We start from the raw sequence: 71,190 nt of genomic DNA, 5'->3' as shown, positions 1-71,190 counted from the left end.
ACGGTCCGTCTGACCCACTGTCAGGTCAGAGCTCAGACTGACGGACACACGCGCATCGTTGCCAGATTGGGCCCGATTTCCCGCCCAACCTGGCAACCGTGGCTGCAGTGTGCTGCATGAATAGTTAATGAAATGGATGCTCCCTTTAATACGATTCTCCTAAAGAAGCAGTGGGTGATGAACCTTAAGCAGCTTTAAAATAGGATGGATCAGCTACGGTTGGTCTTGATACACTTCATAACTCCCGTTATCGTTGTTGTTGCCCCGTCTCAGACTCTGTGTTTGAGGAAGAGGCCTCAGCGTCTCCCCCGAGTGACGGGACCCCCCCCAGTGATGGGACCCCCCCCAGTGATGGGACCGCCCCCAGTGATGGGACCCCCCCCAGTGATGGGACCCCCCCCAGTGACCAGGCCACCCCCCATATCGATGGGGCCACACCCCCGGAGGTGGGCGACGACCAGCCAGAGAATGAGAGCGTACAGTCCCGGCCCGCCACGGAGGGGGAGCAGCCTCCGACCATGACCCCGCCCACACAGACCCACGCAGGTCAGTCTCCGCCCACCAGCTGGGTGTGAGTGTCTGGTCTGAACCAGTCGCAGTAGGAAAAAGAAAATTTACGCATTTTAAAAAAGACAAATTTGTTTCGGTTGCATTTCCCATTGTGCTCAAATTGTCAGGGAGGTCATCAAGAGATGCGAGTCCAGATATAAACCTCACTGCACCTTGAGCATGTTTTAAAATGTGGGGAATAAATAATAATACAAAGACAGGACAGAGGAACGTGGACTCATTCGGACTCCTCCCGATCTCCTCTGAACATGTACTGATGCTCATTTGACCTCTGACCCTCCTGTCTCTTTAACCCCCCCCAGGGTTGGACTCCCCGGCCCCGCCGCGTGTGGAGCACCCCGAGCCAGCGCCCCCCAGGGTCCGGGCGGACCACCACACCAACGGCATCGTGGAGGACCGGGCCTCCGTCTCCTCCACGGACCTGCTGGTGAGTGGGGGCGAGGCTGGGGTCTGACAGGCTAACACGTAGCTCACCTGGATACCTACAGGATGCTAAGCTACGTGCTAGTCTCTCACAGGCTAACGCGTAGCTCACCTGGATACCTACAGGATGCTAAGCTACGTGGTAGTCTCTCACAGGCTAACACGTAGCACACCTGGATACCTACAGGTTGCTAAGCTACGTGGTAGTCTCTCACAGGTTGACACGTAGCTCAGCAGGCCCGGATACGAACAGAATGCTAAGCTACGTGCTAGGGTCTCAAAGTGTGTGTATTGTACACGCTAATTGTATGTTGTACAATAGGCCTATCTCACAACTTCCTGGTTCGGCGTTCGATTTTGCCTTCACCGGGTAAAGTGACTTCCGGTCGCGTAGTCCATGATATTTGACAATGGCGCGGTCAAAAAACAAAAGCTTCTGTTGTGTACCTCTATGCGCCAATTCAAAACAAAAACAACCGTATTTACATTTCCACGACTTCCCAAATAATACCCAATACAGCAGTGGCGATCAGACGGAATGAAGGAGTTAATTTCGTAATTCAGAAGGGGAGTACACTGGTCTGTAGTCGGCATTTCTCAGCGGCTGATTATGACGACGGGAGTGCTACGCTGAATACTGGAGCTGTTCCTAGTCGTTTTGACTGGAACAGCTACACCACAGCCCCGAAAAAAACACCCGTGTATAAACGGGTGCCAGCTCGAAAAGCTGAAGGAGAGGACAAAACACGAACGGACCGGAGAGGTACCGGGGAACATGACTATGCGACACGCCCCCCTGCCGGTAAGTAGATGTGTGCTAACTAGCTGTTATGTCTGTTATTTGTGTTCAACACTTGTTGGGCTATTGTATAATTTTGCCAAACATGGCATGGTTAACGTTAAAACATTCAATCAACATCAGACGTACTGTTAAACTGGGGTTGCATATTAATTCAGATTCAGCTTTATTGGCCAGGGTTGCGAACAAACGAGGAATTTGACTTTGGTTTTTACTCTATGTACACTCAACCTATAGTTAATACATAAAAAATAAAAACAGAAAACAGTACAAATAAATTTAATAATAAGAAATATAAATAAACTTAAGTATACAGAATAACAATACAATAAAAAGAAAGGGTGAATACGAATGAATGGTAATGAAGACTTATTTGTCTTCTTTTTTTGTAGGTGCACTGGATGATGCCCTGGAGTATATTGCTGAGCTGGAGGCAAGGCTGCAAGAAATGTCCATGGGGCCACAAACTGTCCTCAACAGGTTTTGTGTGTCTGATCAGACCATGACATATTATACTCGGTTTCCATCTCAAGAAGCGTTTCAAGTGTTTTGGGAGTCTGTTTTGCCCCTCAACACAATATATTCTTTATTGGAGCAAAGCACAGAGGATTGGACAAGAGGCGATTCCAACACCACGCCCTTCAAGGAAGATTCCAGTCATTGATGAGTTTTCATCTACTGTTGTAGAGTAGCAACTGGCCTTAAAGAACAGGTCATTGCTGACATCTTCCAGGCCAGCACAGCTGAGATGGTACCAACTCCAAGCTGGATATTCCCTCTAGGATGTGGGACATTAAAGGGCGAAACGTCAAATAAAAATGTGACTTTTTTTTATATTGTAGTGATAACAGATGTATTCTAATATGCATCTTTTCATAATGAGCAAGTTTAACAGAGTGCAAATTGCAAAACAAATGTCTTACCAGCATACGCTCTGTAGAGTGTGGACTTGACTCCAGTCTTCCCCACCGACTTGGGTTTCTTCACCACCAGGTCACTCACAGCCTCTGGATGGATTCCCTGAGGCGAACAACAATACAGGAAATGCTCATATACTCTAGACAAATACTGAAGTGTATGATTTGAACAGAGGACACAACAGCACACGTGGGTTCGAGGTCGATGCCACATCTGTGGTTGACTGGTACAGGCCAGGGAAGGTGGAACCACATCAAGGCCCAGCTGCACATAATGCGCTGTCTGGAACAGCAGAGCGGTTATATGGCTACAGAAGCCTTTGCCCGCAGCACAGCTGCAGCTCTGAGAGACCAAGTTGTCCAACAGCCTCCAGGGGGATCTGTGAACACCATAAGAATTGAGTTACTGAACTTAGTAGGTAGGACCTTGATATAAGGCCATTGGAAACTGGCAAGGAGCCTGCAACCGCAGAAAAGCCATGTACAGTTCCGTGCAAAACTCTTGGGCCACCATTACATCTGTTTTAGCAATGTTATAACATGAACTAGCCCAGATGTTTGTCCTTTTAATGCACTCAACACATTTCCTTTATTTACGGCTTGTGCCTTAATGAAGAGGAAGAAAAATACATAGGTCTACTCTGTACAGCCACAACATTGCAGCAAGCTAGGTGGGCCAAGTCTTAAGCACGCTACTGTTTGTAAGAAAGAACAATGAAAATGATCTGAACTTCAGAAGAAGAGGAAAACTGCAACTGCAGTTGTTAGTCCAGACAGACTATCAAAACTAACAGACTTGGGCCAACGGGCCCTAACTCAGCAGAAACCTGTAGTATGTGGGGCTCCTCATCGAGCGGTTGCATCTACCTCTCACTACCACCTTTCCATCAACTATATTTGACACTTAGCATATACATAATGTTAATAATATGTCGCTGATCGGAAGAAAACTGGTCAGCAAATAACTAGCTGAACCTATCCTTGGCTAAACTAATGCTAAAATGCTAACGCTACACACGGAGACTTCATAGCCACCATGGCTAATTATATTCATAATATTATAGTCTACACGTAACAAATATGATCATTTTACACACATTTCACACACAGACAATATTTCTGACGATTTATATGGATCGTAAATGGTTTGCTTGTCATCACAAAACATGAATGAGCAAGGCGGCCATTGAGTAGCCTACTGACAACAACAAAACACCTTAGACAACTTACCTTGATAATTGTGTACAAACTCCTCCACAAAAAACTTGTACCCCTTTGTCAGCCTGGGCTGTGGTGTTGCCGAGTGTGTCTCCACAATCTTCTGCACATCTTCGAATCGCAATTTGGGAATACCCACCAGGGAAGTGGCGAAGAAACGATCCATTTTTGCATTGACGGCAATACAAAAATGACTACGCCGGAAGAATGTTTACCCGGTGTGACGTCATTTCCGATTTTCGTGAGATAGGCCTATTACAACATACATACAATACCAACCAGAGAGGCAGCAGAGAGAGAGGTCATGTTTCCCGAAGCTCCGCTAGGCATTGGAAAAAACTACTTAATTCATCGTTCAGATCTACTTTATCTTATTTTATTTCATGATCATAATACCTAGCAATATATAGTTTGTTACCGTCGTCCTCCATCGCTCGATTCAACAATACATTTTGGCACTTTTTATGACTCCCGGATCAGACCGCAGAAAAAGCCTTGGACTTTCCTATCGTCAACATGCCTCTGTACTCGGATATCTCAGGCACGGAGACTGGGAAATGCACAGACTGCACCAAACTGCAACAGACAGTGGCTTTATTTGAAACGAGACTAGCAGCATTAGAAAAATGCAAAGGACTCCTCCAGGATACATTGCCGATGGGTGATTCTGCTGAGCTCACTCAGATACAGCAAGATGATCAAAGCTACACTGTATCCTTCCCGAAGCTGGACAAGAGAGAGACAGTTCCAGCTGCGTCTCACTGGCACAGAGTCGGCGCTAAGCCAAAACAACATACCAAAGTGAATCAACAAGTTCACTCAACGCCCAATTCTAAGCTACCCAAAGCTAAAGTTACATGTATCAGCCGGCTTAGCCCGTCACTGAAATTACCCCTGCCACTGAAGAACTGGTTCCTGCCACTTCAAGAGTCCACGAACGCACCTGCCACCCATGCACCCCTGAGCCCCGAGATGCGTCCGGACGGACAGTGCGGACAGAGCAAGAACCATTCGCCATGGAGGCGAGCTGCGCATGCCTCGGCCACCTGTGCACCCCTGACCCCTGAAATGTGTCCGGACAGACGGTACGGACAGAGATGGAACAACCAGTCGCCACGGAGGCGAAATGCGCATGTGTCTGCCACCGTCCAACAAGGGCCCATCTCAGAGAAAGCAGATGAACCAGACACTCTGATTATAGGAGACTCAACCATCAAGGATATAACCGGTAAGAAGATCAAAACATGCAACTTCCCATATGGAATGGTTAGTGATATCTATCAACCATAAACTAGCCAAAATCATATTGGAAAACCCCCAAATCTCACAGATTATTGTGCATGCAGGATTTAATGATATTCAAAGAGAACAGTCAGAACTTCTGAAGAGGGATTACACTGATCTATTGGATACACTGGACAAAATACACATCAAGTCATTCATCAGTGGACCCATACCAACAGTTGACAGGGGAATAAACAGATTCAGTCGTCTACTTGCACTGAATACATGGCTTTCCAGAGTCTGCAATGAAAGAGGAAGGGGCTTTATTGACAATTTCAACTTATTCTGGGGGCGCAATTATCTTTTCAGAGCAGATGGCCTACACCCAAACAGGTTCGGCTCAAAACTGTTGAGGGACAATCTTCTCTTCTCGCTTTCCCACAAATCTCCATGGTCTGACGCACAGGCCACAGTCAGAGCACAGGTTGAGAAGAAGCGAGACTACAGCCTCCCCGAAACATCTACTCTGCCACTATCTGACACACAGATAGCAGACAGCCCACAGACCTTGAAGAGAGACAACGGCCCGCCCGACGCCATCAACACTGTGCCTTCCCCCATCGCTGATGCTGGCTTGGCGAGGAACGGCCACCCCCCTCCTCTGCATCCCCCCATCGACGATGACCTCCAGCCTCATCTCTCCCATAGCCAAAACAACAACTCCAGCCCCAATGTCTCCTCCCTTTGCGATTTTCCAGCCGAATTTAAGAAACTGGAATATGTTGGCATCAAACTTATATTTGTGTCAATGATAGCATCGCCACGTCATGGCCACAGGCTGATAACACCCAAGTGGATGGCGCCCCATCCCCCCCCCCTGTACTGATAGTAGTCCTTAGTATTACTGAGACAAAAAAGGGTTCAGCCGTAGACACAGTATAAAGGACGTTTCACATAATCTGCTGAACCCAAGGTTGCCTACGTCAAAGCAGGGCAACTTTCGCATTCATGCTGTAACCACTAAGAGAGTAAACAAAGGGAAACTTAGACACACTGTTAACCTCATTCTAACCTCTATTGCCTCCAAACCAAAAACAACCTTAAAGCCTATCAACAACACCATCAGGATGGCTCTACTTAATGTGAGGTCTCTTAATAACAAATCATTTTTAGTTAATGATTTTATTACCACTTCTAAACTGGATTTTATGTTTTTAACTGAAACATGGATGGAACAAATTAACAGTGCAACCGTTCTGATAGACACGGCTCCTCCCAACTATAACTTTTTTGATGCATGTAGATCTGGAAAAAGAGGTGGAGGGGTTGCTACTATATTTAAAAATGTATTTCAGTTATTTGGTGATTTTCCATCGTTTGAATACCTTTGTGCTGTATTGAAATGCTCTCCCAGAGTTCTCCTATTAATTATTTACAGGCCACCCACATATTCTGCTATTTTGTTCTATGACTTCACAGAATTATTGTCTGGCATCTCCACCGAATTTGACTGTCATAACTGGTGACTTCAATTTTCATACTGATGATTTGAATGACAAGTGTGCAAAAACCCTTTTTACCCTTTTGGACACATTTGAACTGTCTCAACATGTGAAAGAGGCTACTCATTGTAAGGGGCACACTCTAGACCTGGTTATAGCAAAGGGCCTCAATGTTTCTGATCTCTATGTGACTGATCCTTCCTTGTCTGACCACTTTTGTGTTTTCTTTAACATATCTTTTATTCCCGAGATACAGACAAAATCAAACACTGTCAAAAAACGGTATATCAATGAAGATACTAATGTACTTTTTAAAAAGGCCATCTCCTTGCTACCACCTCTAAACCCATGTTCTGCTGATGATCTTGTAGAAAACTTTAATTTGAAAATTTTTAAAGTCATAGATGTCATTGCACCTTATAAGGTTAAAACGATTTCTGGAAAGCAAAAGGCACCCTGGAGAAAAGCTGCTTCTATAACAACACAGAAAAAAGAATGCAGGAAGGTTGAACGCATCTGGCGTAAAACAAAACTTCATATTCACCATGATATCTATAAAGAGAGCCTCCGTGCCTACAATTTAGACTTAAAAAATGCTAGAGAAACATTTTTATACAATATCATTAAAACCAACACTAATAATGCAAAAACCCTATTTGCAACTATTGACAGACTGACCAACCCCCCAACACAAATTCCACCTTATCTCCATTCCATGCAGAAATGCAATGAGTTTGCAGCTTTTTTTTTTAAGGTAAATTGAAGGTATCAGACGCGCCATCAATATCTCCACTTCAAACAAAAATGTTGGACTACCACCCTGTTCAGGCAAAAATAACGTGGCAAGGATGGCATGCTTTAAAGTTATAGACTCTCAAAATCTTGGGGAAACTGTGACACAACTAAATCCACCTGTTGCCTTGATACTATACCGACCAACCTCTTTAAGAATGTTTTCGACTGCCTAGCAGTAGACATATTGCAGATAGTTAACAATTCTCTCCAGTCAGGCAATTTCCCAAAAGCTTTGAAAACTGCAGTTATTAAACCCCATTTAAAAAAAGCGGAGCCTAGATGCCTCTATTCTTAACTACAGACCAATATCAAATCTACCCTTCATAAGTAAAATCATTGAGAAAGTTGTCCTCCAGCAACTTAATCACTTCCTGGCATCAACTGGTTGCTATGACACCTTCCAATCAGGATTTCGACCCCTGCACAGCACTGAGACCGCCCTTATTAAAGTTGTAAACGACATCCGTCTTAACACAGACTCTGGCAAAACCTCAATACTAATGCTACGTGACCTCAGTGCTGCATTCGACACAGTAGACCATACATTACTTCTGGACAGGTTAGAAAACTGGGTGGGGCTTTCAGGCACCGTCTTAAATTGGTTCAGGTCCTACCTACAAAATAGGAACTACTTTGTTTCCATTGGCGACTTTGTATCAGAATCAACCAACGTGACATGTGGAGTCCCACAAGGTTCGATCTTAGGACCCTCTTTATTCAACATCTACATGCTCCCACTAGGGCAAATCATGCAAAATAACAATATTGACCATCATTGCTATGCTGATGTATCGCTATCACCAAATGACTATCGGCCCATAGATCTGCTGTGCCAGTGCATTGAGCAAGTGAAAGACTGGATGTGCCGAAATTTCCTTCAACTAAATGAGGACAAAACAGAGATAAATGTATTTGGTTCTAAAACGGAAAGGCTTAAAGTAACCCAACACCTTCACTCTCTGTCCCTGAAAACCTCAATCAAAGCCAGAAATCTGAATGGATTCAGTTTTACATTTCGACAGTCACATCAAATCAGTTACAAAATCGGCATATTATCACCTTAAAAATGTAGTAAGACTTAGAAGGCTCATGTCCACCGAAGACTTACAAAAACTTGTACATGCCTTTATCACTAGTAAGCTTGATTACTGCAATGGTCTCCTTACAGGTCTCCCAAAACAAACTCTGAGGAAGCTTCAGCTTGTTCAGAATGCTGCTGCTAGAGTTCTAACAAAGACCAAAAAAATTGATCACATTACACCAATTCTGAAATCGTTACATTGGCTTCCTGTAGGTCAGAGAATTGATTTTAGAATCATGTTGCTAACCTATAAATCCCTACATGGTTTAGGCCCAAAATATTTAACTGATATGCTTCCACTACATCAGCCTTATAGACCACTAAGATCCTCTGAGACTAATCTGTTAATTATCCCCAGAGTAAACAAAACATGGGAAAGCAGGATTTAGTTACTATGCAACAAATAGCTGGAATAAACTCCCAGAGGATTTAAGACATGCCCCAACTCTGAGCACCTTTAAAACAAGACTTAAGACTTTTATGTTTGCTATAGCTTTCTGCTAAATCTTAAATACATTGCACTATCTAAAAAGCATTTTTTAACTTTGCCTTTATTTTCTATTTTAATACTAAAATGCCTTTTTAACTTTCTATTTTACCCATTTCTTTGCGTATGTTTTTCTTTTACTTATCTATTATTTTATTTTATTGTATGACAATGTTTATATGTGAAGCACTTTGAGTCTGCCTCGTGTATGAAAAGTGCTATATAAATAAAGTTGCCTTGCCTTGCCTACATCCTTGCAATAAAAAAATTGTCTTCTGACAAATGTACTTAATGTAAGTGGCTTTGGATAAAAGCGTCTGCTAAATCCAAATACGTGTGTGTTCCCCCCAGGACGCAGAGACCCTGCAGGGGGGCCAGTCCGCGGTGAGGTTCTCCCACATCCTCCAGAAGGACGCCTTCCTCGTGTTCCGCTCCCTCTGCAAGCTCTCCATGAAGCCGCTGGCCGACGGGCCCCCGGACCCCAAGTACGTTACCGGGGTCAGACCCCCAACCCTAGAGACCCTGGGTCAAGACGCACACCCCTAGAGACCCTTGGCCTAGAAGGTTGACCAGGGGAAGTCGTCAGACTCTGCCAGGACCTTTTATCGGTCGCTTTGTCCCAAAGCAGCTCCCAAACCTAACCCCTCACCCCTAAGGCCCGACTCATAAACCTAACTCTAACCCCTCACCCCTTAGGCCCGACTCATAAACCTAACTAAACCCTGACCCTAAACCCTAACTCATAAACCTAACCCCTAACCCTTAAACCCGAACTCGTAAACCTAGCCCCGGACGCTAAACCCTAACTCATAAACCTAACCTAACCCCTTCCGTCTGTCTCTGAGGTCATGAGCCGGGTGTGGTGAAACATACGAGGGTGAATCCATTATCCCACTCTTGCTTTAACACAGGATAATTACACTGGTTAGACCCGCTTTTCACCTAAACTCTCCCCTGCCAGGTCTGTATCTCTGGTTCACATTCCTCCTCACCTCACCTGGTGTACTCACCCGAGGCCACTGTATTATTCAGCATGAATCACCTGGTGTTGAATGGCTGAGATCACAGGCTGATAACTCATTGCATTCATAAGGGGAAAAAAACGTTTTAAAAAAAAAGCTTTTCCTCAAAACGCTTTTATTCTGAAAGGCACTGTACTACCCAGCTCCTGCTGGTGGCTCCGCCTCCTCTTTCAGAGAACGCAGTCTATAGTAGATATAGGTTCCACCTGTGGACACGCAGGGCTCCGGTGCACGTGAATTAGTTTCCATCCCGGCCTGTCATACGATCTGATCAGTGGGACTCTGTAACTCTAAGCCACTGTAAGCAGAGCTGGATCAGAACCGGTTGGCCTGGGCCGGCGTCCCAGGCCCGGCACGGCTGGGGTTTCCTACGCCAGACTCATTGTGGATCGGTATTTTTAGACCGCTCCTGAATTCATAGTATCGGTGTCTGGGTTTTTTTTAGGAGCGTGAGCTGAACACTGAGGCTATAGAGTGCGTCGCTCATCTACGTCATCAGAAGCTCTGACGTTTGATCGGCGTAGGACCGGTGCTCTGCACACGTGCACCTCTGTCCTAGAACGGTGCGCGTCGTTGCGGTCATGCAGATTGGGTTCTTATGCTCCTAATGACGTTGCTGTCGTGGCTACATGCCACAATGCTGGCCTCTTGAGCTTGCCATTAACATCCCGTTTTATTCACGATGATGATCTCTAAATTATTATGGACAGTAGACTAAACGCTATAAGACTACAGTTAGCCATCTCATTCCAAGATCTTTTTGTGTGAAGTGAAAGAAATTATCCCTCACACTCAATATTTCCGTCTCCTCTAAACTAAACAAGCGGCGTCTCTTCGGAGCTGTCATTTTCTTAAATGAGCCGCAGCATTGTTTCAAATGAGCTCCTAAATGCTGCCCTCTTCCGATTGGCCCCGGGTGAATCCCGCGCAGGGTCTCAACGAGGTCCGCGCCATCTCAGACCATTGTGGGCGTTCGAGCCCGCTCTCTACACACGGTCAACTTGCAGTAAGCATGCCTCGTGGTTCAATTCAAACACAGGTCTTGCCGCGGTTAGAGCCACTGCCTCTCACTCGGTGTGTGTGTGTGTGTGTGTGTGTGTGTGTGTGTGTGTGTGTGTGTGTGTGTGTGTGTGTGTGTGTGTGTGTGTGTGTGTGTGTGTGTGTGTGTGTGTGTGTGTGTGTGTGTCGGAGTGAGATAAGCAGAGTTACGAAATAGCAGGCGGCTGGCGTGGCTCGAAAATGGCTGTTAATTCAAATAGCACATTTTAATCTGATCAGTTGACCGCCGGTTGAACCGGTTAATGAGGCTCGGTGGTCGGTCAAGAATAATTAACATTTTCGCTATCCCTACTTCAGACCATACTTGAGTTTTCAAAACCCTCTGTCATGTAATGAATGTATACTTACTGACGCCTGAAAAGAATGCTGCTTGATTTCTTTCTTTCTCTCTCTTACCTATACTCTCCAAACCCCATCTCTGACCCGGTGTTGCGTTAACCTCTCACCTCTACTCTCTGTCCTCCATCTTTGACCCTCTGGTATTGTGTTTACCTCTCACCTATACTTCCTCTGACCCTGTGTTGTGCTACCCCCTGGGTTCCTGCAGGTCTCACGAGCTGCGCTCCAAGGTGGTCTCCCTCCAGCTGCTGCTGTCGGTGCTGCAGGGGGCGGGGCCTGTGTTCCGCACCCACGAGATGTTCGTCAACGCCATCAAGCAGTACCTGTGCGTGGCGCTCTCCAAGAACGGCGTCTCCTCGGTGCCCGAGGTGTTCGAGCTGTCGCTGGCCATCTTCCTCACCCTGCTCTCCCACTTCAAGGTCCACCTCAAGATGCAGATAGAGGTGAGAGAGGGGGCGGGGCCGCCGGTCATGTGACAGGAAGTCCTGGGATGGGTTTTACCCAAGGCCCAAACAATCAAAATAGAATTAGACCAGAGAAGCACATTTGAGAGTCATGCTGCCCTTATCTAAAAGTACGAAGCAGGTTATATAATGCAGTGGACTGTTATTTACTAAACCAGAAAGAGCCCACTTAAACCTAATTTATACTATTTTATAGCGATGCTTCTTGTGCCATGAAATCTTGTTGGTAGGTGCTAGTAGGTGGAAGAGATGCGGGTATGTGTTACCACATGTCCGGAGATGTTGGATATTACTATCGCCAGAGCTCCAGTCTCCCTCCAGGCCCAGGTCTGATCCTGTCCTCCCCTCCCCTCCAGGTCTTCTTCAGGGAGATCTTCCTGACCATCCTGGAGACGTCCTCCAGCTCCTTCGAGCACAAGTGGATGGTCATCCAAACCCTCACGCGCATCTGTGCAGGTAGCAGTCTTCTGTGCTTCAAACCGGGCTTTAGTCGCAGCTCACGTTAGTAAGATAACCGTTTGACCGATGGTTGACCGTATCAACGTTAACCGATCAATCTTGATGCTTGTCGGTTAAAAAATAAATTGGGGTCAGAGTGGACTGTGGAGTGTGTGTTGGTTTCACTTCACACAAAAAGATGAGCAGGTGAGGTGACTTACTGGAACGTTGGACGGACACCGCGTCTCTAACCCACTGATTAATTTCTCCTCAAGTCTTAATTATTTTTTAACTTAATTATTATTAATTATTACTTAATTATTACGATAAGGTCATACTGTTCTTATCTCGGGCGGGACCCTCATGGGTTGGACCAGACAGTAGTTGAGTACTCGCCTCGACTCGGCATAGCCACCCTGTCCCACCCTTCCTACTTATTTTATGTTGTTTGTCACGGCACTTAATGTATGCACTTATGTATGCCGCACTCGGTTATAGTACTTAGTCGTGTAGCATCTTCTCCTAGTTATCTTGGTTGTATACCGGGAAGGGTTTAACCTAGCGATTGTTAGCGCTTTGCACTTGGTTCTATGAACATCCTTGCTGCACAGACAGCGATATACTGTTTCACCTTCTTCTGAGATTGTACTGATTTGGAAGTCGCTTTGTATGGAAGCGTCTGCTTAATGCTCTAAATGTAAATGTAGTAGACTTGAGTCGGAGGTCTTGGTTCTGAGCGGAGGTCTTGGTTCTGAGCGGAGGTCTTGGTTCTGAGCGGAGGTCTTGGTTCTGAGCGGTGGTCTTGGTTCTGAGCGTTAACCTCTCCCTGGTGTGTGTCAGACGCCCAATGCGTGGTGGACATCTACGTCAACTACGACTGCGACCTCAACGCCGCCAACATCTTCGAGCGGCTGGTCAACGACCTGTCCAAGATCGCCCAGGGCCGGAGCGGACAGGAGCTGGGCATCAGCCCCCTGCAGGTACTGATGCACAGCACACAGTACCTGGACATCACCCTCCTACAGTCACTTGTACAGAGCGGATCAAACACAGAACCCTTTTGCTGGGAGTCAAACTCCCAATCCACTAAAATGTATTTTTATTATGGGATGGAACAGATTTGAAAATGTTCACAGAATTGACTGCTGGGAATAGCCCCGCAGTCTGTTGTAGTGGATGCAGTAAGACGGTAGACCTGGACTGTTGTTTCTGCAGGAGCTGAGTCTGCGTAAGAAGGGTCTGGAGTGTCTGGTGTCCATCCTCAAGTGCATGGTGGAGTGGAGCAAAGACCTCTACGTCAACCCCAACCTGCAGGCCAACCTGGGTGAGAACGCACCCTCGCCTTTCGCTGAAAGAGATCGCTGTACGGTGAACGTATCGCATTCAGAAGCATACACTTAAAAACGTTCAGAGATGAGGACAGAGAGGTGAGAGGAGCTAAATATAAGTCGTTATTTTTGTTTTAAATGGAGAGCAGATGTCCCAGGTCTATTTGGGAGGTTAACAATGCAATCATTTTCCACTTTTGAAATTTGAATCCTTGCTTTTAGTTGTTTCTGTTGTTGGGTTAGCATTGTGTTATCCTAGCCATCTTTGTTGTGTACAAGGAATGGGTTAACCGTCATAATTGTTAGTGCTTGGCACTTGGTTCGAGCATCCTTACTGTACCTACGGCTAGGGCTGAACTATTTGGGGAAATAATCGAATTGCCATTATTTTGACCAATATTGTGATTGCGATTTTTATAATTTATTAAGTTCCTTATGTTGTGTATTATTCACTAAAAAAAGAAATAAATCATTCTTTAGTATGACCAACACAACACTGGAAGCAGTCAATATAAAAACTGCTCTTTCCGTTAGGCCAGGCCGATGTGTTGAGTTTAATTTACATTATAAACTTCTTTATTTAACTATGGAATTGTTAAATAAAAATAAATTAATCGTACTGATTTCCAGTCAATAACGGCAACCAATCACTTTTTCTTTTTTTTTTATCGCAGCCTTTGTGATTTGCATACCGCGTTCTATTACATCGCGATTTGAATTCGATTAATCGTTCAGCCCTACCTACGGCGACATATTGTTTCCTCCTTCTGAAAAATTAACAAATTATCATCGTTGTGGATAAAGGCGTCTGCTAAACGCCCTGAATGTAACTGGTATTAAAAACGATTGCGTGAATAACGTGTCAATGCCGCGGGGTCTTATCGGCGGGGGGTGATGATGTCGCCGTCATGTGACCTCAGGCCAGGAGCGGTCGTCGGAGGGCGAGGGGGCGGAGCTGAAGCTGCCGGACCACCTGACGGGGCGGCGGGACAGCGTGAGCTCCCTGGACTCCAGCGTGTCGTCTAGCCTGCCCTCGGGACACCCGGACCACCCCGAGCAGTACGAGGTCATCAAGCAGCAGAAGGACATCATCGAGAACGGCATCGAGCTGTGAGGACGATACATCATATAATAACTATAACCACAGGTTAACACTAACCATCATCGAGAACGGTATCAAGCTGTGAGGATAACACATCATATAATGACTCATAACTATAACCACAGGTTCACACTAACCATCATCGAGAACGGTATCAAGCTGTGAGGATAACACATCATATAATGACTCATAACTATAACCACAGGTTAACATTAACCATCATCGAGAACGGTATCAAGCTGTGAGGATAACACATCATATAATGACTCATAACTATAACCACAGGTTAACACTAACCATCATCGAGAAAGGTATCAAGCTGTGAGGATTACACATAATATAATAGCATATACATTTCTATGCTAAATATCCCTTGATTTCTTTGTCCCATTAATTTTTCTCATTTTAATGCTCTTATCAACATGGAGAAGTGCATCGGCTTGCCTTGTGCAAATGTTTTTTTATTGATAACAACATTGGCATATACTGATCAAAACAGGACGATCCAAAAAAAAAGCCTATAGTGCAATTAAACGGTGAACATACAAACATACTGCCTTGAACATAGCACTCAGGTTACTGCTTCTTTGTTTTGTTTTGACAAAAAACAAAAAACAAAATTGCGTTAATCGCGCGATAAAGAAATCAACACCGTTAAAATTGGTTTGCGTTAACGCCGTTAATAATGCGTTTAACTGACGGCACTAGAATATACAGTACAATATAATGACGAATAACAACATGACACTAAACACTACACATCGAGAACGGCATTGAGCTGTGAGGACGATACATCATTTAATGACTAATAACTATAACCACAGATTCACACTACACATCATCTAGAACGGCATTGAGCTGTGAGGACGATACATCATATAATGACTCATAACTATAACCACAGGTTAACACTAACCATCATCGAGAACGGTATCAAGCTGTGAGGATAACACATCATATAATGACTAATAACTATAACCACAGGTTAACACTAACCATCATCGAGAACGGTATCAAGCTGTGAGGATAACACATCATATAATGACTAATAACTATAACCACAGGTTAACACTACACATCATCGAGAACGGTATCAAGCTGTGAGGATAACACATCATATAATGACTAATAACTATAACCACAGGTTAACACTAAACATCATCGAGAACGGTATCAAGCTGTGAGGATAACACATCATATAATGACTAATAACTATAACCACAGGTTAACACTACACATCATCGAGAACGGTATCGAGCTGTGAGTGAAGAATAGAATATATAATATAAGGACTAGTAACAACATGACACTAAACACTACACATCATCTAGAACGGCATCGAGCTGTCGGTGAAGAAGAATAAAATATATAATCTATGACATATAACAACGCAACACTAATCATCATCGAGACGCTTAGAATATCATATAATGACTATAACGAGTGGTTATTGTTATTAAACACTCAACATCAGAGAGAAAGGCATCGAGCTGTGAGCACAGAATAATATAGTAATATAATGACTAGCAACAATAACCAATCACCTCTATTTGTAAACACAAAACGGAACAAAGAATAATATAATGTCTAATCACAATTACCACTCACCAGTTGTAACGCTAAACATCGGCGTCACACTGTGAATCAACACAGAATATTACAATAACAAAATCAGGTCTAACATTACAATGCGAGACCGGCCTGGTGGTAATGAGTGTGTTGTGTGAGCCTCAATACGGCGATGTGTGCGTTCTGCGTTGTGTGGGTCTCAATACGGCGTTGTGTGGGTCTCAGTACGGCGATGTGGGCATTGTGTGGGTCCCGGTACCTGATTTCCTGAGTCCTCCGTCTGCAGGTTCAACAAGAAGCCCAAGAGAGGGGTCCAGTACCTGCAGGAGCAAGGCATGCTGGGAACGAGCACCGAGGACATCGCCCAGTTCCTCCACCACGAGGAGAGGCTGGACACGGTACTCACTCACTACTCACTCACTTACACTCACTCATCCACTCACTCACTTACACTCACTCACTCACTCACTCACAATCCGTACTCACTCACTCACTCACACTCACTCATTCACTTACACTCACTGACTCCCATGCATGAGCACATATTCACACCCTCACTCACTCACTCACATGCATGAGCACATACTATTCACTCTCTCTCACACACTCACTCACTCGCATGCATTGGAACATATTCACTCTCACACGCACTCACTCACTCACTCACTCACTCACATGAGCACATATTAACTACCCCCCCCCCCCCCCCCCCCATCCACAGACCCAGGTGGGCGAGTTCCTGGGGGAGAACATCAAGTTCAACAAGGAGGTGATGTACCGCTACGTGGACCAGCTGGACTTCTGCGGCGGGGACTTTGTCTCGGCGCTCAGGGCCTTCCTCCAGGGCTTCCGGCTGCCCGGAGAGGCCCAGAAGATCGACCGGCTCATGGAGAAGTTCGCCGCGCGCTACCTGGAGTGTAACCAAGGGTAACTCCGCCGGAACACCCCTTCTGTGTTGTGTTTTGTTGTGTCTGGGGACTGAAGCCTGGCGTGGGCCTAGACTTGAATTAGCAGCTGGAGGTCGTCATGGTGGAGGTCTCCATGCTGGTATTCATGCGTAGTTATGGCTTAGCTATGGAGCAAAATGGCTAGCCTGTTCCCTGGCTCCTTCAGCTATGGTGTCTATGAGGACCCTGTGTGCTCCCGCGGAGCTGGCTGTCGCCTTGCCTGCTTGACTCCGCCGACGGTGTGCAAGTGAATGAGTGTGTATTATGAACCGTTGTTAGTTGTTCTGGATAAAAGTATACTTACTAATAGATCAATGGGGTTACATTTAGGCCCAATCACATTTCTACCCCTTACCCCTCCCCCGTGTTTTGAAGGGGGAAGGGGTAAGGGGTGGAAATGGGATTGGGCCTTATAATCCTAAATGTATTTTTATTTATTTTATGCTTGATTCTTTGTGCGTGTTGCAGCCAGACCATGTTCGCCAGCGCGGACACTGCCTACGTGCTGGCCTACTCCATCATCATGCTCACCACCGACCTGCACAGCCCCCAGGTGAGACCCCCCGCCCTCTCCTCATGAACCTCATGACCTCCCCCTGTGTGGGCGTGTCCCTGACACTTAGCTCCGTCCCCTCAGGTGAAGAACAAGATGACCAAGGAGCAGTACATCAAGATGAACCGCGGCATCAACGACAGCAAGGACCTCCCCGAGGAGTACCTGTCCTCCATCTACGACGAGATCGCCGGCAAGAAGATCGCCCTAAAGGAGAGCAAGGAGCACACCATCACCCCTAAGAACAGCAAGCAGAGTGAGACCTCTCCCCTAACACACCCTATAGAACACAGTAGATCACCCCCAAGAACAGCAGAGTGAGACCTCTCCCCTAACACACCCTATAGAACACAGTAGATCACCCCCAAGAACAGCAGAGTGAGACCTCTCCCCTAACACACCCTATAGAACACAGTAGATCACCCCCAAGAACAGCAGAGTGAGACCTCTCCCCTAACACACCCTATACAACACAGTAGATCAACCCCAAGAACACCAAGCAGAGTGAGACCTCTCCCCTAACACACTCTATAGAACACAGTAGATCATCCCCAAGAACAGCAGAGTGAGACCTCTCCCCTAACACACCCTATAGAACACAGTAGATCACCCCCAAGAACAGCAGAGTGAGACCTCTCCCCTAACACACCCTATAGAACACAGTAGATCACCCCCAAGAACAGCAGAGTGAGACCTCTCCCCTAACACACCCTATAGAACACAGTAGATCACCCCCAAGAACAGCAGAGTGAGACCTCTCCCCTAACACACCCTATAGAACACAGTAGATCACCCCCAAGAACAGCAGAGTGAGACCTCTCCCCTAACACACCCTATAGAACACAGTAGATCACCCCCCAATGTAATAATGTAATAAATACAGTAGATGATGTAAAATGAATGAAGATACAGTACAGATGATACGATATAGTAAACTAATGTGTTACTCTCCCTGTAGGCGTGACCATAAAATATAGTACAGTAATGATATAGGGGTATATATGATACAGTACAGTGATGTATAACTCTCTTTAAGACGTGGCCAGATGATATAGTACAGTAATGATATAGGGGTATATATGATACAGTACAGTGATGTATAATACTGTATCACGCTCTCTTTAAGACGTGGCCAGATGATATAGTAAAGGGGTGATATATTAGTATATATGATATAGTACAGTAATGATATAGTAGTATATATGATTCAGTACAGTGATGTATAATACTGTATCACGCTCTCTTTAAGACGTGGCCAGATGATGTAGTACAGTGATGATTACATTTACATTTAGGGCATTTAGCAGACGCTTTTATCCAAAGCGACTTGTATATCTTGATGATATAGTAGGATATATGATATAGTACAGTAATGATATAGTAGTATATATATATGATACTGTACAGTGATGTATAACGCTGTATCAGGCTCTCTTTAAGACGTGGCCAGATCATACAGTGCAGTGATGATATATTAGTATATATGATAAAGTACAGTGATGATATATTAGTATATATGATAAAGTACAGTGATGATATAGTAGTATATATGATACAGTACAGTGATGATATATTAGTATATATGATGCAGTACAGTGATGGTATGGTAGTATATACGATACAGTACAGTGATGGTATGGTAGTATATGATACTGTACTGTGATGTATAATGCTGTATCACGCTCTCTCTAAGATGTGGCCAGATGATACAGTACAGTGATGATATAGTAGTATATACGATACAGTACAGTGATGGTATGGTAGTATATACGATACAGTACAGTGATGGTATAGTAGTATCTATGATACTGTACAGTGATATATAATGCTGTATCTCGCTCTTTAAGACGCGGCCAGACGATACAGTACAGTGATGATATAGTAGTTAATACGATACAGTACAGTGATGGTATGGTAGTATATATGACACAGTACAGTGATGGTATAGTAGTATCTATGATACGTACAGTGATGATATTGTAGTATATATGATACAGTACAGTGATGATATAGTAGTATATTTGATACTGTACAGTGATGGTATGGTAGTATATGATACAGTACAGTGATGGTATAGTAGTATATGATACAGTACAGTGATGGTATGGTAGTATATGATACTGTACAGTGATGATATTGTAGTATATATGATACAGTACAGTGATGATATATTAGTATATACGATACAGTACAGTGATGGTATGGTAGTATCTATGATACAGTACAGTGATGTATAATGCTGTATCTCGCTCTTTAAGACGTGGCCAGATGATACAGTACAGTGATGATATAGTAGTATATTTGATACAGTACAGTGATGGTATGGTAGTATATATGATGCAGTACAGTGATGGTATGGTAGTATATGATACAGTACAGTGATGTATAATGCTGTATCTCGCTCTTTAAGACGTGGCCAGTGAGAAGCAGCGCAGGCTGCTCTACAACGTGGAGATGGAACAGATGGCCAAGACGGCCAAGGCCCTGATGGAGGCCGTCAGCCACGCCCAGTCGCCCTTCTTCAGCGCCACGCACCTGGAGCACGTCAGGCCCATGTTCAAGGTAGGGCTCCCCCTACGGGCGGCAGCCGCTACTGCAGGCACAGGCCCTGGATTAGGCCTCCTTAAATAGGATCAATCTTATCCATCAGGCGTTGATGAGTCATTAGTGACGTCACAAGTGGGCGGGTCCACCCAGGTGTAGGATCAATAGTTAATTTATTCATCATCACGATTGATAAACACTGTAGGGTGGAGGCCTGATCGACCCATCACACCTCTGGGTGGACACTCCCACTTGTTGTGATGTCACTAATGGCTAATCATAACCCTGGGTTGGGAACCAGTTATTATTACCTGTAAATTATTATTTACAGGTAACTCTCCTAAGCCAGAGCTCATGTGTGTGGAAGCTGGTTCAATTAAGTGATAAGAACTACTGGGCCTTCCCCCTGAGGTCGGTGAGGAGCTCGCTGTGTGTGTGTGTGTGTGTGTGTGTGTGTGTGTGTGTGTGTGCGTGTGCATGCTGACAGCATGCAGAGAACGGGTGCAGACTTCACACTGTCACCTCGGCGGTTATCTTGTACCTCCAGAAGCCCCCCCCCCCCTCTCTCTTCAAACCAGGGGGGTCTTAACCCCTGATTAGTGAAGCAGAATATCAAACAAAACGTGTGTGTGCGTGTAGCTGGCGTGGACGCCCCTGCTGGCCGCCTTCAGCGTGGGGCTGCAGGACTGTGACGACCCCGACGTGGCCACGCTGTGTCTGGAGGGGATCCGCTGCGCCATCCGGATCGCCTGCATCTTCAGCATGCAGGTCTGCCCCCACCAACACACACCCCCTCCAATGCTCTGCGTGTGTGTGTTATGTTGTTTATCACGGTGTGTGTGCCATGGCGTATATCAGGGTGTGTGTGTGTGTCATGGTGTATATCGTGGTATGTGTGTTATGGCATATATCATGTCATGGTGTTTGTTTGTGTGTGTGTTTGTCATGGTGTGTGTGTGTGTGTGTGTGTATCATGGTGCATATCATGGTGTGTGTGTGTGTGTGTGTGTGTGTCACGATGTATATCATGGTGTGTGTGTGTTAGGGCTGTAACGATACACAAACTCACGATTCGGTTTGTATCACGATTTTTGACCCACGGTTCGATACATCCCACGATTTTTTGAAATTTAAAAAGCATTTTATTTAAACAACACTTATATACCAATTAACTTAATGTAACATTTAATAACAAATAATTTGGAACACTGAACAGATTTGAACAGAAAGAATACTATTAAAGTATAGCTAAATGAATAAAGAAATAACGTGTGGGAGGATGCTTTTTTCAACTGTTTGGTTGGTTTAGTCAAATATCCTTATTAGCACTTCTTATTAGGCTATGTAGCTTAAATAATGACATAATCAGGCCGTATAGAATGCAACATGTTTAATAGCCTAACTTTCAATAGATGGAGAAAAACCTGAATGTCATGAACGTCGCAATAACGAGGCGTTACGAGTAGCATATGTGTCTGCGCCAGAATGGCAATGTGCGTATGCGTGTGTGAGTGACGTCAGCGAGTGAGTGGACGAGCGAGGAGAGCGAGCGGTAGCGCGTGTGTCTAGTGAAGAAGCGAACGAGTCCGGTAGAATAAAGTACCCATCCTGTCAATAATCGGTGGCCGCTTCATTCCGACCTATAAGCAGAAAAACTGCCAGTCAAATCACACAAAACACTAGAGACAGGATCACACAGGCCCCCTCTGGATAAATGTCGTTCATATCGCATATGAGCACTTCGACGGCTGTGGAGAAATGCGATCCTCCGTAGCCACGGAGGATGAGGGGCGCTGTCAGCAGACTATTATTTAGACAAATTATTAGCAAATTTCAATCGGACAATTTGACCGCAGAGTTAGAAAGGGCGTATCGCGCTTCTGCCTTCTCACACCGCGAGACAGGTTCGTGGCTTTGAGTATCGCGATTTTCGGTTTGATACGCGTATCGTTACAGCCCTAGTGTGTGTGTATCATGGTGCATATCATGGTTTGTGTGTGTCACGGTGTATATCATGGTGTGTGTGTGTGTGTCACGGTGTAAATCATGGTGTGTGTGTGTCACGGTGTAAATCATGGTGTGTGTGTCACGGTGTATATCATGGTGTGTGTGTGTGTGTGTCACGGTGTATATCATGGTGTGCGTGTGTGTATATCAAGGAGTGTGCGTGTGTATATCATTGTGTGTGTGTGTCACGGTGTATATCATGGTGTGTGTGTGTTAGGGATCGACCGATACAGATTTTTTAGGGCCGATACGATACCGATATTTTTTCATCAGCCTTAGCCGATACTCCGATACGCCGATACCGATATTTAGAGCCGATATTTAGAGCCGATACTGCTTTTGCTCCCTCAATCATAAAAATTACACTGATAACAAATGTTACAAGTCTCAATTTAAAAAAAGGAACATTTATTGAACTTCAATATAAAAAACAATATTTAACAAATAGTAAAAACAGGTGAGGTAAAACAAGTAAGAAAAATTGGATGAGCAATATTTAACAAATATTAAAAACAGGTGAGGTAGAACAAGTAAAAAAATAAATAAAAAAAATAAAAAAAAATCGGCGAAAATCTGCCGCGTATCGGCCGATACCGATACACGTAAAAAACGCGTATCGGCCGATAATATCGGCCGACCGATATATCGGTCGATCCCTGGTGTGTGTGTCACGGTGTATATCATGGTGTGTGTGTCTGTCACGGTGTATATCATGCGGTGTGTGTCACGGTGTATATCATGCGGTTTGTGTGTGTGTGTGTGTGTGTGTTGTAGCTGGAGCGTGACGCCTACGTCCAGGCCCTGGCCCGCTTCACCCTGCTGACGGCCAGCTCCAGCATCACGGAGATGAAGCAGAAGAACATCGACACCATCAAGACGCTCATCACCGTGGCCCACACCGACGGCAACTACCTGGGCAACTCCTGGCACGAGGTACCCCCCTAGTACCGGAGAAGTACCCCAATACTAACCACACTCCTGGAATGAGGTACCCCTCTAGAAGTACATCAATACTAACAAATACACCAGGGAAACTACCTGGCCCGAGGTACCCCCCAAGTACTGGAGAAGTACATCAATACTTACAAATACTCCTGGCACGAGGTACCCCCTTAGTACTGGAGAAGTACCCAAATACTAACAAATACACCTGGAATGAGGTACCCCTTTATTACTGGCGAAGTACACCTATACTAACAAATAGTACACTGTCGGCCACTCCTGGCATGAGGTTCCCAAGTTACTGACTGACGAGTAACCGATGGTAACTGCCCAGGCAACTCCTAGCAGGAAGTACTTAACACTAAAGGTCAGGTTATACAAATAAAAGTCTCCAGCAACACCGTAGCCCACAGAGGCCATAGCCGGAAATCGACCCGGCAGCCCTAGCTCCAGCTCATGTGATCCCCTCTCTGGTCCAATCAGATCCTGCGCTGCATCAGCCAGCTGGAGCTGGCCCAGCTGATCGGGACGGGGGTGAAGACCCGCTACATCTCGGGGGTGGTCCGGGACCGCGAGGCCGGGCTGAAGGGCTTCCCCGCGGGCGGCGACGACTTCATGCCCATGGGCCTCGGTCAGTCTTATACCACTCTACAAACTATACTCTATACAGCTATACTCTATACAGCTATACTCTATACAGCTATACTCTATACAGCTATACTCTATACAGCTATACTCTATACAGCTATACTCTATACAGCTATACTCTATACAGCTATACTCTAGACAACTATACTCTATACAACTATACTCTATACAACTATACTCTATACAGCTATACTCTATACAGCTATACTCTATACAACTATACTCTATACAGCTATACTCTAGACAACTATACTCTATACAGCTATACTCTATACAGCTATACTCTATACAGCTATACTCTATACAGCTATACTATATACATCTATACTATATACAGCTATACTCTATACAGCTATACTCTAGACAACTATACTCTATATGACTATACTCTATACAGCTATACTCTATACAACTATACTCTACAAACTATACTCTATCCAGCTATACTCTATACAGCTATACTCTATACAACTATACTCTACAAACTATACTCTATACAGCTATACTCTAGACAACTATACTCTATACAGCTATACTCTATATGACTATACTCTATACAGCTATACTCTATTCAACTATACTCTACAAGCTATACTCTATACAGCTATACTCTATACAGCTATACTCTAGACAACTATACTCTATACAGCTATACTCTAGACAACCATAATCTATACAGCTATACTCTATACAGCTATACTCTATGCAGCTATACTCTAGACAACTATACTCTATACAGCTATACTCTATACAGCTATACTCTAGACAACTATACTCCATATGACTATACTCCATATGACTATACTCTATATGACTATACTCTATATGACTATACTCCATCTGACTATACTCTATATAACTATTCTCGATACAACTATACTCAATAGAACTGTACTCTATATTACTATACTCTACTATAATTTATATAACTATACTCTTTATAACAATACTATACTCTACATAACTATTATCTATATTACCATACTATACATAACTATACTCTATATAACTATACTCTTTACTCTATAATAGACTACACTATATAACTATAATCTACATAACTATACTCGATATAACCATACTACACATAACTATACTCTATATAACCATACTACACATAACTATACTCTATATAACTATACTCTTTACTCTATAATAGACTACACTATATAGCTATACTCTACATAACTATACTCTATCTAACCATACTATGCATAACTATACTCTATATAACTATACTCTTTACTCTATGATAGACTACACTCTATAACTATACTCTATACTATATATAGGCTTCTTGCCCTGGGGCTTTGTCAGCTGCATCCAACCCAGTCATCACACAGTACTACATTAAAATACCACAGTGAACACTAGTGTTCTCTTCATAACTATACTATATTCAACACACTTAAACCACAGTGTACCAGCTGTGGTGGGCTGTGTTCTGGGTCCTGACTGTACTCCCCTCTCCACAGGAGGCCTGGTGGGGGGGCAGGACCGGCGGCAGATGGCCCACCTCCAGGAGTCTGTGGGAGAGACCAGCTCCCAGAGTGTGGTGGTGGCCGTGGACCGGTGAGGATCACTTCACCGCACTGGTTCTTATCGTTGAGTCTTCACTGCACTGGTTCTTAACCTAGTGTCTTCACTGGTTCTTATCGTTGAGTCTTCACTGCACTGCTTCTTAACCTAGTGTCTTCACTGGTTCTTATCATAGTGTCTTCACTGGTTCTTATCGTTGAGTCTTCACTGCACTGGTTCTTATCCTAGTGACTTTACTGGTTCTTATCGTAGTGTCTTCACTCTGCTTCACGGCACTGGTTCTTATATTGTAGGGTCTCTACATGTGCGTCACTGCACTGGTTCTTATATCGTAGGCTCTCTACATGTGCGTCACTGCACTGGTTCTATTCAGACTATTTGAGTAAAATCCTTCTGTTTAATCTTCAGAATCTTCACTGGGTCCACCAGACTAGATGGAAACGCAATCGGTGAGTGTCCTATTTGCATTCGATCTCAACAATTATTGTATCGTCTAGACATTTGGAAGTGTATTGGAATGTATACGTTCGTCTGAAATGTGCGATACTAATAAAGTTGTTCTGACGGTGTGCCCCCCTCCCCAGTTGACTTTGTGCGCTGGCTTTGCGCCGTGTCCATGGACGAGCTGGCCTCCACCCACCAGCCGCGCATGTTCAGCCTGCAGAAGATCGTGGAGATCTCCTACTACAACATGAACCGCATCCGCCTGCAGTGGTCCCGCATCTGGCAGGTCGTCGGAGACCACTTCAACAAGGTCCGTACTAGGGATGTGAAGAATGTGTCGACTCAACGGTCGATTCTCGACTCGTGCTCTAAACGACTCTAAAAATAGAAATCGATTAATCGTTTTTTTTTTTACTTTTTTACCCATTTCTGCTTTCAAAATAACCAATTAAAAATTATCAAAATACAATAAATCCTTTTTTTCCAAATGGGAGACGTAGCTGTGTTGTTTTTCTAACGGTCACTTCTGTTTTGCTACACCGCTACGTCTCCCAAGAGCGATCTCTTCCTTTGTCCTTTCATGACAATGGCATCTTCACTTAAAAGTCCGGTGTGGGATAGTTTCATGAAGATTGATGACAGAACAGTTCAGTGTAAATTATGCCTCATTTTGCGTACCATTCGTCCACAACCGTGATGTTGAATCACCTGGCAAGGAGGCATCCCAAGCCTTCCAGCCAGCAAGGCAGCATCGCAAACTTTACGGTGAGATCCTGTGATAGCCGCCGGGCTGAAAGAATCAGCGGGTTGCTAGCTAAGATGATAGCCGGAGATATGCTGCCCATGAGCGTAGTAGAGGGGACTGGGTTACGCAATCTGATTTCAGTTCTCGAGCCAACCTACACAGTGCCATGTCGCCAAACGATGACTGTGAGGCTGGAGAAAATGTACCGCGAAGCAGCAGCCTCCCTCCGCGAGATCCTGTAATCAGCTGACAAAGTTGCTATCACCACTGATGCCTGGACAGCTTTGACGACTGAGTCGTACGTGAATTTTCGTTTACAAATATTTATTTAAAAACGAAAATATCTGTTTTAGTGGGTGCAGCCTCTGTTAAATTAAATGGTTTTATGTCCGACTTAAACAATTTCGTTGCAAATAGGAGGCGCGCATCATCAACTGCCGTTCCTAATTAAAACAACGCCGACACATTTTGCCTATTGGGAATTTACAGGTTCACAATCCTGCTCTTTGATATTTTGTTTATCATCATTTTTATATCAACTTAACTTCATAAAAAAAATGCATTATTGGTGTGCTCCTGATAGCAACCTTTGAAATAGGACGGGTGGGCCAACTGGGCCGCTGCCTTAAAGGAATGCGCAGATCCTTTGAGCTCTGCAACTGCTGCAGCCGCGGGCCGAAAAAAAGAGAAGAAATCGATCGATTTTTCGATTTATGCCTCCTACACGTCGACTCACAGAAAACGAGTCGTTTAACATCCCTAGTCCGTACGTTGAGGATGCGCTTAGACGGTTAGAACGGTCCAAACCCTGGTGCGGACCTGATGTAGACCAATCCAGAACTGGTACAGGCCGGTCCAGACCTGGTATAGACTGGTTCAGGCCGGTCCAGTCCTGGTATAGACTGGTTCAGGCTGGTCCAGACATGGTATAGACCGGTCCAGACTTGGTATAGGATGGTACAGGCCGGTCCAGACCTGGTATAGACCGGTCCAGACCTGGTATAGACTGGTACAGGCCGGTCCAGACCTGGTATAGACTGGTTCAGGCTGGTCCAGACCTGGTATAGACTGGTTCAGAACTGGTGTAGACCGGTCCAGACTTGGTGTAGACCGTTCCAGACCTGGTATTGACACTTAGATGCTGATACCGACCTGGTATAGACCAGTCTGGCCGGTACAGACCGGTCAATAACCCGGACCCTCTAGTGAGCCTGGCCCCCCTAACCCTGCGTCCCCCGTCCCCCGTCCCTCCCCCTGATCCTTGGTCCCGCCCCTCCAGGTGGGCTGCAGTCCCAACGAGGACGTGGCCATCTTCGCGGTGGACTCCCTGCGGCAGCTGTCCATGAAGTTCCTGGAGAAGGGCGAGCTGGCCAACTTCCGCTTCCAGAAGGACTTCCTGCGGCCCTTCGAGCACATCATGAAGAAGAACCGCTCGCCCACCATCCGGGACATGGTGATCCGCTGCGTGGCCCAGATGGTCAACTCGCAGGCCGCCAACATCCGCTCGGGCTGGAAGAACATCTTTTCGGTGTTCCACCAGGCGGCGGGCGACCACGAGGAGTCCATCGTGGAGCTGGCCTTCCAGACCACCGGACACATCGTCTGTGAGTACCGGGCAACCCGTCGGTCCCTCGCTCTCTCCCTGAGAACGATGCTGGGTTTTGATCACGGGAAATATATGGAGCCCAAATGTTGAATCTGAAATTCCTCCATCATCTACTGTACTCATCCTTCCTCCTCCTCCTCCTCTTCTTTCTCCTCTCTTCCTACCCTCTCCCTGCTCTTTTATTCTCTCCCCCCCTCCCTCTTCCTCTCTCCCCTCCCTCTTTTTCTCCCCTCCCTCCTACTCTACTTTCTCCCCTCCCCTCCTTCTCTACTTTCTCCCCTCTTCTCCTCTTTCTCCTCTCCCCTCCCTCCTTTCTCCCTCCCATTCTCCTTCTCCTCCCCTCCTCTTCTCCTCCTCATCCTCCTCTGCTCCCCCTCCTCTTCTCCCCCTCCTCCTCCTCCTCCTCCTCCTCCTCCTCCTCCTCCTCCAGTGAACACCTTCCAGCAGCACTTTGCGGCCGCCATCGACTCCTTCCAGGACGCGGTGAAGTGTCTGTCTGAGTTCGTCTGCAACGCCGCCTTCCCTGACACCTGCATGGAGGCCATCAGGCTCATACGCCACTGCGCCAAATACGTCTCGGAGCGGCCGCAGGTACGACCCCGCGCTCACACTAGGGCTGGGCAATGAATCGAATTTTTATCTCGATTTCGATTTTAGCATCAAACTGTCACGATTATTCAAACAATTAGAACATTTGAACATTTTCTTTTGGTCCATTTTTTTAAGGCGAAATTTCAAAGTTCTCAGTTACAAAGTGTTTTTGAGAGAGACATGCTGAATGAATACATCACGTTTTCCAACTCAAAAAAATAATTGTTTGAATAATCGTGATTTCAATATTGACCAAGATAATCGTGATTATGATTTTTTTTTCCATAATCGAGCAGCCCTAGCTCACACTGCCCAAGGGCAAGGCAGGCTTCTGAACCGGGCTCTCCTCCAATTATTTATGGGTTTCCATCCAATAATACCTGTGTGTGTTTGCAGGCCCTCAGGGAGTACACCAGTGATGACATGAACGTCGCCCCCGGCGACCGCGTGTGGGTGCGGGGGTGGTTCCCCATCCTGTTTGAGCTATCCTGCATCATCAACCGCTGCAAGCTGGACGTCCGGACCAGGTGGGCACACGGGCTCAGCGGGGGGTCCTCTTGTCTCACGCCTCACCTGACTTTAATTACAGACTTTACTTATGAACTTTAATGACAGACTTTACTCACAAACTTTTCTCACAACCGTGGCATACAAACCTTACTCTCAAACTTTACATACAAAAAAGTCCCACAAACTTTACTCACAATTGTATGAACTTTAGTTACAAATTTTACTTACAAACCTAACTTACAAATTTACTAATGAACTTTAGTTACAAACTTTATTCACAAACTTGACATACAAACCTTTCTCACAAACTTTACTTGGAAACTTTACTTGCTAACTCTATTTTGGACCATGATTTCCGAAACTTTAAAACTTGAGAACGGAACCCGGTGCTCTGCTTTCCCTCAGGGGCCTGACGGTGATGTTCGAGATCATGAAGAGCTACGGCCACACCTTCGAGAAGCACTGGTGGCACGACCTCTTCCGCATCGTCTTCAGGATCTTCGACAACATGAAGCTCCCCGAGCAGCAGACAGAGGTCAGGGGGTCAAACCCCGCGCCGCCGCGGCGTGTCACGCTGTCACTCGGTGTAAACGATGGGCGGTGTTTGACGGACGGCCGTGTGTTTGTGCGTGTGTAGAAAACGGAGTGGATGACGACCACGTGTAACCACGCGCTGTACGCCATCTGCGACGTGTTCACGCACTTCTACGAGCCGCTCAGCGAGGTGCTGCTGGCCGACATCTTCAAGCAGCTGCAGTGGTGTGTCCGGCAAGGTGAGGACGCGCTTATCATTATGTATGCAGTGGATTGTTTCCTATGCCTTCGGGGGCGCCCTACGGCACCTGTTAAGTGTCACATTGTTCTCCCCCGAGTAAATCACAGTTAATTGGGTAGCAACGTCTCAACCTGCATTCTTGTGTCTCTCCATTCCTAGAAGTTATCCTTATATTATAATAAGAACATAATACTCATGATGATCATAATACATTGCGTCCAGTTCAACAGCAAGCTAGTTTATATTCTACAAAATGACCTCAGCAGCATGGGGGGGGGGGGGGGGGGGGGGAACTGTAGCTCAGGAGGTAGAGCGGGTTCGACCCGCTGGGAGGTTCCCTGGCTCCTCCCAGCTGAGAGTCCCTGGGGTTGACTCCGCCGTCGGTGTGTGAACGTGCAAAAGGAATGGTTGCAAGTTGCTTTGGATAAAACTTCGGCAAAATCCCCTGAATGTAAACGCTCAATCTTTGTTTATTTCTTTCGTCACATTTCTCCTACGTCTCTCTTTAACTCTTGCTCCCTCTTCTACTCGGACTCTTTCTCTTGCCCTCTCTCGCTCTCCCCCCCCCCCCTCAGAGAACGAACAGCTGGCTCGCTCGGGGACCAACTGCCTGGAGAACCTGGTGATCGTGAACGGGGAGAAGTTCAGCCCTGACGTCTGGGACCTGACCTGCTCTTGCATGCTGGACATCTTCCAGACCACCAGCCCCCACGCGTATGTCCCCCCCCCCCCCCCCCGAACCCCCGCAGACAGCCCAGCGTCGGAGGAGTGTCCCCTCAACTCTTTCTTTTTTTCCCCCCCGTCATCAGTTTGTTGACATGGCGACCGGCCGGACAGGAGGAGGAGTACGGAGACGCCAAGCACTCGGTGAGAGAGGAAACGTGTGTGACCAACAGGACGTGTGGTTCAGCAGCAGAATGACGTGTGTGTGTGTGTGTGTGTGTGTGTGTGTGTGTGTGTGTGTGTGTGTGTGTGTGTGTGTGTGTGTGTGTGTGTGTGTGTGTGTGTGTGTGTGTGTGTGTGTGTGTGTGTGTGTGTGTGTGTGGTTAAGCAGCTATGTGTGTGTGTGTGGTTAAGCAGCTGTGTGTGTGTGTGTGGTTAAGCAGCTGTGTGTGTGGTTAAGCAGCTGTTTGTGTGTGTGGGGTTACGCAGCAGAATTACACCTGTATCTTTGTGTGTGTGTGTGGGTGCGTGGTTAATCAGCTGTGAGTTTGTGCGTTTGTTTCAGCAGAAGAAGGGCATTGTATTTGTGTGTGTGTGTGTGTGGTTCAGCAGAAGAATGCCGTGTTTGTTGTTCAGCAGCTCTCTGTGTGTGCGTGTTGTGACATCAGAAGAATGACGTGTGTGTGTGTTTCAGCAGAAGCATGACACTTGTATCTCGTGTGTGTGTGTGTGTGTGTGTCTCCAGGAGGTGGACTTTGACAGCCAATCCCAGTGCAGCTATGACAGAGCTCTGTCAGAGAGGGCTCACAGCCAGATGTCCAGCGAGGACACCTGGAAGGGAAAATCCAACACGCGTAAGCCCTCACCTGTTGTCCTGTACACTCACCTTTACACTCACCTGTAGACCCACCTCTAGTCGTGTAGTTGATGGCTGGTTCTGCTGTTGCATATGTGCACATTGATGGCTCAATGTGCACATTTATGACTCAATGGTGTGCAGCCCCATCCAGCCCAAGAGTCTAATCGATCTGACTCGGGTGAGGCTGTTTAGACCAGCCATCATCCTCCACACGCACTGTATATATGTGTATATTAAATAAATAAATAAATATAATTTTGTGTGAGTGTGCAGGAGTGAGCGACCAGAAGCTGTTTGCGGGTCTGCTCATCCGTTGCGTGGTGCAGCTGGAGCTCATCCAGACCATCGACAATATCGTGTTCTACCCGACGACCAGCAAGAAGGAGGACGCCCAGAACATGGCCGCCGCCCAGGTCAGCGCTGCGTCTGATTGGTCCGGCCCTCAGCCCCGTTCCGCGGCTCTGAGTGCGCTGACGTGTCCTGTTGTGTCTTGTTAATTTCCTTCAAGACGTGAACCCTTGACCAAACGCTTTCACTTTGCCAATTCAAAAATGGAGAAAAGTAACCTTATTAAGTAGTAAAAATGTAAGTGGAAGAAGAAAGAAGAAAACCTAAAATACAGTACCATACTACTATAAATATAAAGAACTATAAATATACAGTACTATACTGCTGTAATGTACAATACTGTACTATACTAATTCGGAAATTGTACTTAATGTAAGTCACTCAGGACAGAAGCGTCTACTAAATGCCCTGAATATAAATGCACTATATAACGATTTACAAAACTTATTTTTTATTTATCATATACTACAGAGTATTTGAAATTACTCCACATCTCTTAATTCAGCGAGATTAGGACTGTAAAGTACTGTATGTCAAAAGACCCCACCCTAAAGATGATGTCGTCGTCGTCGTCCCCCCCCCCCCCCCTGATCAGAGAGACACCCTGGAGGCCTGTGAGGGGGCGGGGCCTGAGGGGCCGGAGTCTGAGCAGGGCATGTACGCCGCCCTGACCTCGCAGCACCTCTTCAAGCTGCTGGACTGCCTGCTGGAGTCACACACCTTCGCCAAGGACTTCAACTCCAACAACGAGCAGAGGACAGCACTCTGGAGGGCCGGTCAGTGTTCACAAGACCCCCGGGACCGCTCTCTCTACCATGTGTCTCTCTCTCTCTCTACCGTGTCTCTCTCTCTCTATCTCTATTGTCTCTTTGTCTCTTTCGCTACCCTCTCTTTACCGTCGCTCTACCATCTGTCTTTCTCTCTCTCTCTACCGTCTGTCTCTGCCTCTCTCTCTACTGATCTCTCTCTCTCTCTCTACCGTCTGTCTCTTTGCCTCTCTCTACTGCTCTCTCTCTCTACCGTCTCTCTCTCTGCCTCTCTCTCTACCACTCTCTCTCTCTACCGTCTGTCTCTCTCTTTACCGTCTCCTTCTCTACCGTCTCTCTCTACCGTCTGTCTCTCTCTCTTTCTCTACCGTCTTTCTCTACCGTCTGTCTCTCTCTCTTTCTCTACCGTCTGTCTCTCTCTCTTTCTCTACCGTCTTTCTCTACCGTCTGTCTCTCTCTCTTTCTCTACCGTCTGTCTCTCTCTCTTTTTCTACCGTCTTTCTCTACCGTCTGTCTCTCTCTCTTTCTCTAGCGTCTGTCTCTTTCTCTTTCTCTACCATCTCTCTCTACCATCTGTCTCTCTCTCTTTCTCTACCGTCTCTCTCTACCGTCTGTCTCTCTACCATCCCTCTCTCCCTCTACCTCTCTCTGCCTCTGTCTCTCTAACTCTCTACCGTCTCTTTCTCTACCGTCCCTCTCTACCATCTGTCTCTCTCTCTCTGTCTCTACCGTCTCTTTCTCTACGGTCTCTATACCATCTCTCTCTACCGTCTTTCTCTACCCCTCTTCCATCTTTCTGTCTCTCTCCAGCTCAGTCTCTCTACCTCTTGGTCTCTCTCTACCATCCTAGAACCGCCTTAAACCATGTGCACTCTATCAGAGAGCCATCGGTTCCCTAGCCCTAGGGGTCATAACCCGGACACGTTCCCCCCCCCCCCGGAGAGACCGCATGTCAGACACACGGTCGGTCACGGTGGTAACCCAGGTTACCACCAGCTCCTCCTCCTACACAGAGCTGCAGCGTGTAGTCTGTCCCACCTGAGGTCCTGTACACCTGTCTCTCCCGCCGGTGTCCCCGCAGGCTTCAAGGGGAAGTCCAAGCCCAACCTGCTGAAGCAGGAGACCAGCAGCTTGGCCTGCAGCCTGAGGATCCTCTTCAGGATGTACTCGGACCCCCAGCTCACCCCCTCCTGGCCCCACATCCAGACGCGCCTGCTGCTGTGAGCCCCCCGCCCTCTGTGTGTGTGTGTGTGTGTGTGTGTGTGTGTGTGTGTGTGTGTGTGTGTGTGTGTGTGTGTGTGTGTGTGTGTGTGTGTGTGTGTGTGTGTGTGTGTGTGTGTGTGAAGAGATTGTATTGATAATGTGTGAAGAGATTGTATTGATAATGTGTGAAGAGATTGTATTGATAATGTGTGAAGAGATTGTATTGATAATGTGTGAAGAGATTGTATTGATAATGTGTGTGTGGAGAGTGTGTAGATAATGTGTGTGTGGAGAGTGTGTAGATAATGTGTGTGTGGAGAGTGTGTAGATAATGTGTGTGTGGAGAGTGTGTAGATAATGTGTGTGTGGAGAGTGTGTAGATAATGTGTGTGTGGAGAGTGTGTATTGATAATGCGTGGAGAGTGTGTATTGATAATGCGTGTGTGGAGAGTGTGTATTGATAATTTGTGTGTCAAGAATGTGTATTGATAATGTGTGTCTGTGTGTGGAGAGTGTGTATTGATAATATATGTGTATGTGGAGAGTGTTTATTGCTAATGTGTGTGGAAGGAGTGTATTGATAATGTGTGTGTCTGTGTGCGGAGAGTGTGTATTGATAATGTGTGTATGGACAGAGTGAATTGATAATGTGTGTGTGTGTATGGAGTGTGTATTCACAGTGTGTTTTGTGCGTCAGTGTGTGTGGCGAGGCCCTGTCCTACTTCATCAGCCTGACGTCAGAGAGCCACAGAGAGGCCTGGACCAGCCTGCTGATGCTGCTACTGACCAGGACTCTGAGGCTACCGGACAACAAGGTACACAGATGCCGCTTTCACACCAAAAAGAACCGAGAGCCAGTTCCGGGCTGGTGCTAGGGCCAGTTCCAAACTGGTTCCAGCCTTACCCCAGTTAAGAACCGGTTGGTTTCACACCGGCCAGAGCCAGCCATGGAGCCGGCGTGAGCAACGTCATGACGTCACTGCAAACGTCTCGGCTAGTGAGCTTGGACAGAAGCATACGGCCGACATCTTTCTTTATTCTGGGTGGAAATAGTAACATAGTTACGCCATCAAATGCGTTTATGGAAACATTTTTAGCGAGAAATGTGCATTTTACTTTCATAATGTTCGCTCGGTGAATGTGAAGGATGTTTGGTTTGATAGTTATGACGAAGAGGGAACGCTCCGTTCACTTGCATGGACATGGACTCATCTAGCTGCGTTGGCGCGTTGACGCGTTGAACCACCACACAATAGGCGCGCAGAAGAACCCTCGCGCCAGTTTCAAACACAACAACAACAATTTCGTCTTCGATTCAATCCGTGTATGGTTCGTTCTTTGAATATTCCGATTTAAAACAAAATCAGAAAAAACAAAAGAATCATACACGGATTCACGTCCATTGTTTACTTCGGTGTTTTAAAAAATGCCGGTCTTCGTTGGTCTTCCTGTTTATGAAGGTACGGATAACTCCGCCCCCTGCCCCCGGCGTAAAAGCGGTTCTAGTTCTAGCCCAGCTCTAAAGTGGGGCCAGAGTTGAACCGGTTTTTAGGGGCCGGAGCCGGTTCTTTGGCGGTGTGAAACCAAAGCCCTGGCCCTAGCTCCGAACTGGCCCGGAACCGGCCCCGATTTTGCGGCGGTGTGAAAGGGGCAAGAGAGACACACACACACAGACAGATAGAGACACACAGAGAGAGAGAGAGAGACACACACACACAGAGAGATAGAGAGAGAGAGAGAGAGACACACACACACACACACACACACACACACACACACACACACACACACACACACACACACACACACACACACACACACACACACACACACACACACACACACACACACACACACCCTTATCCTAACACACACCTCGCCTAACTCTAAAGCACACACACCTACTTTACCTAACCTAAAGGCCGACCTCTCTACCTACCATCCTACCGATAACACACACCTACGAGACGCTGACCTTTGGTAAAGGTCGCGTGGGCGTCATGACGATCACTTACTCTGACGGGGCTTTTACACGATATAACAAGATGTGTAGGTAGTGCTAGTTCACAGACTAGGTAGTGCTAGTTAACTGACGGTAGGCCTTGTGCTAGTTAACAGACTATGTAGGCCTAGCGCTAGTTAAGAGCATAGGTAGTTCTAGTACTATTCAACAGCATAGGTAGGCCTATTGTTTGTTAACAGCAGCTGTGTGTGTGTGTGTGTGTGTGTGTCTGTGTGTCCGTCTCTGTGTGTGTCTCCGTGTTTGTGTGTGTCCGTCTGTGTGTCCGTCTCTGTGTGTGTCTCCGTCCGTGTCTCCCTCCGTCCGTGTCTCCCTCCGTGTCTCCCTCCGTCCGTGTCTCCCTCCGTGTCTCAGTTCCAGCCCCACGCGTGCTGCTACTACCCCCAGCTGTGTGACATGATGCAGTTCGACCTGATCCCCGAGCTGAGGGCCGTGCTGCGCCGCTTCTTCCTGCGCATCGGCTCCGTCTTCCACATCTCGGCACCCGAGGCCCGGGCCCTCACCCCCCCCCCCCCCCCCCTCCTAGGACCCCCCCTCCCCCCCCAAACCCCGCCTGCTAGGGGACGGACCCCGGCCTGATGGGGGGGGCCCCGGAGACTCGGAGAGAGGCGGAGGAGGGCCGCCGTTAGGACACAGAGGAGGAGTGGTTGAATCACCCCTCCCACCCTCTCTCCCTCTCTTTCTCCCTCCCTCTCTCCCTCTCCCTCTCCTTCTGTTACCCCACCAGTGCCGGACTGTGACGGGTGCAGGTGGAGAAGAGACTGTAGCTGTTCTACTCTGATCAGAACTCTTTGAAGTGCAATGTTTGCCTCACCCTCGCTCTCCCATTCTCTCCCTCCCCCTCTCTCCCTACCTCCCTCTCTCCGTCTTCCCTTCCTCTCGCCCCCTTTCCCTCCATCGTCCCTCCCTCCCTCTCTCTCTGTTCCTCCCTCTCTCCCCTGCCTCCTATGGGAGAACTGTTAAGTGATTGATTGTTTTGGGTCCGAGGTTCTGATGCTTTGCGTGGACCAGGACCTGGACCTGTGTCTCAATGGGGGGGGGGATGAGGGGTTCACTGTGACCACATCACAACCCCCGCCAACCATCATCTCTAAAAGAACTTAATACTAAATCCTAATTTATTGATATTCCAAACTGTGGGTTTGATTTTGGGTCTGGGTTTCGTTTTTTGTTTGGTTAGTTTAGCCTGACTTGGTTTGACTCGGTGTGTTGTTGTGTGTGTGACCAAAACAAAGAGATGTTTCTGTGTCTTCAGGGTGGATGACGCGTGTCGGGTGAATGCCGTGTTCTGGTGACCTCCTGTGTAGACATCTTGACACTACTGTGATCGAACTACCAATCAAACGCCTCAGTTGCTCTGCTCCTCTTCGCTCCTTTCTGCTCCTCACTGCTCCTCTCCCCTTGGGTTCTGTTGGTTGGTTTACCCTAAGGCGCGGGGACATTTGGCGTGGTACTTGGTAATATTATGGGGTGTATCAGGAGGCCTTGGGGGGACGACCAGCTGTTACCGTGGCAACCCGACGGGGGGTTCTCGCCTCACCCAGCACCGCTTGTTTTCCATGAGGCGCGCGCACACACACACACACACACACACACACACACACACACACACACACACACACACACACACACACACTAGCGCGCCTCCAGCTCATAATGCAAGCCGCCATGCAGAAGATTTTACGTATTTATTTTTTCGTTAAGTTTCGCTTTTATCCGTTCGGATCTTTCCGCTGACGTCTCGTTCTTTTGTCACGTTCCCGTATGATTCCGGATCCAATCGCCGCAGCGCTCCTGCTAATGTATCGCCCCCCACCCCTCCTCGTGACCACGGGTCATCAGGCCTGGGCCCGCAATGCCTTAATGATGTCCGGGAGGGGGTCCGACCCAACGGCCCCAGCCACCGGAACACAGGGAGGTGCCGCGGCCTGGGCTCCATCCCCTTATTTTCTACGCCTGGTTTACACATCTGTGAGTCCCGTCTCTGTTCGCGCCAAACAACGCGCCATTTCTGTCTGATTCCGATGATTGTCAAAACGTCCCGTCCGTCGACCAAACCGTGGGGAAGCCCTCATCTTAAGCTTTTGGAGTTGATGCTGGTCTTTTTTTTATATATATATAATTATTTAAAGTGCATATATCGTTTCTTTTTTTCTGAAGCATTCCTCCCCTCGGCTCTGGATGTGTACTTTTCTTCCCTGATGTTCGGGAATATATAAATATATATAAATACCGCATATGAAGAAACTGTACAATTTCCTGTAAAATACATAGAAATGAAAAAGTGCTATACTGTTATATACATAATATTGTGATGTAATCTTGAGAGCCTTTGGTGAAATAATCAATAAACCCTGACTTCTGATCGAGTTAACAGCTGTCAGTGTTCATGTATGGTATGAAAGTATGGCTTGATTCACCTGTTCAGAGTTCACCCAGTCGGCATAGCCTCCCCACTTAAAACACACACACACCGCTGTTTTGCACTTATTGTATGTTATATGTCTTGGCACGTAATGTACATACTCATTGTATGTTGATCGTCCTTGCACTTAAAAATAGTACTTGGCATTTTGCGGCGTCTTTTCCTATCTTTGTTGTATACAGGGAATGGGTTAACCTAGCGGTTGTTAGTTGTTGTTTGGCACTTGGTTCTATGAACATCCTTACTGTACTGACTGCGATATATTTTTATTTTGATCCTGACAAATTTACAATTTGAGTAGTAGGTCGCTCAATTTAAGTTAATTGTATTTGTGGGACAAATGTTGCGTCTGTACTTCCATCAGCGGCCGCGAGGCGCTGTTCGGCAGCTCGCCCTCGGTGCGGAATAGGGTTTTGGGGTAACAAAGGTTGCCCATGGAGATCCGTGACATCCTTTGTTTCGGGAAGTCGGGATGTCAGCCTTGCTTGCTGGGTAGTCCCATTATGGACGTCTATTGAAAATATTTATTTAATAAAAAAAAAAAGCCATTGAAGAAGCATGTGTCTGAACAGGGGAGATGAGACTTGTTCACTGGAATCCGGCCTCACTTATTAAAAAAAGATATTTAAAAGATGATGAAAAATGTCATTATTTTGACCTGAGCTATGGTTAGAATTAAAAAAAATTAAACCAATCTAAACCCAACAAAATGTGACCGGTGAGGGCAAATGTAAAAGACGCAAACAAACCACATGCATGCTTTGTGTGTGTGAAAGGCAGCCATGCCAAAGGTTCAAAGATGTTTTACAATCATTAGTCAATTATCCTTTTTAGACACTTGTATCCACACTCCACAGATACATCATCAATGAGCAGGCAAGGCTTCATAAGGTCATACGCTCCCAACAGTAGTCAGTGGTGACACCCAGAATCGAACCCGCAACCCCCGGGCTGGGAGTCCGGCGCCCTCACCACTCGACTACCCTCTGCTGGTGGGCGGGTCTTTGGGAGCGCTTCCGCCCTGTTCCTTCCTCCTCGCAGGGCCAGTAGCCGGGAATCGCTACCGCTGGACGTGGTTCCTGAAGGGTCCGAGGGGCTACCAGACATGGTGGATTTAGGACCCCGCTACAAGTAAGAACCTCTCCCGGTCTCCGGCGCCTTGGTTTGTTGGTTGCGCGATGCGGAAGGTCGGTACCCGGCGGCTCGCCAGCCAAGGCAACAATGGGACCTTCGATAACCGTCCTTCTGTAACCGCTCGGATCCTCAATTTTCGGAAGGGATTTGACGATTGAATGCAATTCATATCGTATCTTCATTATCACTATATATGAATATAATTTTCGTTTATATACCGTTGTGAGGGGTTGATTCGCGAGTGTGTCTAAGAAGCGGTATTAAAGCCGCGTCCCGACCAACTGACAGCCATGGTCCTCTCGCCGCCATTCTGACGGCGGAAGGCTCTACAGTTAACACAGCTACACCAACGACTGTTTAAGACAGTGTGTGAGTCTTGTTTGGGCGTTCAACCGGGGGCTGTGCACCGGTGGAAGGGTTTTTCTACGTGTCGTATCGGTGGGGGACGGGCGATCTCCGTTACGTAACCGGAGTAGGAGGCGGGAGGCGAGACCTAGGCGTAACCGGAGGAGGCGGGACCTAGCCTGACCGGGGGAGGCGGGACCGATTTTCCAGCCTGGCTAGTTTCCAGCATTTTCAGATTCAGCAGTACAGCAGCAGCTCGTGTCGACACAGATCTGGGACTTTACGGACAGGACAGGCACCCTAGGATATCAGTTTGTGTTGCTTTCGCCGTGCTTTGGTAAGATAACCTCCCTCTATTCTCCCCGTAGGACGGTAGACACTGCGTGGCGCTCCGTGGAGACTATTGTCATCGCTGACCGTGGAGTTAACACGTGTGTGTTCGGGATAAGAGTCGAGTGGAGGTGGGAGTACCTTCCAGATCTTTCTGGACCCCCCCTGACTGGTCGTGGTTGCCTAGGTGACGGGGCTCTGGGCCGTGTCGATCACTAGCAACTCGTCCCGCGAACTCAGATTAATTACATGATGGGGGGCGGCTGTCCCACAAAGGGACCACACTTATCACACCGCCGAGAAGTGTTGGGATTCCTAGAGGGTCGTTAGTGTGTTTACGTGTGTCATTGTGTGTGTTTGTGTCATTTAGTGTATGTATGTGTGAATGTTTGTTGGTTTGTGTGTCTGTTAGTGCGTGTGTCGGTTACTGCGTGTGTGTGTGTGTGCGTGTGCGTGTGCGTGTGTATTGGTATTTGGTACGTATGTGTGTTGGTCAGTGTGTGTGTGTTGGTTGTGTAGTACCAGGGGACGCTCTGACCACGGACACGTGGTCAGAGCCGTGGTTCCAACATGTGGCTGTTGTAAACATCACGTTTACGGGTCCTCTAGTTTGGACCGATAGCCTGTCGGACCCTAAACGTGAAAGCAAGAAAGAAAAGATGAGTTTAGCGACGGATTGCGACTTTCATATCAATAACGATGATGTATTTTATATCACGTGAATTATGCATTTGCGTGGAGTTTCCAGGCTGTCATACATAAGTGCTTATTTTATTACGCCCACGACGCCTTTTTCATAATAAAGGTCAGTTCAGTTGAACCCCACGCACACGCACGAAAGCACACGCACACCCACACACCTTTCACCTGCGTATGTGTTTAAGCTTCCCTTTGTGGGGTGTGTGTGTGTGTGTGTGTCAGTCTCAGAGTAGTTCTGTGTCAGAGATGAAGGTGTGTGTGGGAGTTTGGCGTGCGCGGGATGTTAATGATAGTCTTGTAATGAGTACAATGACAGGAATGTACTGAACGTCAGGTAGTGCCGTCAGGTAAGGGTTTGGTGCGGATTAAGCATGTCCTCCATGTGTTGCATTGTGTGTCGTTGTGCTTGTATCTGTGGTTTACTGCTTGCTGTTCACAATACATGTAGGCTGTTGATGCTAGCAGCATTTATCAAGAGCCACGTCTTATGGTGGCGTTGTGTGTGTGTGTCTTTTTATGGGTTATACTTATTTATAACTTAGCCGAACATAAAATGTGTCCTCAGTTCCATTAATGTATAATATCGCCGAGATATGAATATTAATGGCGCCTTGTGTTTATTTATGTTTAATATTCTACAACAGTCGTAAGGAGTTGAGACCCCTTTGTTTGGAGAGGGTGGGGGGGGGGGGGGGGGTTGTCTGGAGGTACAAGATAACCCCCAAGATGACAGGGTGAAGTCCACACACACACACACACACACACACACACACACACACACACACACTCTATGGTCTAGTTACTCCTGGCCATCTGCTCTATATGTAACTGTCCAATTAAAGAGACGAACTCTGACCCCAACTGTCCACATTTGTACAGTACACACACTCAAGTACACACACACACGATGTATACTGACCTACTCCTAAAGTGTTTTCATTGGTTCTCAACACCGTGACCTTCTGTCTGTCTCCGCAGGCCGTGAGCTGATTGGTCGGCTCCGTGTCGGTCGACGCCCACCCCACCTCGTCTCTCGTGTGAGGAGGATACCAGCAGGGGTCTACCATGTTGGTTTGACCCCCCCCCCCATTCCCCACACAGCGAGTCAGTACCCCCAGCTCCAGGACCCCCCCACCCCCCTTCGTCGGACCGTCACCATGGCGCAACTGGACCCCGCCCGCCCCTTGGTTTCCCAGAACCGCGAGCTGGTGCTGTTCTACATCACGCACAAGCTGGCCCAGAAGAACTTCCCCCTCAACCACCTCACACTGGCGGCCACGCCCCCAAACCGGACTGAGGTGGGCGGGGCCGCACCGGGCCCCGCCCGCGTCCCCGCGCCGCACGCCAACGGCACGCCGAACGGCACCACCACCGCCGCCGCCGCCACGCCCCCCCCATCGCCCCCGCCCACCGCGCCTCCGCCCCGGCGCCAGTCGTCCGCGGAGACGGTCGCCATGGCGGCGGTGAAGGAGGCGCTGCGGGACACGGCGGGCGAGTTCGAGCTGCGCTTCACGCGGGCCTTCAGCGACCTCTCCTCCCAGCTGCACATCACGCCGGCCACCGCCTACCAGAGCTTCGAGAGCGTCATGGACGAGGTGTTCCGCGACGGCGTCAACTGGGGCCGCGTGGTGGGCCTGTTTGCCTTTGGCGGCGCCCTGTGCGTGGAGTGCGTGGAGAAGGAGATGAGCTCCCTGGTTGGGCGCATCGCCGAGTGGATGACGGTGTACCTGGACGTGCACATCCAGCCCTGGATCCAGGCGCAGGGGGGATGGGTGAGTGTCATCGATCACGTACAAACAGAGTTCACGCAGAGAGCCGTGCGGCCGGGGAGATTAACTGGCTTTACTGGTCCGAACGCATCACTGCGGCGCTCGCTGTAGCTCTGTGACTCTCGCTCTCGGCCTCTGTATCTGTATCTCTATCTATATCTCACTGTGCCCTCACTCTGTGTCTCTGTATCTATGTCTCACTCTCTGTATCTCTCACTCTGTCTCTGGATCTCTATCCCATTCTCTCTCTCTGTATCTCTCACTCTGTCTCTCTGTCTCTCACCCTCTTTCTCTGTATCTCTGCGTCTTTTTCTCTGTCTTTCCGTCTGTCTTTCTCTCATTTCAAATTCAATTCAAAGGGCTTTACCGGTTTGGGAAACAGAAATGACCAAAGGTCAAATAAGCTGTTAAAACATAAGACATTTAAATAGTCATAAACCCATCAATAAAAAATCAATAACTAGACTTGAAAAGGCGGTTCAATATAGCAGGAAGGGCATCCTGCCTGGGCATGCCTACGGCAGATAGTGTGGGTCTGTGTATTTATGTGTGTGTCTCCGTGCGTTTATATATAGGTATTTATATGCGTGTGTCTATGTCTATATATCTGTATGCATGTGTCTATGTCTATATGTGTGTGTCTGTCTATCCATATGTGTGCATTGAGGTCAATTCCTTTGTGACGTTGGGGGAGCAGGGAGGGGAGGGGCTGTTTATGTCGGCCTGGGTCGGAGGTCGATCCTGTCCTCTGATTGGACTAGGCTATCAGAGGGCCAGCCCCTATTGGTCACAGGACAGCAGCAGTGTTGTTTTCCATCGTCGGGCTGACATGGAGGGTTGTGTTTGACTGCAATGCGTACCCCACTCCGAGACCAAAGATGGCGGACAGATTATAACATATTTTATCTTATAATATGCAGATGATCCCTCCGGTTGGGAAAAGGTTGATATCTTCACAGCGTGGTTGACGGCGCCAGCGTCAGGGTATGACTGTGTGTGTGAATGCGATCATGAATGTGTGTGTGAATGCTCTGATGCTCTTATTATAGAGCATACGCCTCAAATCTAGGATCGACTTTTTCCTCGCTTCATATTTGCTTTCAAGCCACTCATGTTGCTTGAGGCGGGTATGCAAGCAGATAATTGGCCATTAACTAAATCGAATCTAGCTCCGCCCATTAAAGTTGTAGCATCAGCAAAGCGTCATTTCCATGCAGTCCATTTACCATATATAGTTCATGTACAGTCCACCACTATGAGCACATCGGCCTCAAACCACTTCTGTTCTCAGAAGGCGCTGGCCCCAAACGGGTTCCCAGAAACACGAGCACACTGACGCGGCTGGGCTGGGCTGTCGGTAGCACCTATTAGATCATGGGGAATATATGAAGAATATATGAAGTCATTACACTGAATTACCTAGGCAACGCACGCACACACACACAACAAACTAGGGCTGGGCGATTAATCTAAGTTTTGCGTCAAACGATTTCAAAATTAACATAATGTTTTATTTAATGTCTTATCGAAAGGGCAGAACAGCTGGATACATATCTGTATATTGTTTGGATTGGAAAGTTTTCCTTTTGACCTTTTTGTGTATTTTTTTAAGGCGAATTCTCAAAGTTCCCAGTTACAACGTTTTTTTTGGGAGAGTCATGCTGAATAAACACATATTTTCAAACTCAAAAATAATCGTTTGAATAATCGTGATTTCAATATTGACCAAAATAATTGTGATTATGATTTTTTTTCCATAATCGAGCAGCCCTACAATAAACACTCCATCACTAAGCACACACATTTCACATAATATCGTCGGATGGAAGGTGTATTGGTGGATATATTGAGTGACCCTTCTCTAGATCAAACCTGTACAACTTAATCAGGGATCCAGCAGTCCTACTGTGTTACAGCAGAACTCCTGATCCAGCAGTCCTATTACTATGTAAAAGCAGAACCTCTGATCCAGCTGTACCACTGTGTTTTAGAAGAACTCTTGAAGGGAGATTAAGTGTCGTTCTAGTTTCTACAGTGGCCAGTGTTGCTGTTGTTGCTCGCTGTAAATAGCCATTTTCCCAGCAAATATAAAGCAAAAGCAAATCAATCCTTGATTTGAGGTGCTATCAAGTCTTTAGGTCATTCGTCCAAAGGCTGATCTGCGAGACTAGTACACCCTAGACCAGCCCACCTCCGTTTGGACCAGCGATGACTTGCGGAACCTTATAGTCAAAGAAGGTTGACCCTCCCAAGAGTGGAGTTTCATTCATGCTTTTTAAAGGACGCCGTGTCCTCTTGAATGGCAACCCTGTGCTTTCTAAGGTTGCGTGATTCGGATCGTTGGTTCAAGTGACTCAACTGCGAAAGCTGTTGGAGACATGCCCGGCGGATGAATGGAGACATGCCCGCCGGATGTCCCCTCGCTCACTTCCTCTCCTCGTCGGCCCCCCGTCTGTCTTGTTGCGGTTGTAATTGGCTCTGTTGGCCCCGGGCCCAGAAGGCTCAGGGTCGAGAGTGCCGTCATACCGTTTTTTCCGATCTGCTTTTTTTGGACTGGCTTTTCCGATCTATTTTTCGGACCGATCATTGGGCGGACTTTTCTTGCTGACCTTTCTAAACATATGGTGAGGTCGTACGTTCCTTCGGTCTCAAAGAAGACCGACTTGTTGGACTGATGATTGGGCCGACTTTCAAAGCAACTTTTTTAACCCAATGACGAGGTCGTAGGCTCCTTCAGTCCTGATGGAGCCTACGACCTCGTCATTGGGTTAGAAAAGTCAGTCCATGTGATGTAGTGAACAAGAACCCGGAACGGGTTTTCGGGGGAGCCGTTCTGGTCAGATTTTTGCTCCGGCTCCCCGTTTTTAACCCGGACGGAACGTGACACGTTAGACATTACTGGGTCGTTTAATGGGTACCCAGCGTCTTGTTATTGGGGTGCTGCATTGATGTAAAAATACAGCTGTCGTGGGACACGCACACACACGCACACACGCGCGCACGGACACACACACCCACTACGAGCAGCACATCCAGGCTGAAGGTGAATCCAGACATCGATATGTAACACTACGTGTTGACTCATGTTATATGTTAAATGAAGTGACACAGCCACTCTGCCTTCTGTGGAGACACTGTCTTTCTGGTCCTGGAGGTTGTTTTTACGTTTCCCCCTATAGAGGCAAACTGTAGTTCCCGACCGTGGAAACGGGCCTATCCCAAAGTAGTCCATTGTGTGTTTGTTTGGTCTGCAGAGATGGATGTGTTTGTGGCCGTGAAGGGCTCTCAGTATGTCGCCCCACAGACGCCCTGTTGGTGCAGCCGTGTCTCGGTGTTACAGTGGGGTTTGAGACGTGCTTAAATTCGTGCTCGTCGTCAATGTAGAACGACGTTACACTGCAGTAACGGCTGGACAAAATACCGGACACTGGGGCAAACCGCAATCCCAGCCATTCATAAACGGGGCATTTCATTAAGGTTTTGAATTCAAGTAATGGCAATCAGTGGATTGCGATTGTGAATGTGTGTCTGAACAGAACGGGTTTCTCCTCGTCGATGGTTGTGTGACTCCGCTATCTTATCTCAGTTTAATTTGTAAGAAGTTATCCAAGCCAGTCATCCAAGCTTTGATTGTGCAGTGAAGCACTTTTTCTGACCTTTGGATGCGAGTGGGCGGCATGCGTGGCAAAGATAGAATAGTAACCAAGTAGGGTAGCAGAAGGCCATGGTTAGCTGGTTAGCCCGCTAACCGGTGGCTGTGATCCCCCCCTCCCCCCCAGGTTTACGATAAAGGCACACGCATGTTTTTCCCTTGTGGTTTTTAAAACATTCATCTGACGCCTTGTTCTCTCGCTATGTCCCGCTGTGGCATTCTGCATCATCATTACTTTCTGCCTCTGTTCTGTATCTCTTTCTGTCTCAGTCTCTGACACTCTACTGCTCTCGCTCTCGGTCTCGGTCTCTGTCTCTGTCCCTCTACCGCTCTCGCTCTCGGCCTCTGTCTCTACCGCTCTCGGTCTCGGTCTCTGTCACTCTACCTCTACCGCTCTCGCGCTCGCTCTCGGTCTCTGTCTCTCTGTCTGCAAATGAGGACAGAGGTCCACCTCAATCTGCCTCTCCTCTTCCAATCACCTCCTCTTGCACTCTACCCCCTCCTCTTCCTCGCCCAACCTTCTCCCCCATCCCCGTCTCCTCCTCCTCCCCTCCTCCCCCAGCTCCCCCTAACCTCCTCCTGGTTGATGTAGTCTCCCCTCAACAATTGATGTAGTCTTCCTCTCCCCTCCTGGTGGGGGTAGTCTCTCCTCCTCACCCCTCCTGGTGGGGGTAGTCTCTCCTCCTCCTCACCCCTCCTGGTGGGGGTAGTCTCTCCTCCTCCTCACCCCTCCTGGTGGGGGTAGTCTCTCCTCCTCCTCACCCCTCCCGGTGGGGGTAGTTTCCTCTCCTCCTCACCCCTCCTGGTGGGGGTAGTCTCCTCTCCTCACCCCTCCTGGTGGGGGTAGTCTCCTCCTCCTCACCCCTCCTGGTGGGGGTAGTCTCCTCCTCCTCACCCCTCCTGGTGGGGGTAGTCTCCTCCTCCTCACCACTCCCGGTGGGGGTAGCCTCCCCTCCTCCTAACCCCTCCTGGTGTAGGTAGCCTCCCCTCCTCCTCACCCCTCCTGGTGGGGGTAGTCTCCCCTCCTCCTCACCCCTCCTGGTGGGGGTTGTCTCCTCTCCTCCTCACCCCTCCTGGTGGGGGTAGCCTCCTCTCCTCCTCACCCCTCCTGGTGGGGGTAGTCTCCCCTCCTCCTCACCCCTCCTGGTGGGGGTAGTCTCCCCTCCTCCTCACCCCTCCTGGTGGGGGTAGCCTCCTCTCCTCCTCACCCCTCCTGGTGGGGGTAGTCTCTCCTTCTCCTCACCCCTCCTGGTGGAGGTAGTCTCCCCTCCTCCTCACCCCTCCTGGTGGAGGTAGTCTCTCCTCCTCCTCACCCCTCAGGGGTTGACACTAAGGTTTCAAAAGCACTTGCCCATCGGGCAAGTACAGGTCAGGTTCAACTTGCCCGAATGTAATGTTCACTTGCCCAAATTATAATCAGAATCGTGAACAGGCCTCTTTTTGCCAGGCACCCGGCCTGGTTTTGGGGGGGCTCAGAAAAATTCTCCTAGCTCAGACTGAAGCTGAATGTTAGCTTCAGCACATAAAAAATAACAAACTTCTCTTTGTTTACTTATTTATCGAGCGCTCACATCGTGCCATGAAGTGATTTCAGTCCACCGTTCCAACCTATTAAAGCTAATGCCAAGTTATATGTAGACCTGCATGATTTTATGCAAATGTACATGACTAAATGTCAGAGGTAGTAGCAAAGATATGTCTTTTTAACTTTTAAGTTTCTTGTAGCTCTAACTGAATAATCACAATCGCGTTTCTAGTAGGGTTGTCAGTCACGATACTGGATTTTCTGACTTCAATACTATTCCTGGAAAAAGATCGATATTCTATACCATTTTTGATATCAGGGGAAAAGTTTTGTTCAGGAAAGAACATAACAAAAGTAAATAGATTATATCTCCACAACTGCAAGGGCGATAATGTCATCTTTGGGCCAAAAGAAAGATTGTTGTGCAAGTGAAATATTCAATGGGGATAATACTTGGTTAAAGTGAATAAAGCCATGGAACACAGCATAAGTGGAAGATAACTTTTCCACCCTAAATAATTATCAGTATCAGTTGGTCGTTATCAGTTGGGAGCGCTGTCTTACTATGAGACACAAATAAAGGTAGATATCTTACAATTTTGACGCTTGACACCTCTATTTAAAGTTCAGGGCAATTGAATGCACCAAGCCAAACACTCGCAAATAAATATATGGCCACTAGATTGCGCTGAAGAATATGTTTTCTGATTGAAGGCAATTTACCTATTTCCTAAGAAACCTTCTCTTATTCATTGATTGAAAACACCATGTTAAGTTGCAAAATTTGGCCCAGATACTGGATAATCTGTTTATGGTGGTTTTATTAGATCAGAATCAACTTTGTGGACAAAAATCACAAAGGTAATACTTCATTTTTGGTTGTTAAAAGAAAAGGGGACGTTTTCTTCTTAAGTTGTTATTTGCGAGTTTTAGTCACAGAATGATATGGTTTGGACTGTTGGAATAAGTGGAGGCTCAGCTTTCATGTAATATATAGTTTGTGGGGGTCCAATTTCGTGAAAAAGATCGCTATTGCTGTGTGCATGTGCACAGTTATGAAACCCAAAACCGTGTTCTTGACTTTCCTTGATAATTTGCCTCAATCCAAAGTACTTCCAAACTGCACTCCTCCATCAGTACTCCATTTAACTTCTACCTAAACCGTTCGCGGAGGTGCTGCACTTGAGATGCTAGCTGTGTTGGCTAACCTTTAGCAAATCACTGCCAGAGACCGCACTGCGAGTGAGTGACAGAAGGCGGGGCTATATTCGCACTGAAGCGATGCGTGTCTGTTAACTCGCTTTTCCGAGAGAAAAGAAGACAGCGCGCTGATCAATTGCAAATACTTCTATTTTGTGTGGTTTTGAGGAACAAAAGGTTGTTCTGCCGTTTCTAAAAACATTTGAATAAATAGCTTTTATATTAACATCCACCCAAAATCCACTTGCCCGTTCGGGCAACCAGAAAAAATCTCAACTTGCCCAAACATTTTTTTTACTTGCCCCGGGCAAGCGGGCAACCGTTAGTGTCAACCCCTGCCCCTCCTGGTGGAGGTAGTCTCTCCTCCTCCTCACCCCTCCTGGTGGGGGTAGTCTCTCCTCCTCCTCACCCCTCCTGGTGGAGGTAGTCTCTCCTCCTCCTCACCCCTCCTGGTGGAGGTAATCTCTCCTCCTCCTCACCCCTCCTGGTGGGTGTAGCCTTCCCCCAGGCGTCCCCCCCCCCCTCTCAGTGTGTAATATTGCGGACGCTGGATCTCATATCGGGCGTAACGAGGATTCCGGGGACAAGGAGACGCAGGAGCCACCTAATAACGCTGTTCAATGTTATCTCTCCCCCTCTCCCCCTCTCCTCTCTCCCCCCCGCCCGCCCCCAGCAGCGATGGAGGTGATTACTCTTTAGAGATTGAGGCGCTGGAATAGCGGGTGGGGCGGGGGGCGGGGGGGGGATGTTAGCAGGGTTATTACCAATTACAGATGAATGATGTCCCGACACGCCGCCGGAGTCCCTGTGTTTTCCGTCTTCCTCTTCTCTTCTTTATTCTGGCGCGGACCTCATAAAGACTGAACCTCGTTTAGAGACTTGGATGGTACGGGGAAGGGGGGGGGGGGGGGGGAGCAGGTTAGATTGCAGCCTTAAATACGATAACGTGTGCGTGTGTGTGCGTGTGCGCTCCCAGACGGCAGCTACAGTTGGCGGTTGGAGTGTCCAGACTTGTTGTGATGGGGGAGGGGTGGAGGGGAAAACACCTGAGCTTCCCGCTCCCCTTATTTACTCATGAGCTAATTGGGAATCTCACACACACACACAGATACACACTCTCTCTGGGTCTCTCTCTCTCTCTTTGGGTCTCTCTCTACTTCTCTCTTGGTCTCTCTCTCCCTCTCTCTCTGGGTCTCTCTGTCCCTCTCTCTGGGTCTCTCTCTCACTCTCTCTCTGGGTCTCTCTCTCTCCCTCTCTCTGGGTCTCTCTCCCTCTCTCTGGGTCTCTCTCTCTCTCCCTCTCTCTAGCTCTCTCACTCTCTCTCTCTCTCTCTCTAGGTCTCTCTCTCTCTCCCTCTCTCTGGGCCTCTCTCTAGCTCTCTCCCTCTCTCTGGGTCTCTCTCTCCCTCTCTCTGGGTCTCTCTCTCCCTCTCTGGGTCTCTCTCTCACCCTCTCTCTGGCTCTCTCTCTCCCTCTCTCTGGCTCTCTCTCTCCCTCTCTCTGGCTCTCTCACTCTCTCTCTGGCTCTCTCTCTCCCTCTCTCTGGCTCTCTCACTCTCTCTCTGGGTCTCTCTCTCCCTCTCTCTGGCTCTCTCACTCTCTCTCTGGGTCTCTCACTCTCTCTCTGGGTCTCTCACTCTCTCTCTGGGTCTCTCTCACTCTCTCTCTGGCTCTCACTCTCCCTCTCTCTGGCTCTCTCACTCTCTCTCTGGGTCTCTCTCTCCCTCTCTCTGGCTCTCTCACTCTCTCTCTGGGTCTCTCTCTCCCTCTCTCTGGGTCTCTCTCTCCCTCTCTCTGGGTCTCTATCTCCCTCTCTCTCATTAACATGCTGGTAGGGTATGCGGTTAAATCCTGACCTGTCTGTCAAGGCTCAGGTCCAATAGGAATCAATTCCCCGTGGAGCAATTCAGCCCGCCCCCCCCCATCCATCTCTCTCCCTTCCTCCTCCTACCCCCCCCCCCCCCCCCCCCCGGATCCATTTGTCACCCTTTCCTTTTTCTGCTTTCATTAATCTCTCCCTCTCCCTGTCTCTTCCTCTCTCGCTCTCTCTCTCTCTCTCTCTCTCTCTGGCTCTTTGTCTCTCTGCCGCTCTCTTTCTCTGTCTCTTCCTCATTCCTTCTCTGTTTCTCTGCCTCTTCCTCATTCCTTCTCTGTTTCTCTGCCTCTGTTTCTCTGCCTCTGTTTTTCTGTCTTTCTCTGTCCCTCTGCCTCTGTTTCTCTGTCTTTCTCTGTCTCTCTGCCTCTGTTTCTCTGTCTCCTTCTCTGTCTCTCTGCCTCTGTTTCTCTGTCTCTTTCCTTCTCTGCCTCTGTGTCTCTGTCTCACTGTCTCTGTCTCTGACACCCAGACAGACATGATGGATAGAGAGAGAGAGTCGCCCCATCAGTCCTCTCTCCTCTAGCCTGAGTCTCTCCCCCCCCCTGGCTCGGGGGGGGGGGAGGCACGGCCGCATGTCTCTTCTCCCATCCCCCCTCTTGCCCTTATCAATGGCTTACGATCAATCAATAAACGCTTTCTCCTGCCATGGGTACCATCGATTATCCTCTTCCTCTCTCCTTCTTCTTTCTCACTCCACCTCTCTTCCTCATCAGCACCTCCCTCTCCTCCTCATCTGCTCCCTCTCCTCATCTCCACCTCCCTCTCCTCCTCATCTCCTCCCTCTCATCTCCTCATATCCTCCCCATCTCCTCCTCCCTCTCCTCATCTCCTCCTCAACTCCTCCTCCCTCTCCTCATCTCCTCCTCCCTCTCCTCATCTCCTCCTCCCTCTCCTCATCTCCTCCTCATCTCCTCCATCTCCTCCTCCCTCTCCTCCTCATCTCCACTTCCCCCTTGTCCTCCTGTCTCCAGTCATGACTCCTCCCACTCGCAGCTCCCTGCCTTCCCAGGCGACCAATGGGCATGCAGCTCTGTGTCGCTGTGTTTGTGTTGAGAATCCTTTGTCTGGGCGCCGGACCTTCGTTACCTTTTTGTTTTCGTTGTAGGTTGAAGGCTCGTGACGGACTGAGCGCGCTCAGTTAATGGGCTGGCGTGCGTGTGATGCATTGTGGGTCGTAACCTTTCGTTCTGCAGTGGCGAGCAGTGAGGGAGGGGGGGGGGGGGGGGGGGGGGGGGGTGAGACGAGCATATGACCACCGATAACAAAGGACTGCACACACAATTAAACGTACACACACATTGCACGCACACACTCACGCATACACACACACGCATAATAATTGTAATTGAGTGTCCAGCCACACCTGGTGTTTTATGCAGGATTAAAATCCTCGTTGAGCAGTAAAGTCAACACCATGAAATGGACACGATCGCCCAGACTTTATCTCATTTGCTGTTCTGCGCTAATACAAACACAGACACTCAAAAACACACGCGTCTATGTTTACCATCAATGGAGATCAATGATGTGGCTTTTGTGGGTGCTTCACCACTAAGTGCTTTGTGTGTGATGCTAACTGGGTTTATGGGGAACACCATGCTAGATGTCTTTATGAGCTACCATTAAGCCAACTGGTTCATTGGGACTGAGACCACTATGCTACCTGGATTTATAGGGACTGGTGTAGAAACACTAGCGGGCCTCATGGAGATTTATCCAGCAACGCTTGGTGTGTGTGTGTCTGTGTGTCTCTGTGTGTGTGTGTCAGTGTCAGAAGGATGACAGCCAACAGATGATTCTGTCGCCTCTGGTTCCGCAAGGACCACTCCCACTGACGAGCTGCGTCTCTGTGCCCTAATAAAACCCCACTCTGTGACAGCGACTCTGACGGTTTACTCTAGCTCTGCTGATGGATTCGACACACACACACGCACGCAGGCACGCACGCACGCACACTGACACACCCCTCTGGCGATGGCTAGCAGTCTGGCAGGAGGCAGTGTAGAGCATCACCAGAGCCCAGGTGACGGAGGCTTCAGCTGTGACTCAGCATGATGTCCATCTGTCTCCCAGGTGAGGCTGCGGTGTGTGTGTGTGTGTGTGTGTGTGTGTCTGTCTGTGTGGTCTACCACGTGTGTGTGGTTGTGTTTCCCCCGTTGAGACGACATGAAAACCCCTCCTCTTCATGAACTGCATCATTCTATTTTCCTCCCTCTCTCTCTTCCACCCACGCCTTTTCCCTTCACCATTATTACCATGTTCTCCCTCTCGCTCTCTCTCCCTCTCAGTCCCTCTCACCTCCCCGTTGTCTTCCACTCCGTCTCTCACCCTCTCTCACTCCTCTCGCTCCCTTTCAGTCCCTCTCACCTCCCTCTCTCATCAATCTCTCCCCTTTGCTTCAGTCTCTTTCGCTCTTATTGAAGTTAAGGTAGAAGTTAAGGTAAGGTATAACTTAATGTAGGGTATAAATTAAGTTAAGGTATAAGATAAGTTATGGTAAGCAGCAAGTAAAGGTCAGTAGTCGAAGTATACAAAAACAGAAGATATATAATTTTTTATGTTTCTCAAATTAAATTTAAACTACAAAATAATATACAGAATACATGTCTCTATACCCTCCTAGTATTAATAGTGAAGCTATAATCCAGATCTGGGAAATCTTTGCCGGATATCCAGTGAGGTAATGTGCAGGATTAGAGTGAGTAAGTCTGCTTCCAGGAACTTGGATTGGATCAGTGGATGAGATGAGATCTGGATGATGATGATGTTGAGGCTGACTTCCAATCAGTCAAATCACCCTGACCCTGCGATGCAGTTCGTTATTCACACAGACAAAACACACACTCACACAACACACGCACCCCTTGTGATCTTTGAGTGGTCTTCCCTCGGGATGACATCATTGCCCTGGGATGATATCACTTTGGGGGCCAAAGGTTTTCAGAAGTTTCAACACACACGCGCACACACACACGCAGTGACCCCTTCCTCCCGGTCTGATGCTAGTGAATGTCGGACCCCTCGATCACGCTGTGTAATGGATTGATGTCTTGTGTTGATCCGGCGATGCGTGTGTGTGTTTGCTCATGGGTCTCTGGCACTAGTCCGGGTCTGGGTCGACTGCCCCGGGCAGCTGGCCAGGGGGGGGGCCAGCGAGAGACTGCGGCCGCCGGGCGGGAACGTTCCGGGCGGGAACGCTATCTGATAGAAACGACAACAAACACCAACTGTATCTGTGGAGCACTTTAAAAACACAGTTGACGGAGTGTTTTAACAAGCAACAGTCTCACACACACACAGCGGTCATTTGCCGCCCGGCACGGGCCGTAACCGCGGTCACCGGGGGACCAGCCTGAGTTCTGTTTTCCCTGTTAATCCGCCAGTTCGCTTTCATTTCCCCCCCTCCTGCATTACCATAGAAACACTGGCGCACTTGCCTCGGTGTGACTCAGCATTCTGTGTGTGTGTGCGTGTGTGTGTGTGTGTGTGTGTCCTTATTCTGGACCTCACTGGTTCAATGTGGATTGATTCCCTTTCTAAACAATCTCGCACACATGCGCACACACACAGTGCTGCATGGGCACATTTTTGTGTGTACTTGTATTGTGTGTATGATTGTTGTCAGCATCGTCCAATCAGAAGCCGGAACAGGCCTCTGAGCGTTGTTCTGGAACCGTTGGTGTTTGTTAAAGGCCTAGTTGCTCTCTCACTCTCGCACGCCCGTACACAATCACTCCAACTCCAAGGCTAGGCATGCCCGTACACAATCAATCCAAGGCTAGGCTGCTTCACTAAGACCACAACCAACCACAAGGCCTTCATAACCATGCAATATGCCGAAGCCGGAAAGGACATGCGCACAGTCGCACGCTAGTCTAAAGACTAGCCTCTTACCATAAGTTAGAATGGACGCAAATTGTGTGATCGATAGTCTGGTTTAGCTTTCGCTTGCTATCCGTTTTTAGTATGACTTCTCAACATTACGTCTTTCTTCTGTTAGGCGCACATGGCTAATTTGCACGCATGTGTCTAGTTTTACTGTGATGTATTTTGTGTATGTCCAGTCAGACTTCAGCATCGAAGTTGGTTTCGCGATAGTTGTATTTGCTTCCTTACTGTTAGCCAATCATGTGTCTGGCACACATTTCGATACTGCCCCTAAAATCTATTGGCTCTTACGGTTACGTAAGGCGTAAACAAGGTTTCGATCATCTAAATCGACCAATCCCCGGCCGAATTATTAGCCTGCGTAACAGGATGTAGCTCAGGAGAGCTACATCAGGAGAGCTACCTCCGGTAGTGGCCTCTTTACGCACGCATTCTGACGAGTACTGAGTAAAAATCAAAAGAAAAATCCAAAACTGTTAAATGTTTGTGATGATCCCAGATAATGACATAAAAGTGAAATATATAGTTCAGTACATCAAAAACTTCAAATGGCAAAGATGGTGCCAAAATGTGCCAAAATGACCAATTTAGAGAGTCCGCCTAAGTAGTAGTCATTACTAAAACCTCTAATTTTGCTCTGCTTAACTTTATGATGATCAAACTTTGCAGAGATGATGTTCACACCTTGTGCTTTAATAGGTTGCAACGGTGGACTGAAATCACTTCATGGCACGATGTGACCGCTCGATAAATAAGTAAACAAAGGGAAGTTTGTTATTTTTTAAACACATGTGTGGAAGCTAACATTCAGCTTCAGTCTGAGCTAGGATGATTTTTCTGAGCCCCCCCAAAACCAGGCCGGGTGCCTGGCAAAAAGAGGCCTGTTCAAGATTCTGATTATAATTTGGGCAAGTGAACATCACATTCGGGCAAGTTGAACCTGACCTGTACTTGCCCGATGGGCAAGTGCTTTTGAAACCTTAATGTCAACCCCTGCAATAGATAACAGTTTAAATATTTATTACCAACAAGAAAATTGCACAAATTTGTTGGAAAATAAACCCTGCTACACAGCCTTTAAGGTTAGGTAACGGTTTGATGTGGTAACGGTTGAGCCACCTTTCTGGGAGAGCATTGCATCATGGGTAGTAATCACTTCCAGTAAAGTGTGTCACTGTGTGTTTCAGAAGCCTGACCTGGTCCGGATCAATGTGTTCACTAAGAGGAGCAGAGGGAAGGACCCAACGATTGTAATGGTTGAAAAGACACCATCCCTGAAACCGCTGATTGTTGATTTATTAATCAGATACTAAAAACCCAACATCCTGTCTTTTGACTACGTCTCCTTCGGTATTTCCTTTTGCGTAAACCGGCAGAGGAAATCGATTTTAATCTCGGGGCCTAATGATTAAAGAGAGGGGGGGGGGGGGGGTTTGTCAACAGGGGGGAGCCATGTGTCTCCGGCCTGATCTGACACTGAGACTCTGTGTTCTCTGTTTGCAACACTTCCCGTCCGAGGGTTGAGTCAGTGACCGGCCGGTCACTCCCGTAGGTGGGGGTGGGGGGGGCTCTGGCAGCTGCTGTCTCTCGTCTCTGTGGCAGTCAGTGTTCTGAGGGGCCTGACTCACTGAGACGCCATCTTGGTTCTAACGGGTCTTATTCACTGAGCCGCCATCTTGGTTCTAACGGGCCATATTCACTGAGCCGCCATCTTGGTTCTAACGGGCCATATTCACTACGCCGTTAACTTGGTTCTAACGGGCCATATTCACTGAGCCGCCATCTTGGTTCTAATGGGCCTTCGTCACTGAGCCGCCATCTTGGTTCTAACGGGCCTTCGTCACTGAGACGCCATCTTGGTTCGAACCGCTAGCTGGCTGGGGGAACTGGATGACGCATTTTGTTTAGCTAGTTGCGTATTTGTGTAGTTATCTTTCAGATAACTTTGTGCGTGCGAGCTTGTTTGTGGCTGTGTGTGCTTCATAGGCCGTATCAAGTACATACCATGAGGTGCATGCTAAATTACCCCCATGTAATGTGTGCGGTGTCTGCTTTGTGCTTTAAGGAGGCCTTGGGGAGAAAACAAACAAACACTGACTTGTTCCAATGATAGCATCTGTTACTTAGCTGGAGTTAAGCTATCTGTAGTTAGCCAGCATGTATACATCTATACAGGCTGTTAAAGCGATCTGCTATAGCGGTAAAGCTAACCGATGTTAGCTTGTTGTGGTAAAGTCATCTACGTTGTTTGGCTAGCTGGCCAGTGTGAGGCTAGTCTGTGTGGTTAGCTGGCCAGTGTTAAGCTAGTCTGCTTAGTTAGCCAGCCAGTGTGGAGCTAGTCTGCGTGGGCTAGCTAGCCAGTGTGAAAATAGTCTGCGTGGGCTAGCGAGGCAGCTGACCTGGAGCGTGACATCACATTCTGTTCGCTCAGTCTGTGCGTCCCCAATTGGTGGGACTGGCTTGGTAACCATGACAACAGACGGGGGCTGCATCATCGAGGAGGATGGAGGGAGCCATAGAGATATTAAAATGATACCAGTCTTATGATGCACATAATGTTATGCTGTGACGGATGAAGTCTGTCCATTCCCTTTTGTTATTTAATCAACTTCATGAACCCACTTTTGTCGGAATAGAATCAGAATGGAATGTAAGTTAGGTTTATAATGAGGGACCTTCACGATCTGATGGTGAACGACAAATCGAAGACCACCATAAGCCCCCCTCCATGACAACACAACACGACACAAAGAAAACACAACACAGCACGACCCATCTCAAAGACAACAAATGGTGGTCCTCTCTTGGGGGGGGGGGGGGGGGGGTCCAGCCAGGTCGGTCGGCTCCAGGGCCCAACACCCCCAGTAGCATGCCCAGACTTGTTCACTGCTCTTGGGCCCGGCCGGTACACGCCCCCCCCCCCACACCCCCCACACCCACATTCTTCCACGTCCTGCAGGGAGGGGGGAGCACACCCATTGGTGACACATCTGTGTGGTGTGTGTGGTGTGTGTGTGTGTGTGTGAGTGTTGTGCGTGTGTGTGCGCTAGTGAGTCATTTATATGTCATATGTCATTCAGTAGCGGGTAGGGGTTAGACAGTACAGAGACAGGTCATTAAGGAGCAGGTAGGGGTTAGACTGTACAGAGACAGGTCATTAAGGACCAGGTAGGGGTTAGACAGTACAGAGACAGGTCATTGAGGAGCAGGTAGGGGTTAGACAGTACAGAGGCAGGTCATTGAGGAGCAGGTAGGGGTTAGACAGTACAGAGGCAGGTCATTAAGGAGCAGGTAGGGGTTAGATAGTACAGAGACAGGTCATTAAGGAGCAGGTAAGGGTTAGACAGTACAGAGACGGGTCATTGAGGAGCAGGTAGGTGTTAGACTACAGAGACAGGTCATCAAGGAGCAGGTAGGGGTTAGACAGTGCAAAGACAGGTCATTGAGGAGCAGGTAGGGGTTGAGACAGTGCAGAGACAGGTCATTAAGGAGCAGGTAGGGGTTAGACAGTACAGAGACAGGTCATTAAGGAGCAGGTAGGGGTAAGACTGTACAGAGACAGGTCATTGAGGAGCAGGTAGGGGTTGAGACAGTACAGAGACAGGTCATTAAGGAGCAGGTAGGGGTTAGACAGTACAGTCTGTACTGTCTAACCCCTACCTGCTCCTTAATGACCTGTCTCTGTACTGTACAGAGATAGGTCATTAAGGAGCAGGTAGGGGTTGGGGGTTAATCTTGCTCTAGAATGCCTAAAGGTTAATATATGGACATTGGGGATCTAACCCAGAACCTTTTGGCTGAGAGTCAAACACCCTCACCACTAGTTGTTTATTTCCGTGCGTTATCGGGAACGTACCCGGACCTATGGTAACTATTGTTGAGAAACAGTGTTGCCATAGAAATGTTTTGCAGTTGACGTAATCTAATATCAACTTGAAGATTGAACGAAAGTGTGTTAGAATAGCTCTGGCTTCCTTCCTTCTTCGCGCTCTCTCCCCACTGGGCGAGCTGCCAGGTCACCGTGATGCAGTCTTTCTCAACATCCTTTATTCATAAAAGCTGAAGCTTCCTCCTTTGTCTTCTCTGGTGGCCATCGCCCCTGCACTAGACTCTCAGCGCTGACGCTAACAGAGCTGACGCTAACAGAGCTGACGCTAACAGAACTGACGCTAACAGAGCTGACGCTAACAGAACTGACGCTAAAAGAGCCGACGCTAACCGAGCTAATGATAAACCGAGCTGACGCTAACCGAGCTAATGATAAACAGAGCTGACGCTAACAGAGCTGACGCTAACCGAGCTAATGATAAACCGAGCTGACGCTAACAGAGCTGCAGCCAACAGAGCTAATTCTAGCTGAGCTCGGGCCCGCACTACAAGGCCGGTTGTGGTCTGGTTCTGTCCTGTGGTGAGCCGTGCATCCCAACAGGCTCCACGTGACCCATGACCCGAGGTCCTTACTGACCCGTGGAGACCTCATGAGTCACAGGGCTTGGGTCAGTGTCTGCACTCACGTCCTCCGATTCTCTGTCGATCCGGTCACATGTCGACGCCTCCGGGTCACATGGTTTATGTCCTGGAACACGGACACTGCTGATGAGGTTACTTCCTCTGGAATGTTCCAATCTGCCTCACTGTGGAATGTTGCTCGCTCCACTTCTCTCACTACGCACTGTAAACAAGGAGCTAGATCAGGATTCTTATCCAGATTGAACTTTGCTCTGTTCACACTGTAAACAAGGAGCCAGATCAGGATTCTTATCCAGATTGAACTTCGCTCTGTTCACACTGTGTACAAGGAGCTGGATCCGGACTCAGATCCAAATTTAACTACTCTCTGTTCACACTGTGTGTTCACATTTTGTAAAAGGAGCTGGATTAGGATTCAGATCCAGACTGAACTACTCTCTGTTCACACTTTTTACAAGGAGCTGAATCAGGATTCAGATCCAGGTGGAACAACTCTCTGTTCACACTGGATACAGATCAGGTTCAGTAACAAGTACAGCCATCTCTTTGAGCCACTTCACATGTGGCAGTAGGTCTGACACCTGACCTGGAATTTAACCGATGGTTTCAGTGGTGTTGCATAATATCAGTCGATCCAAAACACCCACGCACCGTCCTGTCTGCTGACACATGATGCCTGGCAGCGATAGCAGGTCATGGGGGAGCAGCGTCGGATTCGGGTCCCATGACGAGGAATGTAGAAGGACAGTGGTGGGAATGCATTCTGAGGAGGTTAAGAGAGAGTAGGAGGGAGTGTTTCACAACATGACTCAAGGAATGCTCCTCTGGAATGAGACGCCCACGTTTCCTCAGCAACAAACACACACCCTGTGGACCTCGCTGTTGGTCAGGGTCGGTGCGCTACAAAGAAGGCTTTGTCTGGAGCACTCTGCGTTGTTTAGCATTAACCGTACTCTAACTGACTAAACACCATTTATACACTCGTATAGGTACAGTGGACTATCGACCAGTTCAATTCCGGGGCGTACGTCGCACGGGTTGGGTCAATACTATTGACCTTGTCTTATGTTATGTCCACTGGCGCCTCCCGGTGGACGCACGGAGAACTCCATGTTATGGTTTCTACCAGGAAGGGGCGGGTTCTATCGTGAACCGCAGCCAACTGGGTCAAAGATTGCAGAGGCTCAAATCTCTTGTTCTTTGCTGGAAGCCATGCAGTGTTTTGATGTGTGTAGAATATGAAAACATGTTTTGAGTGAAGTTCATGTTTCTCGCCATGCGTTTGATGGTAGTTTGGTACTTCCCATGATCAATACAAACTGTCGGGTAATTCCTGTGAGAACTGGGGAGGGTACGGCTGGCCTGTTGCTCGTGGTCTGTCACCATGGTAACCCGAAGATGAGCGAGACTAGACCTTCACAGGGAATCCACCCTGTGTGTGTGTGTGTGTGTGTGTTTGTGTGCGTGTTGCTAGCTTTCACATAGTGCATTGGTTTTAAAGGTTGCTCTGTCATTCTGTTGGGTCAGCTTAAAGGGCAATATTGGCATGGGAAATGTACATTTACTCTGCAAAAATTCAGTGATTACATTAACACTATCTAAACCAGGGGTCCGCAACCCTAGAAAGTGGTGTTTTAAGATTGGACATATGTAATTAAAAAATTTTAAGCCCATGTTGCAAATATAACAACAAAAAAAAAACATTTAAAATGTTGATGAGTGATTGTGGACAACCATAGGGAAATAATACAATTCCAGGGCTTCTTGAAATGTTTTTGGTTGCTGTGTCATAATTCAGCTTAATATTTAATATATTGTTGCTTAAGGCACACTCATTAATGAGAAAATGTCAAACTGGCACTGCTTGTTGAAGAGGTTACTGACCCCTCATCTAAACTATGTAAAAATGTATAGACGGAGGAGAATTCTCAATTACAGGGTTACGGGAAAGTGTAAAGATCAGAGTTAAAATTGCCAATTTAAAAGATAGGTGTCATATGAACTCCACTACTCTTTATTATACTCTAAATATATTTATTTATTCCAACACCCCTCTTATTCACCTATTGTATGTTGTACGTCCTTGCACTTAAAAATAATACTAGGATAAGATGCTACACAATGCTATCTTTGTTTTAAACACGGAATGGGTTAACATAGCGATTGTTAGAGCGTGGCATTTGGATCTATGAACATCCTTACTGCACCGACAGCGATATGTTGTTGTTTTCTCTTTCTTCTGAAAAATGTACTTATTGTTGGTCGATTTTGGATAAAAGCATCCAATTGACCTAAATGTATTTAAATTGACTTTCTCCCTCTCTCCCTCTCTCCCTTCCTCCCTCCCCCTATCTCTCTCTCCAGGAGCGTTTCTCCGAGGTGTTTGGGAAGGACGCGGCGGCCGAGAGCCGGCGTTCCCAGGAGAGCTTCAGGAAGTGGTTCCTGGCGGGGATGACCCTGTTCACGGGGGTCGTGGTGGGGTCACTCTTCGCCCAGAAACGCCTCTGAACCCCACGATGAAGATGAAGACCTCCACACCTCCATGTCCTGCACGACATAGTGCAAATGAAGGCTTTTATTTTGGCGTCTCATCCTCGCCACGCCCTCCTCTCTCGCCCGCGCCTTTATTTTGAAGAGTAGTTGACTTTGTTTTGTCCTGCTGTTGATTGGCTCTCATCGTTGCCGCCGTTGCTGTTTGCTGGTGATGTCACACTCAACGGACTAAACCAGGAAGAGGAGGAGCCAACCCAGGAGGAGGAGGAGGGGCTAAATATGAAAGGAGGGGGGGGCACTAATGGAGGAAGACTAGGAGTTCAGTGAGAAGATGAGGAGTGAGGAAAAGTAGCTGTTTTGGTCATCCTTTCCCGCTTGCAGACCCCCGATGGGCACGATGACCCCGACCCCCTGCCGAACACCTAACCCTAACCCTAACACACAGATGGACAGGAAGTGATGTCAGGGCGAGGAGGCAGGAAGTGATGTCAGGGGGAGGAGGGAGGGAGGGAGGAGGGGGGAACGATTCCCTGTCGTTGACTTTTGATTTTAACTCCTTCTCACACGGTGTGCCCCAGTTTACATTTTTATCCTATTAATTCAACATTTTTCTTTCTTAAAAGACAAATTAATAAAAGCTGTTTTTGCCAGGCCCTTTGTAACTGTAATTATGTGTTCCCCTTCCCCCTCCCTCTCACCCCCACCCCAGGGTAGTATTGTTTGTGCCATATAGATCACTTTCTGTTCGGGGGGGGGGGTTCAGGGTCTGGGTGGTGTAGTTTATGGGGCTGTTGTGATTCATTTTAGTCCCTGTCATCTGTGTTCACCATAAATCAGAAATCACCTGTTTCTCCCAGATGCAAGTTATTAGAACCTGGGTTATTAAATCTCTGTGTTCCCCCAGAGCTTGTTCCACACTTTCGTACGTCTGTCTAGTCTTTATTTTGGAAGGCTTGAATTTGGTCTGTTCGCTGCTTGCCATGTTTTTTTTCTTTCATTTTTATTGAAACATGCAGTTCATATGCATATACTGCATGGTTGTCGATGGCCAAAGCTACTAGCGTGTCAGGCTAGTACGGGGGGGGCCGTGGTGGATACGGGCAGGGCACTTTTCCCAAAGTGAAGGCTGCAACCTTGCTAGAACACTTAGCTTGTGGAAATGAGGCTAGAGTGCTGGCTAGAGTGCTGCCTAGCGTTTGTAGCATTCAGAGTTTGGGACGACCTGTGTAAAAAAATCACACGGGTTAATATTTTGCATTTACATGATTAATCTATAAAAAGCAGTACGGCACAAAATATTTCTGAAAACGTTCAAAAACTTCACTTGTGTAAAGCAACGGGTATTGCTTTCCAGACGCAATTTGTAAATACCCCACGAAGCGTGTGAACACAAAGGATTGTGGGTATTTTGGCTCGTTGAGACACGAAAAGGGCGCGAATTTCCGAGCGTGCTTGTCGGTGTTCTATGACGTAGCATCCGTAAAAGGGCGGCCGTTGAGCATGCTTTCTTCACTTTGGGAAACAGCCCAGAGGGCGTCTGGTCTACCCTGTCGCCCCAACTGTAGCTCTAGGAAGGACAAACACGTACAGTAGCCGGTAGGGGACCGAAGGCCATGTCCCGAGTGAACCAGGAAATGCACGCGAATCCCTCTGGTTGAGGGGAAGAGAGAGGTTGTGTCAGTTGGGGTTAGTTTACTTTTAGAGGCTGTCTTAATTGACAAGTCGGCAATAAAGTGTGAAACCCTGTGTGATCTTTTAACATTTTCCTTAGTTTCATGTTAATCAAGAATTACCGCACACTTGAGTGAATGTCAGAAATCTCTGTGCGATCAGTAGCATAACCAGCACCAATTAAAGAATTATCATAGCGGTTTGTTCAAACTATTTGGAAATTAGCGACAACGGCATGATTTCAGTCATTCGATCGGACCGATCTGTTTTGTTTTTAATTATTTAATTTTCCAACTGGTGAATCTTCCTCTACCCCAGCAATCAATCACGTGGCTCAGCCACAGCTGGGGCACCTGTCTCTCTCTCACACACACACACACACACACACACACACACACACACACACACACACACACACACACACACACACAGCAGATAAATCAGACGGCTCTGCTTCACACTTCCTCTGGCAGCTCGTTAATGAGGAGGAGGAAGTCAGGACAGCTGAAGAAGAGGAGGCTGAGGGGAGACAGGGAGGCGGGGCACTAGCGTGATCGACAGCAGCCCCCTCCCTTCCTCATGTAGAGCACTCGGGGGGGGGGGGGGGGGGGGGGGGGGGGGGGGGGGGGGGGGGGGGGGGGGGGGGGGGGGGGGGGGGGGGGGGGGGGGGAGGAGACAGACAAACCGTCCTCCATGGATCTCTAATACCTTCCCTGATGTCTGCAGTCCACTCACTAGGCCTACTATATTTCCTTCATCACACACAAGCACAAACACGCGTGCGCTTCTCAGTACGGTACATCATGTAGTCCACACCGTCATAAACCTCCTTGGTTGCTGGTGCTCACGCCAATTACAATTCTAATCACACACACCACTCATCTCTCCCCCCATTCCTCTTGCCCGACCTCCCCATCACCCTGGCTAACACCATTAACCTCCCTCCACCCCGTTATTTATTTATATTTGTTTCCATGTCGTAGTCCCCACTTCCCCTATTGGGCTGAGCACTGCCAGCTCCCATCCATCCCACTAGTTGAAGCCAAGGCCTTCTCAGAAGCATTCCAGTCCCGTATTAGATCTATTTTTCTACTGTAGCCCCTCCCGATGAAGACTCCCTAACCCCCCCCCCCCCCCCCCCCCCCCCCCCCAATCCTCACCCCCTTAACCCCCACCCGAAACGAGATCCACGGCTCCCCCTTGTGGTCCAGATGAGGAGGGCGCCTTCCCCGACACTATATCCTAGTTATTTAAAGTGATTAGAGTAGCACGCTAGCGTAGCTTAGCAACATATTTAAGGTGAAACAAAAGAAAGAAGACAACGTGTGATGACTTTGGAACATTATTTATATTCGTGTCAAAACGTTGATTACAGAATCTCAACGCCCCGTCCCTCGCTCGGACGTGATTCGTTCGTCTCTCTCGTTTAAAGTTTAGCGTTAACGGATGTTTCTGGCACGAGGAGAATTAGCGTAGCAACAGATTAGCTTTAGAAGATGGTCCTGGTGTGTTGTAGCGAGAACAGGGCAGCGGTCCGAAACAATGATACTGTCCGACTGTGTCTATCCAAATGCCATTTGTAATACTTTGAAATGCAATTAAAAACCTAATAAAATACTGCTGGTGGTTGGACTGGATGGTTTTCTTTCTAGTTTATTTTTGGTTGCGGTGTTTGGTGACCGAATGTGATAGATTCTTGTGGTCCCTGATTGGCTGACAGATTGATTGCCACGCACGTCTGACTGTTGAGACACTAATCATGTTTAACATGAATGGTCACATAATGTTGTCTATATATTCTGCTAAAAGTTATTTACAACCGGAAATTATTCTGTAAATCTAGGTTCCCATCTAGGATAAATAATGAATTTATTTTATGACGCCTGCAGCAGTTCAGGGTCTCAAAACAAATCAACATGCTCAGACTGCTACTGCGACTAGTGATTGACAGCTGCCCAAACCAATCAGATGTGACTACTGTGAAGCCTCTATCAAGGTGTTATTGGAGAACAACCGCTGAGCACCTGTGAGTGTGGGATTTGTATTGTAGAAAATAAAAATAGAAAGTCACACGTGTGTTAGTAAATGTGAAGTCACAGAGTAAAATGCTTTAGGAGTTGCAATTTGTTTTGGTGTCCAAAAAACACAAGAGTTACCCCAGTTCTCAACATTTCCCTTTGCAGATGCACAAATCCTATTCTACAAATCACAAATTTGGAAGCTCATGAAAACTCATACGCTCACATTGTTGGTCCAGTTGCTGCAGTGAATATGCTGCAGAACGCATTCACATACCCGTATCAAAACATCTAAAGTCATTGACAGAAAAAAAAGAAAATCAGTGTGAATTCACACCTGAGAGTGTCACACCTGTAGAATCTTTCTCACAAATAAAAAAATAAATGTGTTCATTTTTCAAGCACAAACACGAGTCAATATCAAAAAATGCTTGACCCTGCCGCTACGAGTCTTAATCTGTATTACAACGGAGCTTGTATCGTGCTGGAGTTTTTTTTTCGCATTCGGAAATGTAGAGAAATGTGGAAAAAAAACTCCAGCCATGTCACCAAGGGACACGTGCCCAAACAAGCCACATTTCACTGAGATTTACGAGCAAAGAAAAAAGCATCTGAGACTCGTATTCAAGCAGTTGTATAAATAAGACATTTATTTTTATTTGTGAGTAAGTATTCTACAGGTGCGCAACTCTCATTGCATGAATTCACTTACTGATTTGCAGATGAGCAAAGTTTGTCCATGAATTCAAGTGTGTTGATACGGTTGTGTGGATGTGTTTGGCACCATATTCACTGCAGCGACAGCAGCCAACATGTGAGCATAGGAGTTTCTATGAGCTTCTGCATTTGTGATTAGTAGAATAGGATTTTTGCGGCTGCAATGAAGAATTTAAGACGGTGCAACCGTCGCATTTTCTCTCAAATTGACTGATTTACACGTGTGACTTTCTATTTCTATTATCTACAACTACAAATCCCACTGCCACAGGTGTTCAGTGGTTCTGCTCCAGTAATGCCATCAAACGCCTCCTCAATACTGCTGGAGCACAGCTGCCGCTCTCATTGGTCCAGCTGTGCGCCACTCAGGCCCGCACTCTACTTCCATTGGCCCTTCTCGTAGTCCCACTTGGCGGAGAAGCCCTCGATGGGGTTCACCCTCATGTCCAGCATCCTCTGGAGCTGACGGGCCTGCCAGTCCTCAGCGAAGGTCCTGGGCTGGGGGGGATAGACTGGAGGGGAGGAGAGAGGAGAGGGGGAGGAGGAGGGGGGAGGAGGAGAGGAGAGAGGGGGGGAAGAGAGAGGGTAGGAGGGAGAGAGGAGAGGGGGAGGAGGAGGGGGGAGGAGGAGAGGAGAGAGGGGGGGAAGAGAGAGGGTAGGAGGGAGGGGAGGAGGAGGGGGGGAGGAAGGAGAGAGGGGGAGGAGAGAGAGGAGGGGGAGAAGAGAGGGGGAGAAGAGAGGGGGAGGAGAGAGAGGAGGGGGAGGAGGAGAGGAGAGAGGGGGGGGAAGAGAGAGGGCAGGAGGGAGGGGAGGAGAGAGAGGAGGAGGGGGGAGGGAGGAGAGAGGGGGAGGAGAGAGAGGAGGGGGAGGAGAGAGAGGAGGGGGAGAAGGAGAGGAGAGAGAGGGGGGGTAGAGGGGGAGGGGAGGAGGAGAGGAGAGAGAGGAGGGGGTGGAGGAGAGGTTATGTTATATGGCTGGAGATGCAGGTCTAGTCGTAGCTAGGGTGATGAAAGGTTCTGGGTTCGATCCCCAATGTCCACAGTCTACCTGTAGGCATCCTACTACATGAGGTAGGACGCCTACTTCCGACTGTAAATCCTGTCCAAAGTATGGCAAACACATCTGTCTGATCAACAAAAGCTTTGAGTGGAGTAGTTTGTTTAATATCAGTCCATTCCACATAAGCGGCGGCCATCTTGGCTGTTTATGAAAAAAGACCGCTGTGATTGGCTCAGCATAGGTCTCCAGCAGATTCCTCCCGTTCAGACCTGTCTGATCGGGAGGGGGTCCAGACACACGGGCCAGGTTATATGACACACCAGCTGGCAGATACGTGGGGTGCTAGCCCACACGCGATGTATAATTATAAGATTATAAGATGTCCCATCTACCGTAGTAGCTCTGCCAGATGACCACCAGGCCGGTCAGACCCATGAAGATGAAGATCCCGCCCACCACCGTCTTCCACTCCCCCGTGCTCTGCTTCATCTCTGGGTAGGTCCGCTGGAACGCCAGCCTGTATACTGCACCACCGGGGGGAGGGGGGGGGGAGGAGGGGAGAGGAGGGGAGGGAGAGGGGGGAGGAGAGGAGGAGGGGGAGACGGGGGAGGAGGGGAGATGAGGAAAGAAGAGAAGGAGGGGGGACATATAGGTCTTACATTACAGAAGATAATGCATCCATTAAAATTTGTTTAAAGCCTGGAAACTGTCTGTGCAGAACACTTTTAAACACTTTAAGAACAAAATAGTGAGTAAATGATACCAGAGACATGGACTCTGTTATAAGTTATATATATATATATATATATATATATATATATATATATATATATATATATATATATATATATATATATATATGAATGTATTGGTTTATTTCTACTTTGTGTATTGTACGTGAAATGGTTGAGGTGTGAGGGTACAGGCGCTCATTGATTTCAGAGTTTGGTGTGGTTAGGGTTAGGATGAGGAGACGGAGGAGTGCGATGCATCATGACGACCACAAGTGTGTAAAGTTGCACCCCCGCTGTGCAACACGTGAGTCTCTGGTTGGAAACGTTTGCACGCTTCACTGTAGATTCACGTGCAGATTCAGCTCGTTGTCGTCTCCTCCCCACCCTGACTGTACCCACGGTGGGATGCGTGTGAGCGTGCTGCTAAACACGAGCTGATGAAACCGGATGAAACCGGAGCCCGCGCAGCAGCGGTCTGGGAGTGTTGTTCTTTGATTACTCGTTAGACCAATCAGTGAGCCAGACGCACACGCCTCAGGAGGGATTTTAACCTGAACGATAAACTGTTTTATAACAACGTACTTAACCTCGGTTTGGCTTGTTAAGTCTGCCCGTTTAGCCCCTATCATCGTCCTAAGCATGCCCAGGAGGGGGGCTTGTCTCCTGGGTTCCTCATCAACTTTTCTACTGGTGTACCCCCTCTCAGATACTTTTTCAGCTGAGTACCCCCCTTGCCGGCATAAAACAAACAAAAAAAACGAGCATGAATAATGTGTGTGTGTTCTATTTGCCAGCATGAACATGAACATTAAAAGGGTGCAAATACCCTCAATTTAGTGAGAGACATGGGCCCGTGCTTCATGCAACTGTGGGCTAATTTTAGGTTCAGACCATGTAAAGGGGAATCACATTCAAATATATTCTTCTTGAAACTGACGACGCTTTTGTGTTTCTGGATGTGATTGCTTTTTCACATATTCTCCTTGTAGTTAGATTTACGTTCCGACCACTTTCTCAATTTCCTTTTTGTCTAGCTTTAGGAATTAAAAAATGTCAGTACTCAAAACAGCCTCTAGGGGTACGCGCACCCACATTTGAGAACCAGTGCTCCAGCGGGCTCCTGCTGTGAATCCCTTTCAGACCGTCATTGTGTTTGAGGGCGGTACCAATGAAGTTGTTATCAGCTAACGGCTGTAGAGGAGGAGCAGGCAGACGTACTGGCGATCTTCTCCTCCTTGGTCAACTGGCCCCAAGGGCCCTTCTCCTTCTGCTTGAGGGCCGTGTCCTCCTCGTTCAGGACGTCCTTGAAGGGCCTGTCCGGGAGGGGGGTGTCCAGACGGTTCCAGTAGAGCGGACGGGACATGTCCACCGCCGTCGACGCCTCTGTGGACGCAGGGGATCACGTCAGATCTCCGTTTTCTCAGCACGGATCAAGTACATGCATTAGGTTTATTGTTGTTAATTCACCGATTTGAATCGTCTGCAGAGCGGGGCCGCTTGTTTATCGAGGCCCACAGCGACATCTGCTGGTTGAAAACCCGAACTACGTGGCTGATTGGTCACGCAACATTGATTTCTAGGGTTGTCCTCATTGTTAACGGCCTCCCTTGATTAATTACATCGTTAAATTACCTCTTTTCGGTTCAATAGTAGCCGTTCTATAGTGTGTTTATTATAGTAGCAGGCCTATTCACAGTGTCTCGTACCGCCTTCTCCATGGCTGGCTGCCCTGGAGCAGACGGGGGTCAGAGCAGCCCCCGGCGGCCGGGCCAGGAGCCTCCCTCCGCGGGCTGCGATCAGCCGAAGCATCTGGAGGACTGGGAAATATTTATATTTATAGATATATCACACTACATTAAATGCTATATCCTATATAGTGGTGTGTTGTATCACTTCACTGTATCGGTCAGTGAACTGTCTAAATCAGGCTGGCCTGAAGAGATGTTTTATCGTGTTTTATAATGTTTAACCCGGCCTTATCTCTAGGCCTAATAGTTTGGTTGAAAAGTCAAACAAAAACAGCCAAGGTCTGTAGACCTAAGCTCGTTCCAGAACTTGAAGTAGCCTACACAAAGCACTGGTGTAAATTAGAACAAATATCTTTAAAAACCGTAAACAGTAATCTGTACTAAATAATAATTTTTGGTAAACTAGTGTCTCCAAATTGAACATGACTGAAAATATATACGAGAATATAGTCGAATTCAAATGCAGTCTTGTGTGTGATCTGGTTCATGCAGCATTCACCATATTTAGTGTTTATTGTTATAATCTAAAAATAAATGAGCTGTTACTTTTTCCGCTCTGCACACACACACACACACACACACGCACACGCACACGCACACACACACACACACACACACACACACACACACACACACACACACACACACACTCGCACACACATATACACACACACATTTGATTTAAGAATGTTTTTTTACACGTTTTTAACACATTTACACAAATGCTTTGTGTGATTCAAGTTTTGGAAAGAGTATAGGTTTGTAGAACTATAGGTCATTTTAAACTTCAGCCTCATGTATGAGCAGTGACCAAAAGCATTAGCTAAATTTACCCAACTAGATTTACCCCATCAGATTTGCCTGAGTATTAAAACACAACATTGTCTTTCACTGCACCAGTTGAAACATTGGTCTCGGTCTTTGTTCCAGTTTGATTCGACACACAAGAAGAGGAGTGACTAACAGGCTCATCCACCTTGAGCTGACCTGACAGGTTGTTACAGTCTGAGGACGTGAACCTTAAATCACAGGCTACCTCACATTCAACCCAGTAAAGAGGTTGTTTATTGGACTGTTGAACCTTAATACTCTTATTGGAGTAGAATATTAAAACTTTTACGTTTACTCTTGCAAACTTTTAAGATATGTGATAGTATTTTTTAGGATATTTCTCAAGTACAGAATGTAAAATATAGAATGGGTCATTTATTTTCCACCAGTGCTACCACATATCATTCCTGCACGTCCGTTCGGTTCCCCAGGGAGCAAACACACACACACGCACACACACACATGTGCGCACAAGCACACACACATACACACGCACACACACACACACACACACACACACACACACACACACACACACACACACACACACACACACACACACACACACACACACACACGCACACACACACAAACACACTTCAGTTCATACTTAAATTAA

General features: G+C 47.5%; 3 protein-coding genes and 1 long non-coding RNA gene across 6 annotated transcripts in view; 3 read left to right on the top strand and 1 right to left on the bottom strand.

The window, feature by feature from the left end:
• The window catches only part of arfgef2 (ADP-ribosylation factor guanine nucleotide-exchange factor 2 (brefeldin A-inhibited)), a 44,691-nt gene extending 6,269 nt beyond the window's left edge, over positions 1–38,422 (top strand). Inside the window, exons 7-38 of the mRNA XM_030365771.1 lie at positions 274–546; positions 873–997; positions 9,368–9,501; positions 11,645–11,879; positions 12,257–12,356; positions 13,179–13,318; positions 13,554–13,662; positions 14,587–14,776; positions 16,624–16,735; positions 17,059–17,264; positions 17,753–17,837; positions 17,922–18,093; positions 20,248–20,399; positions 21,021–21,149; positions 23,163–23,321; positions 23,814–23,961; positions 25,454–25,550; positions 25,926–25,966; positions 26,102–26,271; positions 27,986–28,310; positions 28,743–28,903; positions 29,300–29,430; positions 29,819–29,948; positions 30,051–30,186; positions 30,764–30,902; positions 30,998–31,055; positions 31,597–31,705; positions 31,984–32,123; positions 32,654–32,834; positions 33,907–34,045; positions 34,726–34,843; positions 36,403–38,422. Coding sequence (XP_030221631.1) covers positions 274–546; positions 873–997; positions 9,368–9,501; positions 11,645–11,879; positions 12,257–12,356; positions 13,179–13,318; positions 13,554–13,662; positions 14,587–14,776; positions 16,624–16,735; positions 17,059–17,264; positions 17,753–17,837; positions 17,922–18,093; positions 20,248–20,399; positions 21,021–21,149; positions 23,163–23,321; positions 23,814–23,961; positions 25,454–25,550; positions 25,926–25,966; positions 26,102–26,271; positions 27,986–28,310; positions 28,743–28,903; positions 29,300–29,430; positions 29,819–29,948; positions 30,051–30,186; positions 30,764–30,902; positions 30,998–31,055; positions 31,597–31,705; positions 31,984–32,123; positions 32,654–32,834; positions 33,907–34,045; positions 34,726–34,843; positions 36,403–36,627 — 4,769 coding nt within the window. The 3' untranslated portion in view covers positions 36,628–38,422. The remainder of the gene's footprint in view (positions 1–273; positions 547–872; positions 998–9,367; positions 9,502–11,644; positions 11,880–12,256; positions 12,357–13,178; positions 13,319–13,553; positions 13,663–14,586; positions 14,777–16,623; positions 16,736–17,058; positions 17,265–17,752; positions 17,838–17,921; positions 18,094–20,247; positions 20,400–21,020; positions 21,150–23,162; positions 23,322–23,813; positions 23,962–25,453; positions 25,551–25,925; positions 25,967–26,101; positions 26,272–27,985; positions 28,311–28,742; positions 28,904–29,299; positions 29,431–29,818; positions 29,949–30,050; positions 30,187–30,763; positions 30,903–30,997; positions 31,056–31,596; positions 31,706–31,983; positions 32,124–32,653; positions 32,835–33,906; positions 34,046–34,725; positions 34,844–36,402) is intronic.
• Positions 38,423–39,438: 1,016 nt separating this feature from the next.
• bcl2l1 (BCL2 like 1) lies at positions 39,439–63,614 on the top strand. Of its 3 annotated transcripts, XM_030367117.1 has the most exons (4): positions 39,439–39,604; positions 40,321–40,413; positions 41,960–42,753; positions 61,725–63,614. In XM_030367117.1, the coding sequence occupies exons 3-4, from the start codon at positions 42,139–42,141 to the stop codon at positions 61,866–61,868; spliced, it is 759 nt and encodes a 252-aa protein (XP_030222977.1). In that variant the 5' UTR covers positions 39,439–39,604; positions 40,321–40,413; positions 41,960–42,138; the 3' UTR covers positions 61,869–63,614. The 3 variants fall into 3 exon arrangements, with proteins under 3 accessions (XP_030222977.1, XP_030222961.1, XP_030222968.1); XM_030367101.1 differs by lacking the exon at positions 40,321–40,413 and having other exon boundaries at positions 39,449–39,604; XM_030367108.1 differs by lacking the exons at positions 39,439–39,604; positions 40,321–40,413 and adding an exon at positions 39,682–40,289.
• On the top strand, positions 58,227–59,185 carry LOC115551752 (uncharacterized). The gene is made up of 2 exons (XR_003978240.1): positions 58,227–58,287; positions 58,591–59,185. It is a non-coding gene; the product is annotated as an uncharacterized LOC115551752 (long non-coding RNA).
• A 1,236-nt stretch (positions 63,615–64,850) lies between the features above and the next one.
• On the bottom strand, positions 64,851–70,052 carry cox4i2 (cytochrome c oxidase subunit 4I2; the record flags this gene model as incomplete). The annotated part of the gene is given in 4 exon segments (XM_030367309.1): positions 64,851–66,771; positions 67,651–67,782; positions 69,211–69,375; positions 69,699–70,052. Coding segments are annotated over 4 exon segments (534 nt in total). The 3' UTR covers positions 64,851–66,637.
• Positions 70,053–71,190: the final 1,138 nt, after the last annotated feature.

Source organism: Gadus morhua, chromosome 1 (assembly GCF_902167405.1).
Source record: "Gadus morhua chromosome 1, gadMor3.0, whole genome shotgun sequence".
Taxonomy (NCBI): Eukaryota; Metazoa; Chordata; class Actinopteri; order Gadiformes; family Gadidae; genus Gadus; species Gadus morhua.
This window is presented reverse-complemented; position numbering and strand designations above follow the sequence as displayed.

What these genes read in the sequence shown, in the direction of transcription:
- bcl2l1 (XM_030367117.1), top strand. Translation starts at nt 42,139, where the DNA reads ATGGCGCAACTGGACCCCGCCCGCCCCTTGGTTTCCCAGAACCGCGAG. An exon ending in TCCAGGCGCAGGGGGGATGG is followed by an intron (nt 42,754 to 61,724) that starts GTGAGTGTCATC and finishes CTCTCTCTCCAG; the next exon opens with GAGCGTTTCTCCGAGGTGTT.